The 72,089-nt window shown below is 43.0% G+C and overlaps 1 protein-coding gene across 1 annotated transcript; it reads left to right on the top strand.

The window, feature by feature from the left end:
- The first annotated feature begins 17,087 nt into the window (after nt 1-17,087).
- On the top strand, nt 17,088-61,091 carry ABHD8 (abhydrolase domain containing 8). The gene is made up of 5 exons (XM_077475420.1): nt 17,088-17,361; nt 49,288-50,032; nt 52,523-52,693; nt 54,405-54,621; nt 60,027-61,091. Exons 2-5 carry the CDS (start codon nt 49,296-49,298, stop codon nt 60,192-60,194), a joined length of 1,293 nt encoding a protein of 430 aa, XP_077331546.1. The 5' UTR covers nt 17,088-17,361; nt 49,288-49,295; the 3' UTR covers nt 60,195-61,091.
- The last annotated feature ends 10,998 nt before the right edge of the window (nt 61,092-72,089 follow it).

Below are 72,089 nucleotides of genomic sequence, written 5' to 3'. Positions count from 1 at the left end.
TATTCTTTTACAAGGAAAACAGAGAACATGGCACTCACATGGCACCATTCTGAACATTAAAGAAAAAATAGCCTCTAATGCCCCGTACACACGATCGGACTTTCCGACAACAAAACCGCAGAATTTTGTTTGAAGGTTCTTGGCTCCAATTTGTCTTGCATACACACAGTCACACAAATGTTGGCCAACAATTACGAACATGGGAACGCGGTGATGTACAAGATGTACGTTGAGCCGAGAAAAGGGAAGTTCAATAGCCAGTGCGGCTCCTTCTGCTTAAATTCCGACATCAGACTTGTGTACACACGATCAGAAATTCCGACAACAACGTTTTGTTGGCGGAAAATTTGATAACCTGCAAGCCAATATTTGTTGGCGGAAAGTCTGACAACAAATGTTCGATGGAGCATACACACGGTCTGACTTTCAGCCAACAAACTCTCATTGTCGGAAAATCCGTTCGTGTGTATGGGGCATAAGAATGGACTCCAAAGTTCTGTCTACTCTTGATGGGAATTAATCAGAACTGAAGCACACAGAATCTGGAGCAGCTGTGCAGGGCAGCCAATCCACTTCTATCTTAAGCTTGTTCAGTTAGGCTAAGTTCACAGCTATGTGGTAGGGGTTGATGTGGTTTTTCGGCGCGTTTGGGGTGGGTTTTATGAAAACGCTATTTTGATGTGTTTTTGCATGCAGATTTAATGCGTTTTGTGTTTTTTTTCTCTTTAACAAACTGGGTCCTTAACAACCAATGAGCCATCAGCTGACAGCTGAATTTAAAATAAAGAATGCCCTGGGCAGGGTCATGCTGGGCTGGCAATGTCACATGGGGTGGGGGTCACCCAGTGACGTCAGCAGGTGACCCCACCCCTTAGTTATTTAAGAACTGGAAGTGGACCATTTTTTTTATCGTGATTGACCCAATACTGTACCACAAATTTATTCCCATGGGGGGACGGGGGACGGAATCTTTGGCCTCTTTGTTAAAGGGGGCTTCCAGGTTCCGATAAGCCCCCTGCCTGCAGACCCCCACAACCACCGGCCAGGGTTGTGGGGAAGGGGCTCTTGTCCCCATCAACATGGAGACAGGGTGCTTTGATGGGGGGGCAGAGCCCAAAATGTTGAGCACCCCCCCATGTTGAGGACATGTAGCCTGGTTTGGTTCGAGAGTGAGGGGACGTCACCTCGTCCCCTCCCTTTCCTGACCTGCCAGGCTGCATGCTCAGATAGGGGTATGGTATGGATTTTGGAGGGGACCCCATGCCATTTAGGGTGCAAGGCTCAGGAGGGCGCTATGTACAGGGTGCAGGACTTAAGGTTTTGCTATATACAGGGTGCAGAATTCAAAAGTTTGCTGTGTACAGGGGGCAGAGTTCAAAAACTCACAAAGTACAGGGTGCCAGGCTCAAGAGTTCCTGCTTCACAGGATAAAGAGAGGACAGAGGGGCTGCTGTCAAAAAGCAACTACAACTTACAGAAAGTGTGTAGTCTAGGCTTTAGAAGGAGCTGCCACCGGGACAGTAGAGCTGTCATACACATCGCCCGCCCGTTCCCTCTTTCTGGGCAGTGGACATCTTTCCAGATCTCTTCCAATTGGCCGACGCTGCTGCTGTCAGTCCTGTGATCCCTTTAGTTGGTCAAGAGAGATGGGGCGGACAGTGTCTGCAGCGCTGCTTTGTGTGCTGTGATGGGGGTTAAAATGACACCGAGCCACCTCAGCAGCCCGCAGTCATAGGTGGCTAGGCTCAGCTGTAGGGCTCAGATTTGTCTCAGATAACTCCATGTGTGTAGTGTGGCTCAGCCCCGCACACACTGCACACATGAGTGATGCGCCACTGGTATCTGGCAGGTGTCACCCGGGGGCAGGTTGCCCACATAACACCATTCCTACAGTAAAGCATGGAGATAGATGGTAATATCCCATTATGGAGATGTTTCTCTGCAGCAGGGACTGGCGCAATTGTCAGGATAAAAAAACAAATGGATAGGGGAAACTGTCATCCAATTCTTGAGGAAAATCTGCTGCCCTTTGCCCTTTGCCCTTTGGTTGAAGGAGAAAAGGGTGAATGTTCTTGCATGGTCTAGTCAGAATCCAGACTTAAAACCCATTAAAAATCTGTGGAATGACTTGAAGACTGTAGTCCACAAATGGTCACCATCAAATTTACCTGAACTTGAGCAGTTCTGCAAAGAACAGTGGGCAAATATTGCAAAGTCTAAATGTGAAATGCTAGTAGAGACATATCCAAACAGACTAAAGGCTATAATTAAAGCAAAAGGTGGTTCAACAAAATACAGACATAAAGGGGTGATCCTTTTTCCAACTCAGTGATTCTGTTTTTGAATTTTTTTAAATGTATTCTGATATGTTGGTGTTATCTCTTTCACTTGAATGTTATAGGTTGCACTAGTAAATACAGCTGGACAAAACAGAAATTGTCTCTGTCTTCATTTCAGGCTACAAAGCAACAAAATGTGATTATTTTAAAAGTGGGGTGATTCTTTTCTATACCTGTTGTATTGGTACATTTTTTTTTACTAAAAGACATGTAGTAGAATACATTTTGGCCAAAATGTACAAAGAAATTTGATTTAAAAATTTTTTTATTGGATACGTTTTATAGCACAAAGTAAAGTATATTGTTTTTTTCAAAAAAAAAAAAATTTTTTTGTTTATATGCAAAAAAATTTAAAACCCAGTGGTGATCAAATACCACCAAAAGAAAGCTCTATTTGTGTGAAAAAATTATATAAATTTTGTTTGGGTACACTGTTGCATGACCAATTAGCAGTTAACCATTTTAGCTCTGGAAAGGATTTTCCCCCTTAATGAGCATGCCATTATTTGCAATACGGAGCTGCGTCGCTTTAAAACTGTACCCAAACAAAATTTATGTACTTTTTTTGCCACAAATAGAGCTTTCTTTTGGTGGTATTTGATCACCTCTGCAGTTTTTATTTTTTGCGCTATAAACAAAAAAGTGCGACAGTTTTGAAAAAAAATGATTTTTTGTTTACTTTTTGCTATAATAAATATCCCACACAAAAAATTTAAAAAACATAATTTCTTCATCAGTTTAGGCCAATATGTATTCTTCTACATATTTTTGGTAAAAAAAAATTCCAATAAGTGTATATATGTATATTTGCGCAAAAGTTATAGCGTCTACAAAATTGGGGATAGTTTTATGGCATTTTTGTTATTCATTTATTTTTTACTAGTAATGGCGGTGATCTGCAATTTTTAGCGGGACTACGACATTGTTGCTACTGGTCGGACACTTTTGACACTTTTTTGGGACCACTGACATCTATACAGCGATCAGTGCTACAAATGACCACTGATTACTGTGTAAGTGTAACTAGCAGGGAAGGGGTTAACAGTAGGGGGCGATCAAGGGGTTAAATGTGTTCCCTAGGTGTGTTTCTAACTGTGAGGGAATAGGACTGACTAGAAGAAGAGCCAGAATGTTGTTCCTATTTAGTAGGAACAGACAATCTGTTTCTCCTCCCCTCTCAGAACAGGGATTTATGTGTTTACAATATTTTTTACTTTTTGCTATAATAAATATCTAAAAATTAAAAAAACAAAAACAAATTTCTTCATCGTATGTATTCTTCTACATATTTTTTGTAAAAAAAAAAAAAAAAAAATCGCAAAAAAACTTATATTGATTGGTTTCCACAAAAGGTATAGTGTCTACAAAATAGGAGATAGATTTATGCCATTTTTATTATTTATTTATTTTTTTACTAGTAAGGGCGGCGAACTGTGATTTTTAGCCAGACTACAACATTGCAACGGACAGATCGAACACCTTTGACACCTTTTTGGGACCACTGACATTTATACAGTGATCAGAGCTAAAAATAGCCACCGATTACTGTATAACTGTCACTGGCAGAGAAGGGGTTAACATTAGGGGGCAATCAGGGGGTTAAGTGTTCCCTAGGGAAGTGTTTCTAACTGTGGGGAGAGGGGACTGACTGGAGGAGGAGAGAGATCACTGTTCCTGATCACTAGGAACAGGCAATCTCTCTCTACTCCCCTGTCAGAATGGGGATCTATTTGTTCTGTCTCTCTGAGACCACCAGCCACGCACCAGCCATGCGCATCGGCTTCGGCATGCTCTTCAAGCGGCCAACGTACACCCACTGTGATTCGCGCAGAGATGCCAAACTGCCGCAGTATAATGACGGCGGCTGGTCGGCAAACAGTTAAAGTAGAGCAGTGCGGATTAGCAAAAAATGGCCTGGTCATGAACGGAGTAAAATCTTCCGGAATGGAACTTACAGAGTGGGAATAGAAAAAAAACACACATACTCACCTGTCCCCCACCGGCTCTAAGCTCCACTCAAAGTGGTTCAAGAACTGAGCGATCAGCAGTCATGTGATCTCTCAGTTCTTGGTCCACTTTGACCAGAGAGCGTTGACTTTCTCTGCTCTGCCCCTCCAATGCTCACTGGGGCTCCAGGCTGTGGAGAGGGAAGGAGCATCTGGCTCAGGCTCTCAGCTGCACACTGAGAGGCTGAGCCAGCTGCCAATCAGGTATTTGGGTGGATCTATTATTGTCTGGATCTTTCCAGGGCCTAGAGTCACTATGCAACATCACCTGGCGGGGGGCGGGGGGTGCTTCAGCCCCCTGTCATCTGATTCTCTGCCACAGGAGAGCACAAGTAAGCACACTCCTGTGACCCAGAACAGGAGTATGGCCAGAAAAGCTTTGGTCATACTGTACTTGCCTTTTAACTGTTGAACATTTTGTTATTTTTTCTCATTTAGACAGTAGCATATTACATAATGTATTATTTATAAACCTGTTTATTGATGTAATCAACGAATAAATACATACTTCACAGATGTACTAATAAATGTGTGTCACCATAAACATAATATCACATCATCCAATCAGAAAAGAGAAGTGCATAATTACTAGGTTCATAAAGATCACAGCTACTTCTAAGTAATACAGAAAGAAATCATATACACAACCTGTGTGCTGCCTGGGATACAACACGTAAAACAGTAAGTACTGATTGATACTGTATGTATATATATATATATATATATATATATATATATATATATATATATATATATATATATATACTTTATACTTTTTGTCAACATCCTCACATTACTTATGTATCGCTTTCTAATTTCTTAAAAAAATAAATAAATATACAGATAGATAATACAGATAGATAAGACAGACAGACAGACAGACAGACATTTTTAAAGAAATTAGAAAGTGATACATAAATAATGTAAGGATGGTGACAAAAGTATATCTAAAAACATAGAACCAGCAATATCTTTTGAAGAAAGAGACTAAAAATAATTTGTTGGTTAGTCCATTATTTGTAGTTACCTCTATCATTCCTGTAAATTGTTTGCTTGGTGATATAGTGGGGCTGATAATAGGGTTTTCCTTGACAATGAAGCCCGAGACTGAAATTACACGTCACATGATTCTGAAATGTTTTCTCTGTGGATTCTGAAACGTTTGCTCTGTGGATTCTGAAACGTTTGCTCTGTGGATTCTGAAACGTTTGCTCTGTGGATTCTGAAACGTTTGCTCTGTGGATTCTGAAGCGTTTGCTCTGTGGATTCTGAAATGTTTGCTCTGTGGATTCCGAAATGTTTGCTCTTTTGATTCTGAAATGTTTTCTCTGTGGATTCTGAAACGTTTTCTCTGTGGATTCTGAAATGTTTTCTCTGTGGATTCTGAAATGTTTTCTCTGTGGATTCTGAAATGTTTGCTCTGTGGATTCGGAAATGTTTTCTCTGCGGATTCTGAAACATTTTGTCTGTGGATTCTGAAATGTTTGCTCTGTGGATTCTGAAACGTTTTCTCTGTGGATTCTGAAATGTTTGCTCTGTGGATTCTGAAACGTTTGCTCTGTGGATTCTGAAATGTTTGCTTTGTGGATTCTGAAATGTTTGCTCTGTGGGACAGTACCACGACATATGTTTAAATGTCTTGCTTCACAAGAACCTCTAGGTACCAATAACTTGGAACATGCACTTAATGTCTTCTTTCAACCTCACCTACTATGTAACTATGTAACAGGGGGGATTATTTACTAAAGGCAAATCCACTTTGCACTACAAGTGCAAACTACAAGTGCAAAGTGCACTTGAAATTGCACTGAAAGTGCACTTGGAAGTAAAGTCGCTGTAGATTTGAGGGGGACATGGAAGGAAAATAAAAAACAGCATTTTAGCTTGTACATGATTGGATGATAAAATCAGCAGAGCTTCCCCTCATTTCAGATCTACCCCTCAAATTTACAGTGACTGCACTTCCAAGTGCACTTGCAGTGCAAAGTGGATTTGCCTTTTGTAAATAAACCCCTTTGTGTTAACATTTTCTGCTGTAGTTGTGGTGCCTGATGCTACCTCCTAACTTGTTCATCAGCTAATGGTAATACTACTAATATCCAGGGGTTTGACTTTAGAGCTGAACTCCCGCCAGAAGGATTTCAATATTATGCGGGTCCCTCAGTCCTCCATTTTCTGCTGTCTTCCTGTTTTTGAGACCACAGCCGCGGTTTTCCCCTATGGAGAAATGGCCTCAACTCACCCACATTTATTGACTGGAAGCTGAATAATTGTGGGAATTTACCCGTGATAAAAAGACACCCCAGAGCTCCACCTGCATATTGCAGATGTTATGTGAGGTTCCAGCCTATGTCCTTCCCCAGGCACCTGCAAACAGTGATTTTTCATTCAGAGATGATAATGTCATCAAGTACAAAACTGTAATTTAATCAAAAAATAACTTGATTTTTAAACTTCCTGTGCATCCAGTGGCAGTCACTGCAGGTAGCCCTTGCTATGCAAACAGCCAGGAATATCTGCGGCCGCCAACGACCTGTTATTGAAGTGAAGTGTCAGTAGATTCCTGGCACTACCATTCGCCTAATGGCACTCACGTCAGGGATAAGGGAAATGCAGAAGCAGGTGCAGTGTGGGATAGGGCACCCCATGGTAAACTGCACTGTGATCCCCATCTATGCCCAGGGCACAAATGCTGACCAATGAATTCCCTGCAAGTGAGAGAGAGAAAGGCAGAACTGCCTACACTGCTGGGGGAGTACTAGAGCCAGGCAGAGTAGGTGAGATGGGGGAGTCAGATGAGGGCTGTAGAGGGAGATGTGTGCAAAGATGGGGGGTGAGGGAGAGGTGTGCAGAGGTCGTGCCAAGGAGGGGTGAAAGTGAGATGTGAACACATTATGAAAGTGAGCTGAACCCTGCACATTGTGCATAGCACCCCCTAAACCCTGTACTCTGTATGTAACGCATTCAAAATAAATCAAATTGAAAAACGTAGATCCACTTTGCAGATATCTTTCGCATTATCCACTGTATTCAGATTAGCATAACACAGAGCATGCAAGGTAAAGCGTAATGCCGCGTACACACGACCAAACTTTCTGTTCCAACGGTCCTCCCAACGGACTTTCGGCGGAGTTCCGACGGACTTTCCGAATGAACGGACTTGGCCACACACATTCACACCAAAGTCCGACGGATTCGAACGCGATGACGTACAACCGGACTAGAATAAGGAAGTTCATAGCCAGTAGCCAATAGCTGCCCTAGCATCAGTTTTTGTCCGTCGGACCAGCATACAGACGAATGGATTTCTCCATAGGAACTGGTTCTGGCAGAAAATGTTTAACATGTTCTATTTCTAAAGTTTGTCAGATTTTTAGACAGCAAAGGTCTGATGGAGCTCACACACAATTGAATTGTCCGGTAGATTAGTTCCTTCGGACCTTTGCTGTCGAAAAGTCAGGTAGTGTGTACGTGGCAGAAAGAAATTGTGAGAGAGAGAGAGAGTGAGAGAGAGAGAGAGAGAGAGAGAGAGAGAGAGAGAGAGAGAGAGAGAGAGAGAGAGAGGTTTAGTTAAATGTAATCATCTGAGTGGTCCATTGCTGGCTGGAAGAAAAGGTTCTTGGTAAGTCACAGAAAACAGTCTTAACCTTAATCTCATGCACATTGAAATTTATTAGCTGGAAACTCCCAGTTTACCCATGAAAATGCAAAAGTGGTACATTTGGGGATATACAGTGCCTTGCGAAAGTATTCGGCCCCCTTGAACTTTTCAACCTTTCAGGCTTCAAACATAAAGATATAAAATTTTTATTTTTTTGTAAAGAATCACCAACAAGTGGGACACAATTGTGAAGTGGAACGAAATCTATTGGATTTTTAAAACTTTTTTAACTAATAAAAAAATGAAAAGTGGGGCGTGCAAAATTATTTGGCCCTCTTGCGTTAATACTTTGTAGAGCCACCTTTTGCTGCGATTACAGCTGCAAGTCGCTTGGGGTATGTCTCTATCAGTTTTGCACATCGAGAGACTGAAATTCTTGCCCATTCTTCCTTGCAAAACAGCTCGAGCTCAGTGAGGTTGGATGGAGAGCGTTTGTGAACAGCAGTTTTCAACTCTTTCCACAGATTCTCGATTGGATTCAGGTCTGGACTTTGACTTGGCCATTCTAACACCTGGATACGATTATTTGTGAACCATTCCTTTGTAGATTTTGTTGTATGTTTGGGATCATTGTCTTGTTCGAAGATAAATCTCCGTCCCAGTTTCAGGTCTTTTGCAGACTCCAACAGGTTTTCATCCAGAATGGTCCTGTATTTGGCTGCATCCATTTTCCCTCAATTTTAACCATCTTCCCTGTCCCTGCTGAAGAAAAGCAGGCCCAAACCATGATGCTGCCACCACCATGTTTGACAGTGGGGATGGTGTGTTGAGGTTGATGAGCTGTGTTGCTTTTACGCCAAACATATCGTTTTGCATTGTGGGCAAAAAGTTCGATTTTGGTTTCATCTGACCAGAGCACCTTCTTCCACATGTTTGGTGTGTCTCCCAGGTGGCTTGTGGCAAACTTTAGACAAGACTTTTTATGGATATCTTTGAGAAATGGCTTTCTTCTTGCCACTCTTCCATAAAGGCCAGATTTGTGCAGTGTATGACTGATTGTTGTCCTATGGACAGACTCTCCCACCTCAGCTGTAGTTCTCTGCAGTTCATCCAGAGTGATCATGGGCCTCTTGGCTGCATCTCTGATCAGTCTTCTCCTTGTCTGAGCTGAAAGTTTAGAGGGACAGCCAGGTCTTGGTACATTTGCAGTGGTCTGATACTCCTTCCATTTCACGCTTGCACAGTGCTCCTTGGGATGTTTAAAGCTTGGGAAATCTTTTTGTATCCAAATCCGGCTTTAAACTTCTCCACAACAGTATTACGGACCTGCCTGGTGTGTTCCTTGGTCTTCATGATGCTCTCTGCGCTTTCAACAGAACCCTGAGACTATCACAGAGTAGGTGCATTTATACAGAGACTTGATTACACACAGGTGGATTCTATTTATCTCCATCAGTCATTTAGGACAACATTGGATCATTCAGAGATCCTCGCTGAACTTCTGGAGTGAGTTTGCTGCACTGAAAGTAAAAGGGCCGAATAATTTTGCACGCACCACTTTTCAGTTTTTTATTTGCTAATAAAAGTTTAAAATATCCAATAGATTTCGTTCCACTTCACAATTGTGTCACACTTGTTGGTGATTCTTCACAAAAAATTAAAATTTTATATCTTTATGTTTGAAGCCTGAAATGTGGCAAAAGGTTGAAAAGTTCAAGGGAGCCGAATACTTTCGCAAGGCACTGTACATTGTATGTGCATGCGTGAGTAAACACTGATGCAGAAGTGATCAGTGTTCTTACTAGTACCGCCACATACAGCCATTCCCTTGACGTGGCACTTGCCACTCTCAGGGTTTGGAAAAGCTTTTACGTATGAGGAGTCCATGTACATGAGGTCTTACTTTTTTACTTTTGCTAGAAAAAAAATGACAGCAGGAATGTGATTGGGCCACTTCTCTCTAATGCTGACCATACGTGGTAGATTTTCATGCGAGAAAATTTGTAAACATTTGCACGAAAATTCTTTGTATATTGAGTGAATGGATGAATGTTGTTCGCAAATTTCACTTGCTTTTAACATTCAATTTTAAAATGAAACCTACAATTTCATAACGATCACCACATGCACTGTCCAAAAATTTTCCATCCTGCTCTTTCGAATTTTCTCACGACTGTGATCAAAAATTTATGTTGATTTGATACCACTAATGGTTAGAAAATCGAATGAACCTTCTTAAAGCGGCTGTATAGCCCTTTTTTCCATTTTTACCTACAGGTAAACCTATAGTAAAGCTTACCTGTAGGTAAAATGAATATCTCCTAAACCTGTACAGTTTGGGAGATATTCACCTTGCATGCAGCCGCTGACGTCAGTGTCGCATGTGTTCTGAATGTCTGGCGGATGATCCCGGAAAATTAGAGCTCCTTGCCGGAAATTAGACTCCCGCGCGCATGCGTGGGAGTGATGTCAGCACAGCTCTGGCCACTCACAGTGTTGGAGCCGCAAACCCGAAAGACACGCCGAAGGGAGAATGTCAGCTTCCGCGGCGGTGACCAGGATGCAATGGCAATGCTTCGATCTAAGGCATTTCATAATGAGCTAGTATGTGGTGCATACTAGCTCATTATGCCTTTGCCTTACAGTTTTTTTGTTTTTTTGGTTTGTTTTTTGTGGGTATACAACTGCTTTGAAATTAAATTTTGGTGAACCAAAATCTGCACATTTACAGCCCTCATAAGTTCTCTCTGTAACCCCCATTAACAAACATATCAGTTCTTGTCCATGGTGCTGATCCCTGCTTACAATCATACAGACTAGGTGAGTGATGACAAAGCTAATGTTATCTTATGGTCAGCATGGCTGTACTGCAGTATTCAACACATTTCTACACCATGTCAATATGTGAACATGTCTAAATGGAATTTACAGTTCTTTATTTGCATAAGAATGCAAGTTGACATATATTGTTGGAAATCAGCATTAACTATTATTTAAATATCACCTTTTTTACAAACATTCTTACTTAGCCCTGGTTCACACTGATGCAATGGGCACGTGTCCAGAGTCGCCGCCGCCCGCTCCCCGCCGCGCCGGCCCCGGCCGCCCGCCTCGCCCCACCCGGGGAGGGGGTGAGGCGGGGGAGAGGACGGCGGGGGGGGCGGGGGCGGTGCCTCGTGCTTCGCGCCCCAGCTTGACCGACCCAGCCCTTAGAGTCAATCCTTATTCCGAAGTTACGGATCTGACTTGCCGACTTCCCTTACCTACACTGTTCTAACATGCCACCTGAAAGTGCACTTGGAATTAAAGTCGCTGTAGATCCGAGGGGGACATGCACGGAAAATAAAAAACAGTATGCTTGCACATGATTGGATGATAAAATCAGCAGAGCTTCCCCTCATTTCAGATCTACCCCTTAGATTTAGAGCGACTGCACTTTCAAGTGCACTTTCAGTGCAAAGTGGATTTGCCTTTTGTAAATAACCCCCAATGTGTCATGTGATTTGACAGTTTTTGGGGTTTTCATTGCGACTTGCATAGACTTCTGTTAAATGAAGTCGCGTTCCGCAATGAAATCGGAGGTGCAAATGACTTGGAAATTGCACGCTTTCAAAGTCGCACTGAGGTGAACCAGGCCTAAAAGCGTATCTAAACACAAGAACAAACATTTATAGTATTATACTGTAGCTTAGATGTGGTTGCTGCATTCGTTTTTTTTTTCACACATTTTATCCTTTATTTTAACCTGGTAATCCTGCCATTAAAGTGGTACTAAAGGTCACATCAAAAACGACCTATATGATGCAGTCTGTCACTAGCATTAGTAAAGGAGTCCCCCCGAAACGTATATTTTTACTGTAGATCAAGCCCGTGATTTTTTTTCAACTTCCTTTACAGTGGAACTAAAGTAAACAAAAAAAAAAGTATCTCTGTTCAAATGGTCTGCTATGCGCGAGGTCCCTCACCAGCGCAGCCATCTTATCCCCAGCTTCTTCCAGGTGCCGGTTTGGGCCACCTTAATTGGACAGTGTGGAATGACATCAATTCCACACATATGCAGACGCTCAGTCATTCCGGCACTGTGCCGTAATGTAAACTGAGCTGTGCATGAGCAGCGTACATTGTGCAGAAGACTGCGTAAAGGCAAATACTGTAAGTATATTATAAAAAGCCTGCCTGTTTGCAACTTGTTTTTATACTTTAGTTTTGCTTTAAGAGACCAAGCTGTTCAGCAAAAGTAGCAGTTAGAGGGTTAAGACAAACCATTTAACACTGACAGAGGTCTTTTATCCAAAACGGATTTGCGCTAACTGCTTAAAAATTGGCAGGTGGAGTTCAGCTTTAATTTGTTAGTCAAGTTCATCTACATTTACTGGCCACTTTATTGGGTACACCTGTTGAATTGCTTGGTAAGAACAAATTGCTAATAAGCCAATCACATGGCAGCACCTAAATGCAGTGCATTTAGGCATCTAGACATGGTGAAAACTACTTTCTGAAGTTCAAACTGAGAATCAAAATGGGGAATAAGGGGATTTAAGTGACTTTGAACGTGGCACGGTTATTGGTGCCTGACGGGCTGGTCTGAGTATTTCACAAGCTGCTGATCTACTGGGCTTTTCATGCACAACCATCTCTAGAGTTTACAGCAAATGGTTCAAAAAAATGAAAATATCCAGTGAGTGGCAGTTGAGTGAGGCGAAAATGCCTTGTTAATATCAGAGGTCAGAGGAGAATGGGCAGACTGGTTTGAGATGTTTGAAAGGCAACAGTAACTCAAATGACCACTCGTTACAACCAAGGTATGCAGGATACCATCTCTGAATGCACAAACACATCAAACATTGAAGCAGATGGGCTACAGCAGCAGAACGCCACACCAGGGGTCACTCCTGTCAGCTAAGAACAGGAAACTGAGGCTACAATTTGCACAGGCTTACCAAAATATGACAATAGAAGATTGGAAAAGTATTGTCTGGTCTGATGAGTCTCGATTTCAGCTGCGACATTCAGATGGTAGGGTTAGAATTTGGTGTAAACAAAATGAAAGCATCAATTCATCCTGCCTTGTATCAACGGTTCAGGCTGGTGCTGTAATGGTGTGGGGGATGCTTTTTTGGCACACTTTGGGGCCCTTGGTACCAATTGAGCAGCGTTTAAACACCACGGCCTACCTGAGTATTGTTGGTGACCGTGTCCATCCCTTTATGACCACAGTGTACCCATCTTCTGATGGCTACTTCCAGCAGGATAATGCACAAAGCTCAAATCGGTTTCTTCAACATGACAATGAGATCACTGTACTCCAAATGCCTCCACAGTCACCAGATCTCAATCCAATAGAGCACCTTTGGGATGTGGTTTAATGGGAGATTCACATCATGGATGTGCAGCTGACTAATGATGCTATCTTGTCACTATGGAGCAAAATCTCTGAGGAATGTTTCCAACACTGTGTTGAATCTATTCCACTAAGAATTAAGGCAGTTCTGAAGATAAAAGTGGGTCCAACTCGATACTAGTAAGGTGTACCTAATAAAGTGAGCGGTGAGTGTAAGAGCCGGTTCACACATGGGCGACTCAGATCCGACTTCAGGTCGCCCCTAGTCGCCTCACGTCGGACAACATTTAAAAATCAATATAAGTGAATGAGAGCCGTCTTAATGCACGCTACTGAAGTCGCTCCGACTTCAGAAAAGGTTCCTGTACTACTTCAATCCGACTTGTAGGCGACTGGTACCCATTGATTTCAATGGAGGTCGCCTCCAAGTCGGATCTCCGTCTATACGGAGGCGACTCTGACAGAATTATCAGCTCTCAAAAGGGAACTCCACGCCAAATTTATGAAAAAAAATTGGCGTGGGTTCCCCCTCCGAGAGCATACCAGGCCCTTAGGTCTGGTATGGATTCTAAGGGGAACCCCCTACGCCGAAAAACCGGCGTGGGGTCCCCCCCAGATCCATACCAGACCCTTATCCGAGCACGCTACCCGGCTGGCCAGGAAAGGGGGTGGGGTCGAGCGAGCGCCCCCCCCCTCCTGAGCCGTACCAGGCCGCGTGCCCTCAACATGGGGGTGCCTTGGAGAAGGGGGGGCCACGCGCCCCCACCCCAAAGCACCTTGTCCCCATGTTGATGAGGACAAGGGCCTCTTCCCGACAACCCTGGGCGTTGGTTGTCGGGGTCTGCGGGCGGGGGGGCTTATCGGAATCCGGGAGCCCCCTTTAATAAGGCGGCCCCTGGATACCGGCCCCCCACCCTATGTGTATGAGTATGTACCCCTACCCATTCCCCTGTGGAAAAAAATGTTTAAAAAAAACACAACACAGGGTTAAATTAGTTCATTGCACAGCTCCGGGGGTCTTCTGTCTTCGGGGGTCTTCTCGCTAGCGGAGGAGCCCCGGCTTTCTTCTTCGTTGCCGCCGACCTCTTCTTCCGACTTTGGGGGTCTTGTCCCCCCCTTCGGTTCTTCTTGCCGGGCCACCGCTTCTCCTTCCAGCTCTTTTACTAGCGGTGGCCCGGTCTTCTGTCGCCGCCGCCGCCGCCGCCGCCGCCGCCTTCCGTTCTTCTTCTTCTTCTGGAGATGTTGACTCAACGCTGTCTCCGGCCGCAATGCCAGGGACGCGGTGCGCGGCGACTTATATAGGGAGAAGGGGCGGGGTCACAGGTTGATGTCACATGGTGACCCCAGCCCCCTTACGATGTCACAGTTCCAGTTCCCCCCTTCAGAGCTCCTTATCTGATTGGCCACGGCAAAAGTCGCCTGGCCTGGGGCGACTTAAAGTCGTGTTGTAAGTCGCCCCAGGTCGTGTCTAAGTCGTGTTCAAGTCGTCTCCAAGTTGCCTCACAAAGTCCTCCTGGAAGTCGTGTCGCCCCTGTGTGAACCGGCTCTAAATTTACTAGTGTATTTAACCTAGACAACGCTGCTATCCAAGGATGGCTCCTTTGCTCCTCCACAAACAGAGAAGACACCCTAAGGCCGAGTTCACACTGATGTGAATTGGATGCTGGTTTCCCCACATCTGATTCGCATGACAGGAGAGTGTGACTGGCTCTCAATAGAGCCGGTTCACACAGCTCCGGGGTGGCCGCGGTCCGCATTGAAAAAGGGTCCTGTGTATCTTTGACTCTGTTTCAGGTCCAAATTCAGGCAAAAATTCAGACCTGATTCGCATCTGAAACATAGAACAAGGTTGCACCAGACCCCTGCTTTGCCCTGCAGCCACAGCAAGTGTAAACCCAGCCTTAAGCAAGCCATAGATGATAAAATGAGTGGAAGGACAGAGAAATTGCTTGATTCCCCCATCAACATAGTGTTAAAGAGGAAGTCAACCCTGATGAGTTTACTTCCGCTTTGATTCCCTGCAAAGGTAAAGCATAATGGACTACTATGCATTGCATAGTAGTCCATTATGTGTCACTTACCTGACACAGAAGCCAGCGAAGTCACCGCTGTCCCCTGTAGTCCGCCGCATCCATCTTCTCGGTGGGTCTCCTGCTCCGCTGCTGTCATTCGGCGAAGCTGCGATGACGCCACTCCTGGCATATCTATTTTAAAAAAAAACAGCAATAATATTCTTAAAAAAAAAAAAAAATTGTAAAAAAAATGTTTTTACCTTAACAGAAACCCCTGTTGCTAGGCAGTCTTCCTAATCTGCCTTTTCCTACTCCGCGGCGAACTTCGGTCTTCTCTCCTCTTCACGTTGTCTTCTGGGTAATAGGGCGTACTGTGTGTTTCCTGACACAGAGCGTCTCATTCACAAAGCGCTGTGCGACTCGCGCATGCGCAGTAAGAAACGGGCAGTGAGGATGGCGGCACCGAGAGCCGAGGGACGGGTCGGCCTCGGGCGGCCGACATCGCGGGCGCCCTGGAAAGGTAAGTGTCCTTATTAAAAGTCAGCAGCTACATTTTTTTTAGCTGCTGACTTTAAAAAAAAAAAAAAAAAATTCCCGCTGGAACACCCCTTTAATTAAACAAGCTGAACTTAGGATTTGTTTGGCTATCGTGCACAGCTTCACCAGATTTTGCAGTCTCTATTTTTATTAAATCACCCCATGTTTTTATTGGTTGAACTAGATGGACTTGTGTTTTTTTTTTTTTCAGCCTGGCTAAAGCTGGCCATACAACTATAGCTTATCTGCAGATTTTCTATGGTTAGATGGAAAAAGTGGGAGATTCCTCCATTCACACAGTTTAGCAAACATGGAGAAATCTGTTGCATTCTTTCCATCTAACCATAGAAAATCTTCAGATAATCTATAGGTGTATGGCCAGCTTAAAGAGGGATTCCACCTGCAAAAAAAAAATATTAAAAGCCAGCAGCTATAAATACTACAGCTGCTGACTTTTAATAAATAGACACTCACCTGTCCCAGGGTCCAGCGATGTCGGCAGCCGAGACCGATCGATTGCTCGGCTCTCGTATAGACTCCCGTGGGAGTTTATGCCCGGAAGTGGGTGCAAATACCTGTTTTAGACAGGTACCTGCACCCCCCTCCCCCCTGAAAGGTGCCAAATGTGACACCGGAGGGGGGGTTCCGATGAGCGGAAGTTCCACTTTAGGGTGGAACCCCGCTTTAACTATGTAACTGCAGTATGTAACTACCCCACACTTCCCGCTTCTCCATAACAGGGGGAGGTGTTTTTTTAGTCCACTGAGTTAACAGCGAAAGATGCAAATGAATAACAGTCCAAGCAGAAAGCGCAGGAAGTTATCAGTTCAAAAGATTTCTAGCTGGATCGTTTTTTTTTTTTTTTTTTTTTTTTCGATTTTATGGATCAACGACTATTTTTTTTTATTGTAGATTTTTTTTTGCACTCGTCCAACAGATATAATAAAATAGTATATTTAACCAAAAAGGAGCAGGTGAGAACAATTTATTGTTAGAGATTGCATACACTTTAAGAGCAAGACTATAGACCTACAAACCTATTTTTAAATGTCATTATACAGTAAGCTAGGCCAGCGATCAGCAGAGAAGGTGTTAACTGTCACATCCTATACAAGTGACTGGATACAGTGCTGTTACTAAGTTACTCTGCTTTTTTCCTCTTATTGGCTGGCTCTGGCTGCCTGCAATGGCTGCTGATAGGTGCTTCATCCTCTGTTTTTCTCTCTGCACACACCTCTAGGAGGGTTCCAATTCAGAGTCTGTATGGCAACAGCATGTAGGGGGGGCAGGAGAAGGTTTACATCTTTAGAGGGGGGTATAGATGGGGAAACAACAAGCAAGTGCCCAGGTTGCTGAACATGCTTTAATGTGGTTGTAAAGCAAGGCGGTGGGTGCAGGATAAGAGAATTAGCCTCAGCAGCAGATTGCCACTGCAGGATTTGCTCTCTTTATCCATCTAGCAGCCAGATCCTTGTCTGCAAACAAATCCAATTCAGGAGCACCAAAAATCGTGACAATAAATGAGGTAGGTGCACCCGTCACATATGTATCTTTGTTTTTTTTTTTAGGGGGGGGGCGGTAAGTGACTTTAACCTTCCATGTCCCAGAGACAAGTGCAGGCTGATCCATGAGTTAGCCCAGTGATTGCCTCTGCTTAGATGTCATGCATGTGACAGCTCCAGGAAAGTGCCATGAATGTATTCTGCATGGCTTGATCTTCATCATGATGCACAGAGGCTGGATTACCTACAATATGCAACACGAGTCGTGCCATTTACTGGAGTCTGTTTATTTTGGGTCTTGCTATGAAAACAGAATGTTGTGTATCAATATTTACTAGATTTTATATTCTTTAAATGAAATATTTATAGGTATTTCCCAAAATATGAATCTTACATCCAAATAAGGTAACCGCTATAACAATATGTGCTTTGATTTTGCAAACGAAGACAGTCGATTGGGTGTTTATGTGTAAAGCAAACAGGCCAAGGTGGATTTAACTAGTAGAATTTATAAAATGTTAATAAAAATTGTGTCTACTTCTAAATGTATTCATGAAAGATTTACGCAGTTCTCACCCAGGAATCACACAATTTTTCCAAATGAATCTAATTATAAAAATGGGTGAATCTTGGGTGAAAGTTGGGTGAACATATAAATAGACCCCATTTTTAGGACTATTTTTTATACATTCTACCAGTTAAATCTTATTAAATGCAAACTAACCAGTGTTGGCATCTGTGTAATAGGGCATGCAGACCACCTCAGCTCTATGCCTACAGGCAATCTATCCTGGCAGGGAAAGGTTAACTCTTTCTGCACGTGGATTCCTGTGCACCTTCATTCTTCACGCAATCCATTCTGGCAAGGAAAGGTTAACTCTTTCTGACTGTACTTGGTTGCCTGTGCACCTTCATTCTTCATGCAATCTAGCCTGGCAGGGAAAGGTTCACTTTTTCTGTACTTGGATACCTGTGCACCTTCATTCTTCATGCAATCTATCCTGGCAGGGAAAGGTTAACTCTTTCTGTACTTGGATGCTTGTTCACCTTCATTCTTCATGCAATCCATTCTGGCAGGGAAATGTTAACTCTTTCTGTACTTGGATGCCTGTGCACCTTCATTCTTCATGCAATCTGTCCTGGCAGGGAAAGGTTAACTCTTTCTGTATGGGGATGCCTGTGCACCTTCATTCTTCATGCAATCTGTCCTGGCAGGGAAAGGTTAACTCTTTCTGTATGGGGATGCCTATGTACCCTTATTCTTCATGCAATCTGTCCTGGCAGGGAATGGGATAACTCTTTTTGTACTGGGATGCCTATGTACCTTCATTCTTCATGCAGTCTATCCTGGCAGGCAATGGATAACTCTTTCTGTAGGGGGGATGCTTGCATACCTTCATTCTCCATACAATCACTTCTGGCAGGGAACAATTAACCGTTTCTTTACTTGGATGCCTATGCAAGTGTATTCTTCATGCAGTCTATCCTAGCAGAGAAAGGTTAACTCTTTATGAATGTTTGGATGCCTGTGCAAGTGCATTCTTTATGCATCACTTGCAGCCTGTCTGCAGGATTCTGCACATCCAGTGATTTTGCTAATCCATTTGATGTTTGCAGACTAAAAATAAAGTGCATGTTCATTTTATTCTTGTACTGTACATTGCTGCAGACAGAGTGTGGGCTATGTTAGTGATGATGATTCACATACGCAAATGCGTTCTGTTCTGACCTACTTATCTGACAAGGGGTGACACAGGGAGAATACTATGCAGTTACAAAACTTGGAAATTATTTATATATTTTTATTATTATAGAGAATTTATTTAGCAACTACTGGAAATGCATATCTATGCAGATTTGTAATTATTGCGGTCATGAAAATATATGTATGTATATATGTAATATGTGTATTATGGCCATGTAACCTTAGAAAGGGTAAAAGTACAGTATGGATGCATTAGCTTCCTTTTGGTACTTGTATAAAGGTTATTCGCTGAGTAAATAGACTGCAGTAATCTAGTATGCAAGCCAGCAGAGAAGTGTTCTGCAATACATTAGTAAGAAGGCATCTTGGGTTTGCTCTGCAGACTTCTGCCAAATACCCCAGGGATGGATTTTGCAGGTATCATGTAAACAAGCATGGTCAGTGAGTGCAGCTTCTGTAATAATAAGCAAGTAGCTATAAACCACTAGAATGCAGACTGAAAGCCAGCAGCATCTGAAGCCTTCAGACTGAAGGTCTACAAAAGTCATTACAGGCCTGTTGTGTAACAGAGAGGGAGAAAGGACTTTGAAAAATGCACTGTAATCCTCTTGTGTGCCCCAGGTTAGCACTCTATACTGAACCCCAAATCATTCTAGCCCTTGTGCAGCAGATTACAGGGTCTCTCATCAAAGGGAATCATACTGAAGGTCTTTTATTCAGTAAACATAAATATTCATTAATCTGTAGCCAATCAATGCAAACTTGCTACTTGGTTTGTAGGATTTGCTGACCTTTGGTTAACAACAAAGGGAAAAGAACAGCAGTGATTAGTTACCCATAGTGAGCGATAAAATAATCCCTTTTAACTAATTAGTGTGCAAGCTGGCAAGATTCTGACCGAACGCTGCTACTTTACCTTTGCACACATGGGATGTATTTATGAAGCAGTAAAGATGACTTTCACCAAACATTCACTACAGGTGAACCTTCTGGTACATACATTTTAAAAGACAATGATTGATTCAATACCAGTTAATCACAGTAAAGCACCATCTTCACTGCACAAACATGCCCCTTGTTTGCCTTTATTAAAGCAGGAATAAACTCTCCTACCTACTTGCAGCCGAAGAAGCTGGCATTTTAGCCTCTGTTTCATCTGCAGTGGCCATTTGATGGCTTGACATAGGGTTACGAGCACAAGCAACTGTGACAGTTATCCGTCACAGCATACCTTCAATGTAATTGTTTTGGGAAACAGCTATACTAAAACTATACTATATAAATGATACTATACTAAACTTTTGCTTAAAGCGGTTCTTCATCCTAAAGGGGAAGTTCCGCTAATCTGATCCCTCCCCCCCTCCGGTGCCACAATCGGCACCTTTCAGGGGGGAGGGGGGTGCAGTTACCTGGATAATCCAGGCATCTGCACCCACTTCCGGGCAGACACCCGAAGACGCCCCGCCCCCCGTTGTGTTCTGGGAAACACACAGTTTCCAGGACACAGCGTGGGATCTGAAGAGACGCGCAGCGCGACTCGCGCATGCGCAGTAGGGAACCTGGGCAGTGAAGCCGCCATGCTTCACTTTTCGATTCCCTGACAGAGGATGGTGGCGGTGGCAGCAGCGAGACGAGCGATCGCTCGTCATCTGCCGCCGACATCGCTGGACCCTGGGACAGGTAAGTGTGATTTTATTAAAAGTCAGCAGCTGCAATATTAGTAGCTGCTGGCTTTTCATATTTTTTTTTAGGTGCAGAACCACTTTAAGTTTAATGCTGTACCAGATAGCAAGGATAACTTGCCACAAATTGTGTAGTCTTGTTAACTTGCTGTACATTTTCACTGGCAAGTTTTACACTTTCAGGGCACTTGAAGCACAAGTTCTAGTTGACAATTTTTCAATTTGTAGCAAATTTGTTTGAGAAGTCTCTAGCAAGAGCAAAGTTGCAGTTTTGAGTCTACAGCAGACTTTCTCAACCTTTTCAACAGGGAGAAACCCTTGAAATAACCTTTCGGTCTCAGGGAACCCCTGTTAAAAAATGGCTATATCTAAAACTCATGATACATTGGTGTGATGGTCAGTGGAAGAGTGTTCCTTACATCTGTGGTCTTGGGGAAGAATTTACCCCTACAGATAGCTAAAAAGATCATTGGTGTCACTTATCTTAGAGGCAAAAATTGGTCATTGATCAAGGAACCCCTAGCAACCATTGGAGAAACCCTGGTTGAGAAACAGTGACCCCTGTGGTGGAATGACTATTGCACGATATAACTGAACCAGAACTTGCAGCAGACTTAAAGAATGTTTGCAAAGAAAGTTAATCTGGAGTTATGCAATGCAGACCTGCTGCAATTGTGCAACAATCTTGTGAAGCCTGGCAAGTCTAGCAATAGTTTAGCGAGTCACTTTCAAACTTGCAGCTTAATTGCTTGCTATCTGGGGTCTGTTTTTTTTTTTTTACATGCTATGCTATGGGCTACCACCTATGGATTCATTGGCACCAACTGACATCTAAACTTTATACTCTTTCACTGCAAGGAACAATGGAAGGGGGTGTTTGGTTGCATTGGTTACGATATTGTGGATATTTCATAGTTTAGTTATTTAGGGCACTCAGCTGGGGCGTACTTACAGCGGTCACAATTGCGACCAGGCCCCCTGCTACAGGGGGCTTGTGCAGCCCCCCCCCTGTAATAATTAAAAATTTGGAAAATCGCGGTATACAGTGCAGACTGTGAGTCAGACATCATATTTCCACATGTTGGATTTGTCTGGAAAAAGATCACTGACATATACTGTATAGGATGCCATTCTGCACAAATACCCCTCAAGCCATAATATATGGTGGATGCATGCCCATCAGTGGTGGCTGTGTAGTAAAAAAAACAGAAAACAGCAAAGTCCAACAAAGTATTCTTGTTAACTTAAAAGAGCATGTTGTGCATGTTCATAACTAAGGTTCCTATTCTGAGAGTGCTGTATCTTGAGGAAGAAAACCTTGATGTCTTTGAAACATTGGTTATGCACATGTACAGCATGCTTTTGTGAATTACCTCAAATACTTTGCTGGACCTTGGCTTGATGGCCTTTGCTCCTTTTTGGGATAAGCGTGTGGTACAACAGCACAATTGGGGACAGGCAGATATCCCATACTCATCATTCTCAGTATGGCTGTCTATGGCACACAATCAAGGACATGCTGATATCCCACTAGCCATTAGCAAATATGTCTATGGTTAGTTTAGGTGTTGGGAATGAATCGGAGGCATATGAAGAATGCCATAAAGGTGAGAAAAAGTGTAAGGTCATGAATGAGTTACTTTAGCAGTAGGGATGAGCCGAACACCCCCCGGTTCGGTTCGCACCAGAACTTTCGAACGGACCCCAAATTCGTATGAACGTTAGAACCCCATTGAAGTCTATGGGACTCGAACGTTCGAAATGAAAAGTGTTAATTTTAACGGCTAATCTGCAAGATACTGTCCTAAAAAGGGTTTGGGGACCTGGCTCCTGCCCCAGGGGACATGGGTCAATGCAAAAAAAACTTTTAAAAACGGACGTTTTGGCGGGAGCACTGATTTTAATGACGATTAAAGTGAAAAAAAAAAAAGTGAAATATTCCTTTAAATATGGTGCCTCGGGGGTGTCTGTAGTATGCCTGTGAAGTGCCACGTGTTCCCGTGTTTAGAACAGTCCCTGCACAAAATGACATTTAACGGAAATAACGTAATTTAAAGCTGCTTGCGGTTTTAATGTAATATCTGGTTCCTGCAATATGGTTGAAAATCATTGAGAAAAATGGCATGGGTAGCCCTCCCTGCCCATTACCAGCCCCCTTTGGGTCTTGTACGCATATTAAGGGGAACCCCGTACCCATATTAAAAAAAGGAAATACGTGTGGCCCCCAGGCCCTATATACTCAGAACAGCAGTATACAGGCGGTGCAAACAAGACAGGGACTGTGTAGGTTTGTTGTGTTAAGTTGAATCTGTTTGTAATTTTCAACTGGTACCTTTTTAAAGTGTAGCTCCAGTCAAAAAAACTATTTTTAAGCTTTTTGGAAAACATAGGGAAGGGTTATCACCCCTGTATAATTTGTTTTGCCGTCCGTCTTTTTCAGAGCATGCAGACAGCACGCACAATCTCCTACCGCTGACTGCAAGCTCTATTTAAAACGAGCAAGATATTTAGCTATATAGGTGGATATAGCGGTGTATACTGCGTTCAGAGCACGCAGACAGCACGCACAATCTCCTAACACTGACTGAAAGCTCTATTTAAAACGAGCAAGATATTTAGCTATATAGGTGGATATAGCAGTGTATACTGCGTTCAGAGCACGCAGACAGCATGCACAATCTTCTAACACTGACTGAAAGCTCTATTTAAAATGAGCAAGATATTTAGCTATATAGGTGGATATAGCGGTGTATACTGCGTTCAGAGCACGCAGACAGCACGCACAATCTCCTAACACTGAATGAAAGCTCTATTTAAAACGAGCAAGATATTTAGCTATATAGGTGGATATAGCGGTGTATACTGCGTTCAGAGCAAGCAGACAGCACGCACAATCTCCTAACACTGACTGACAGCTCTACTATAAAAGATAGATATATCGCTAGATATATTGGTGAATATAGCGGTGTATACTGCGGTCAGGGCACGCAGACAACAACCACTACAGAAGAGCAAGAACGAAAAATCGGCCGCTAACGATCGGTGTATACTGTGTTGAAGGTACACAGAACACCCACTAACTGCTACAGATGCCAACACACTACACAAGGCCGCCGCGCTGGCGGCCTTATATAGTGTGGGGCGTGTACTACACAGCCTGAGCTATGATTGGCCACAGGCATCCTGCCTGTGGCCAATCATGGCTCTCCTCGCTGCCGGCGCTGTGATTGGCCAAGCATGTGGGGTCACAGTGCATGCTTGGCCAATCATGAGCCATCAATGCACTGCGCCATCGCAGTGCATTGTGGGCCGTGAGCGCCACACGAATTTGGTGCGAACGGCCCATAACGTTCGGAATTCGCCGAACGGGCGAACAGCCGATGTTCGAGTCGAATGTATGTTCGACTCGAACACGAAGCTCATCCCTATTTAGCAGTATTGTGTGAACAGTGTTATATCAGTTGTAGCTGTGGGGTCCACATGGTGACATTACTGGACATATGGTTTATAGTATAAGGTTCATGGTTGCATATGGTGTTTAGACATTGAAATGTTTCTAAATGTGGTACTTTACAAAGAGATTTGAAGCCAATCCTGTAACTGAACAAACAGAGGAATGAGCAAATAAAAGCAAAAATTGTCATCACATTCCATATTAAAACCTAGACTTCACAAATTCCAAAATATTTCCCATAGTTTGTAGATTTATTTTTATTTTTTTACCAAAAACATGTAGAAGAATATATATTGGCCTAAACTGATGAATATTTTTTTATTTATTTTTTTATTTGAGTCATATTTATTATAGCAAAAAGTTAAAAATATATATATTTTTTAAATTGACGCTCTTTTTTTGTTTATAGCGCAAAAAAATAAAAACGCAGAGGTGATCAAATACCACCAAAATAAAGCTCTATGTGTACGGAAAAAAAGACGTACATTTTTTGTGGGTACCCAGACCTAGGACCAGATTGAGAGAGACAAGAAAGACGTAAATTTCGTGTGGGTACAGCATTGCATGACCAAGCAATTGTCAGTTAAAGCGACGCAGTTCCAAATTGTAAAAAGTGCTCTGGTCAGTAAGGGGGTAAAATCTTGTGCATAAAAAGGAGCTTGGTTATGTAGCATGAGGCTGTATATTCTGCAATATAAATTTTTTTTTTGGTAAACCCATTCAATGAATCCAAGCTGAGATAACATGCACTGGCAATGTTATTGTTTTAATAAAATAATAAAATAAAATAATTTGAGTAGTTCTCCAACTGTGTGTGATTAACCTATTAACCTAAAATCAGTTCTGATATCACTGTTTACTAACCTGACAGCTTATTATTCTAAATAGGAAACCTTAATTTTGTTTGAAAATATTAAAGATTTCAGATCCATCATGGCAGCGCCTGTAAGCAGGCATCAACTCACCTGCTGCCACCATGTTGCTCACCTGTGTCACTGCCGCATCACCAGCCTTCCCATTAAAGTGAATGGGACTGTCATCGAGTCAGCAGGTCAGAGGAGGAGCCGCTGCGGGACAGAGATGACAGTTGCTCTTTACAAATTATGATTTAAATCAAGATGATTTAAATTAAGCCTTTTTACTAGTGATTTAAATCATGATTTAAATTGACTTGATTTAAATCAAATCCACCCTGCCACATTCCTATGAGAAAACAGATTTCTTATAACACACAGTGCATTACGACAAACAGTTTTGCTACTGTTTGCAATATTCAGCAGCCCATAGCACCCGGTCAGACATTAGTTTACTATACTAAGATCAGTTAAAGATGCATTCTGATTGATTTATATAGGTTACTTCACTGTGTGTATTGCTGTTTAAAGTGTTTATTATGATATAAGCATGCTAATTGTGTATGTGGATATCTGTAAATTAAATAATTTGTATAGTGGCAGTTGGCAGTATAATATCCAGTGATATTTCATTTCTCTCAGTTTGCCCTTTATGCATAACTACACAAGTAGGTCTCTGGAAAGTAGGTCAGAGCTGTGTCTGAAAGCACAGACTTGTATGTATGTGAATCATCACATCCAGTACAGCCTACTCCCTGGCAAGAAAAGAAGATAAGCTATGAACTGCATTGGTCATTGAGGAATGTTTTAGCTCAAAATAAAAAAGATGCGTAATACAGGCACATCCGATTTTTTTGAGCTATCCTGCAAGAGCATACAAATATTTTGGCTTCTTATTTAAAGTTTATTTGTTATATATATATATATATATATATATATATATATATATATATATATATATATATATATATATATATATATATATATATTATCACCAAGAGGTAGTGAGTGAAAATGTGATCGTATGGGAAAATGCCATATCTAAGTGTAGAGTAAGGGAAATACACTTAATGTGCCCCAACCCATGGGGGCTACATGTAAAATAGAAGCCACACACCAAAGGAAAGGATGAAAGGCAAAGTCCCAAACCTCTTTCTTCAATGAGTTGTCAAACAGGGATGGAGGCATTGTACCTACGGGTCCTATGTCTCATATAAACTCCCAACTCTCCCATTTCCCCCAGGGTTGCATCTTTTTCCTCTTTAGGTATCACTGTAATGTGTGCCAGAAGAGACTCCCTCCTCATCTCCTCCCCTTCTCCTATTCTATTTATATATGAACACATTTTGGGTATTAGTTGTTGCCCGAATTTTTTTATAATATCGGATTGTAAACCCATCCAGTCCTGAGCTTTTCTCTGTCGCTGTACTTTTAATTGCTGCTCTTATCTCATCTTGTGTTATTGGATCTTCAAGAGCTTGCAGTTTTTCTACTGATATTTTAAGTAGGTTTGCTTCCATTAGGTATTCTTGTATTTTTTGTTTTCTTTTTGACTCTACTCCCGGGGCCACCTTGCCTCGGTGAGTATAGTGCACTATAGTAGCTATGGAAAACCCTAGCAACTTCTGTTTTTGTATGAACCATTTCCCCTTTATTGTTCTTCATTTTTTCTATATAATTTATTATTTTTTCTTTTTCATTTTTTACATTTAAAAAAAAATTTTTTTTACTTTTTGCTAGACGTTTCTCTGGTTTATTTCCCCATTGATATCTGTCTTTCACCACTCTGTTAAATGCCTGCCTTGTCTCTTGTTCCATTTTATCTTTCAATTCATCCCTTTTTGTAATCAGTGCTTGCTGTGTCTCCATATCTACCTTGGTTTCATGTATCTGTTCTAACTTGTAGATTTCTTTTATAAGTCCTTCCATGCTACTTTTCCTCTTTTTCTTTTTTCTAGCTCCTATAAAGAGCTGCACTCCTCTGACATAGGCCTTATGCACTTCCCATATCCTGCCCTCTGAAATCCCTGGGATTTCATTAAGTAGGAAGTAGTTTTTACAGTTCTTTTTTTTATTCCCCCCCCCCCCCCACTTCTATATCTTGTATCAGTTCCTCATTTGAAATCCAGGTACTTGTCTTGTTCTGAACACCTGTGAGCTTTAATTTCACCATTACTGGTGCATGGTCCGATCATTATTTTTATAGATGATTTTACAACCAATTCTTACAATCTGTATTCCACCATTATATAATCCAACGTAGAGTACATCCCGTGCATGGTAGAGTGGAAAGAATAGTCTCTTCCCAGGGGTAATGAGCCCTCCATACATCCACCAATTGGTGTTGGTGTATTTTCTTCTTTACCTTCCATAGTTGGTTTTCTCCAGTCCCCATTGCACGTGATGTACTGTCTATCTGTGGATCCATGCAGAAGCTTAAGTCACCTGCCAAAATCAAATGGCCTTTCTTAAATTCCATTAATTCTCCCAAGATTTATTTTAGGTAATCTTTCGGTTTTCTGTTAGGGCAGTATATATTCACCAATGTACACTCCATTTTCTGTAACTTTCATTTCAAAAACATAAACCGACCGCCTGGGTCCACCTTCCTCTCTTCTAATAAAAACCTTACTGCTCTTGCCATACCTATTGCAACACCCATTGCTCTTTTAGTGAAGGAATCCCCAAAATACCACATTGGATAGAATTTAGAATATAACTTTATATTTGAGTCTAATGCTAAATGTGTTTCCTGTAGAAATATTATACTTTCTGAGTACCGTTTCAATTCTTTTAAAACCTTATGTCTTTTTCCGGGGTGTTTAGCCCTCTAACATATGTTAAAAAATGTAATGTTATCATTTTATCTCTTCTCTTCCTCTTCTCCCCATCTCCTTTCCTCTCCAACCCTCCACCCACGTCCGAAGGCAAGTGCGAAGTTCAGGGGAGCTCCTTGAGGCTAGGAGACAGGGACCCAGACCTAGGACCAGAGAGAGAGAGACAAGAAAAATAGAAAAACAAAAAAACATTCCACATCTTTGGCACTATATATTCTTCTTCCATATCCCCCACCTAGTGATCCTATTCTTTAGGACCATATCCCCCCCCCCATTTGTTTTTTTTTACCCTCTCCTGGTCTTTGAGCAGGATCTTGTTGTACCTCTCTGGGCCCTCTATGACTGTCTGCTCTTTTGCCCTGAGGTGATGCTCTATCTGACACCCACACCTGACCCTCTCCCCTGCGTTGGGATGTGGGTCTGGCGCCCAATAGTTATTCAAGTCTTCCTCAATTCCTTTTTTATCTTGTCCCCCCCAACCTCAGATTGTATCTTTCCTATTAAGTCCTCTCCCTGTGTTGACTCTGGTAGGCCCCGGATTCTCGGGTTTTTCCTTTGGTCTCTATTTTCCTGGTCTTTCAGTTTATATGCTAACTCCCTTTGACCATTCTTTAAGACTTCCATTTCTCCTTTTAGATTTTTTATGGTTTGTGTAGACGTGTCCAGTCTTTTTCTGCCTCTTCCACTCGTTACAATATATACCCCATGTCCTTATGTATTTGCACCATTTCATTTTTTAAAGAACTTTCTAGGGTGGCGAACATGAATGCCATTTCTATTTTTGTGGTCTCCCTTCTCCATATAATTTTCAATTTCTTGATCTATTCATGACTGACCGAGTATACTATAATATAATAGTGTCAGATGATAGTCTACTTTGTCCTTTTGTTCTTTAGCTTCTCCTTGTCTTCCGCGAGTTCCTTGTTGAGGGCCCTTCTTGGGACATATATTTTTCTATAGGGCCTGGGCTTAAGCTTATTTTAGGTAGTTTTGCCACTGCCCCTCCTCTTGCTGTTCTTCCCCGCATGTTAGAATTTCTTCTTTATTTTCCACTCTCCTTTCTTGTCCCCCCTTTTATGTGTTCCTCTTCTGTTAACTTCCACATCTGTTTGTTGTTTGTTGTTTAATATTAGTGTACTGACAGTCTTTCAGCATTATATGCTCTTTTTATTTCGGTCTATAAGTCTATGAGTGAAAACAATAAGGGGTCACTCACCACTTCTGTTCCCCGCTCTGAGGTATATGCGGATCTGAGGACGTATTGTCAAGTTGATGTCGGTTTCTGGTTTCTTGGTCTTGCTCCTGGCTGACATTTCCTCTCTTCTCTTTTAGGGGTGGGGTGGGGGGGGGTTGCTGGGTGGCTGGCTCCCGGTTCAATACTCTGCTTCTATCTCCCGCCAAGACCAGGTCCCTGTGCTCACACCAAGTCCCTGTCAATTTGGCTGGTCCAGCTGCAGGCTATCTTACTGGGAGCTTGAGAAGTCGCCTCTGGTTTCCCCCAAGAGCCGTTTAGTGCAGCTGAGCTTTACCGACCTTACTCTCCAGGTCCAGGCCTCGGCTCCAGCCAAGCCTCTCCATCCTCACTCGGATCAACCCACACACCAAGCCTACACTGCTCTGCTCTGCTTCACTCTGGCTCACCATCCTCTCTCCTCTCCACACAGGATCCCCTGGGCAGCAGGGTCACAATCGAGAGGTATGTGGCTTAAGGGGGTTTAATTACAGTTGCCCCATTCGCTGCATTGTGGAGTGGTTAGGCCTGGAAGCCTGGAGCTCCTAGCGTGAGCTCTCTAGCATGAGCTCTCTGCTGGCACCATGTTTAGGCTCCTCCCTCTGTAGTCTCAACTTATATTACCTGTTGATCATGTCAGAATGCACAGCAAGAATGCCACTTCCTTTTTTAACAGTGGCAAAGCTTACTGCACTGGCTTAAAGACAGGAGAGCATTGACACCCTTCTCTGTGCTCCTGCAAATGCAGTACAAATGTACATGACGACCCACATACAGCTGGTGTCACTGCTGTATGTCCCCTTCCTGTTCTTGACAGTGTCTTTGGCTAATTAAAATTAACTTGATTCATCAGAGGATGTCATAAATCGCTGATGTTCAGGTGAGTTTTAAATTGGGTATTTAATGTTTTTACATTTTTTACTTTTTCCCGCACTGTTGTTGGACTGTTTGCAGGGGCTTGACTTTACATTGCTTTTATTAACATAGAAAAGAGCACTGATAATGTACAAACTACCATAAACCATATTAGCACATTTTATTTCATCAGTATGGAGTAGTCAAGACAATGACATAAGGCAATGATTGCTAATATGTTGTTATAGGTTAATGCATTTCTACTTAGCTCTTTGTTTGCATTGCTGTAAAGCGGGATAGAGACATACCAGGGTGGTCAGTTGTGCACAGAGCCGGATTTTCCACTAAACACTGTAGGCATGTGCCCACAGGTGCCATTCCTAGAGCGGTGCCTGTCAGTATAAGTTCTTTCTTTTTAATTTTTTTAACCCATTCGTTGCCAGGACAGTACAGACGGGGGGCTGTAGCCACCGGGATTGTGTGCAAGAATGGAAGGCAGACTCCTGCCTGTCAGATGAAAGTATTTGGGTGGCTGCGCTGCCACTTGATTGCTTCCACACACCCCTGGTACCGGCACACATGCCCCCCATGTGTGCGCTATATATTCTGGGCTCCGATTGTCCATCTGCAGGCCAGGATTGACATGGCAGGTTCAACACCATTTCTGTAACAGCATCCACGTTCTCCTCCCCTCCTTACCTTCAAATTATTGGAGTTTTACAAGTAATAAAGCAAGCACCAGTACAAAAGTACCGCAATCAGTGGAACTAATGAGCAGAACACATGTTATGCATACACAAAAAATAGTATCAACTGTACCAATCTCAGGGTAATAAAGTCAATAACAATTTGTGTGAAGATCAGTGTTCTATTGCCTGTTACATCATGAGGAAGGGTACATACCTAATGGAGACTACCCCAATCACAGTAGCCTAAACGGGTATAGAACTAGGCCATCAAACTCATGGGTCTCTCCTCCCCTTCTTGTTGGTGACCCAGTTGTGTCACTTCTGGGTTACCCTGTCACTTACCCAGGCTAGCATACTTGGGAAGGGATGTATTGTAATGCGATCTGCATTGCAATGCATCCAGTGGAGCCCAGAGGAGACATTACTCATTAAAAGAAAACCTGTCACGTAACAATCATCACATAGCAGACTTTTTGTCCCCTGTGTAATGAAAAAAAGGGACACGCACGTACGAACACAAATGCACATGTCGGGAGCATACAGTACTGGCGCAACTAGAAATTCAAACAGAGACATGATCAGTATGGTACGGATGCAACCAGAAATGTACACAAATACATAATCAGTATGGTACAGATGCAACCGAAATCATGCACAGATACATAATCAGTGCGATAACAAACGCAACTAGAAACTTGCATAGAGTTGTAATCAGTGTGGTACTGAAGCAACCAGAAGCCAGAGTTACAATCGGTATTGCAACGGTGAGGCTGTTCTGTCTTGTTTTCTTGTTTACTTCCCCTCACCTCTCTCCATGTGCATTTCACCTCCAGTCTCCTTTTCTCTCGCCCCATTCACTTTCAGTGCCTTTAAAAACTACCACTGATGCCAGCCCCAACCACTGCCTAAGGTTAGCCCCTCCAACCCAACATAACTCCTGACCCCATAAAAAAAAACTAAGCAAAATGCTAGAAATACTCAATTAAAAAGGGTTAAGGGTTTGTTTATTTTTCTTAGAAATTGTTGCGGGGTGGGAGAATTTGGTATTTTTTTTCGTCTGGAGATTAAATCAGTGTCACTATTACGAACATTAGCAGTGGCTAGTCGTGGTTCTTGGCATTCCACAGCAAGATTTAAATGTGTAGCACTGTGGTCCTAAACAGGGCTGCTAATAATTCTAGTTATGCTAGGTGGTAACTAGGCTGGCTAATTGGAAGTTTTGATCCACTGATTTCTGTTCTAAATCTGAGTTTAATTTGTAGTCTCTTTCCTCTGTAAATACAGTCAGATACTGTGATTAAAGACAGAAGATCTACAGTGGGATACTGTGAGTTAAGTTGGAAGATCTACAGTAGGATACTGTGAGAGAAGTTGTTGCTATAGGAGACAGCAATTGCTACAAGATACAGATTGCTGCATTCAGCTTGAAGGCTCATTATCTGTATTGCTGTCTGCCTAATTGCTATTGCATTTGCCTAAGGGTGTCCTGAGCCCTAACCCTCTCTCCCACTATTCCTGTTAAGAGAAATAAAACTCTTTGTTCATTTTTACAAAAAGTGACTAGCACCCAATCTTTTCACCTTGCGCCACACCCACTATGCCTAGTACCTGCACCCTGAGGAGGAATGTCAGTTCTCCCTGGCTCTAGGGGTCACCATCAGGCCCTTGGAAGTCGGGGAGACTGATACATATGCAATGAAAGTATGTCTGAATATAAGCCCTGGATAACAGTATATTTTAATATATTATATGCACTGTTACAATTTTCTAGGTCATTAATATCAATGTATGGGCTTTGAACATTGCACCAGTCTTGGTTATTAATGCTAGTGCAATGGCCTTTTATTAAACAAATACATAAACTGGCCCATAGGGATTGATTTACTAAAACTGGAGAGTGCAAAATCTCCTGTGCATAAAAACCAATCAGCTTCTAGATTTTTTTTCAAAGCTGAAATTTGAAGCTGATTGGCTACAGCTGCACAAGATTGTGCACTCTCCAATTTTAGTAAATCAACCCTATTTGACCAATTTCACCTACTGATAAGAATAGGGAATTAGGGGCAGTTTACAACCATTTGTTTATAATACTTACCAAATTATAAAATGCAATTGTTTCATTTGCACCATAGGACAAAAACCATGTAAGTCTAGTGGTTATTATATAATATATGTAATGGGAAAGAAATAAATGGCACTGTTAAAGATGCGCTTTTCAATCAATGGTTAAATGTTTCTGATGCTAGTAATAAGTAGGTCACGAAAAAGAACTGTTCAGGCCAAGTGGTCCTCATCCTGGAAACTGGAGCTATACATGCTGTATTCCATCACCATGGCAACACCATTTCTGTAACAGCACCCATCCACAAGTGTTATTGAAGTAGCTTGGCAGGGCTATAATAAAGAGCTTTGATCTGCTGATGTGTCTTAAATGGTGAATGCGAAAAAATTGAGCTAGTTAAGAATAAATGTTACTAGATTTTTCCTGATCTTTCTAGCAATGTTCTTGGTCCACAATGACAGTGGCAATTATTGTTAAAAACTCCACTCTGGGAAAAAGCAATTTTTTCCATCTATACGTACCTCCCAGCCACCCCTTACACATACTACTAGGCTTTTTTCCCCTTACCTTGTGAAACCAGATATAACCACCTAATTCCCCCCGTCCAGGTCCCACATTGCCACAGATTCAGAATCCAGGAGAGCTATGGAGCCCAAGACCTCTGCTTCCCTCACTCCCCTTTGCTGATGTCGGTGTTCTTCAGGATCCTGAGGGATCCCCAGCTGATGGACATTTAGTAGGAGATGTCCACATCATACAGAGGTGTACATCTGAAGAAGGACCCAAGCAGGATGTAGACAGAAGAGGAGAAGACTTAGCCCACGTACACATGGTCGGAGATTTTGCCAACCAAATCCGTCGGTTTTTGCCCGTTGGATTTAGTCCGACGGATTGTGTCCGAAACTGTTGCATACACACGGTCGGGCCAAGTTGGTGAAAAATCCGATCTTTCAGAACGTGATGACATAATTTCGTTACGATGGGACTACATTCAGGCTAGTAGCCAATAGCTTTGATGTAGGAATTTGATCTGAGCATGCGTGGCACTTGGTCCGATGAAAATGCTCTACACATGATCGGATTAGGTCCGTCCGGCCCAGTTGGTCGAGAAATATTTCCAACATGTTGGAAAATTGGGTCGGACGGAGATTCGGACAGAATTAGTCCGATGCATACCACACACAGTCGGATTATCTGACGACACGGTCCGATAAGACTCATTCCGACAGATTCTCCGACCGTGTGTACAAGGGCTTAGAGCTGCTGTTTCTAGTGACTGCAGCTTACAATGGTGCTAAAGTTGAAATAAAATTGCAAACAGGCAGACTCTTTGTTACAGACGAGACATGATGTCTCTTCTGCATTAAAATACCCCTACCTGCCTGTTCACAATCCCTTGTAGAATGTACGCTGAGATTGGCATGTGCAGCTTGGTTTACATTGCAGCACAGTATCTGTGTGCCTGGGAGACTGCATTCCTGTGCATGGCCAGGGCTGAGGCCTTCCTGTGCTTGCCAATCAAGATGCCAAAGGAAGAAGATGCCCTCACAGGCATCGGACCATTGGAACTAAGGTAGGTTTTATTGCCTTTAGTTTAACTTTGAGGCTATTTGGATACAGATTTTTTTTAAGAAAGGGTAACAAAGGGTATTTAGATACAGTTGTGTTTTTTTTTTTTTTGATCCAGCAATCAGATAGAGGTGGGTGAGAGGAAGGGGTGGTTAGTGGCCTGAAATGTATTTGTTAAATTTACATATACTATTAGGTCAAATAGGGGTTTAAACTTAAAGAGGAGTTTCGCTTGGGGAAATAAAAATTTAAATTCAGCAGCTACAAATACTGTAGCTGCTGACTTTTAATTTATGGACACTTACCTATCCAGGGAGCCTGCGATGTCAGCATCCCAGCCGATTTTCGGATCGACTCCCGGGTGCTGCCACCGCCATTCCTGGTAAAGGAAACTGATTCCCTACTGCTGCGCTGAGCTTTCTATCTAGGCCGCCGGCGGAGGAAAGAGGAGGGGGGGGCGAACTTCCGAAGGACTGTGCAAAATCCGGTCAGTTGCGTGTCCAATCAGCTTCTAACATCAGGTTGTTCAATTAAATTGATTGTAAAGACAGAAGGTGTTTTTATCATATTGCATTCTATGGAATGCATTAAGATAAAAACCTTCTGTGTGCAGCAGCCCCTCTAATACTTATCTGAGCCCCATCTAGATCCAGCGAGACCGCAGCATGATGCCATGGGCTCCCGCTGCTGCCAACCAAAGTCAGTCAGCAAAAGAGCAGAGAAAGGGGGTGCGGCCAGGCTGCGGCTCCATGTCTGAATGGACACAGGGAGCTGTGACTTGGCTCAATTGTCCCCATAGCAAGCCACAGGGCATGTAAGTGTGACATGTTTGTTATTTTTACTGAAAAAAATTAGACTTAAGTATCACTTAAAGCAGGGGTAGGGAACCTATGGCTCTCGAGCCAGATGTGGCTCTTTTGATGGCTGCATCTGGCTCTCACCTCTCAATCCGCGGATTGCGTGGTGTGCCCATCCTAGGATTGAGCCCATAGGAAAGGCCGCAGATTCGGCCTAGCTCCGGAGCTGTGGCCATCTTGGTACACCGGCGGCCTAGGTGAGTGACGCACTGACGTCATCATCACCCGTTTCAACTGCTCGTGGATCTGCCTGCCTGTGTAGTGGTAAGCAAGCAAACAATCGTAGGGGAGATGTGGATATTACAGTGGGGGAGGTGACGTGGATATTACAGTTATAATTGAAATTAGTTGATTAAAAAAAAAAATCTGCAAGCTGATTGGTTTGTATGCAGATCTGCTCCAGATTTTACATTCTTTGGTTTTATTAAATCAACCCCTAAAACCACTATCACACTGAGGTGCTTTACATGCGTTTTTGCGCAAAAAATAGCACCTTTAAAGTGCTTGTAAACTGCCTCTTTTGCAGCACCAGTGTGAAAGCTCCAGTGCTCCTCCACCGCCCCTGCCCATTAAAATGAATAGGCGCCGCTTTCAATGTGCCTTAAAAGCGATTTGAAAGCAGTGCTAAGCGGGCGCTTTTAACCCTTTCTGATATTAAAGCCCCCCGCTAGCGCCATTTTACCGCTAATAAACCTGACACTTCAGTGTGAAAGTGGCCTTACTAACCTAGAGTGACAAGAATGGATTGCTTCACAATTCTTGCAGCTGCAGTGGTCAGTGACAGCTTGTTTTAGTCCTTATCTACTCCTTGTTAATAACATCTGTGAATGCCCATAGTCCAGCCACAAATTCACTATAGCTGGAGCTGGATATACTGTCTATGGTACTTGAAAGCACACCTCCTAAATGTTTCTCAGACCTACTCACACAGTTTAATTCATATTAACATGTGTGCACAGGTTTACCATTGTTTTTAATTTGTGCTAGTTCACATCTGTTCACCGCAAGGAAATGTGTTTGGCCAAAAAAGTGTCAGGTTTTTCTTTTTAGTCATGTTCGTGAGTTATAGCGGCTTTGATGGGAATGCCAGGACATGTCTGACAACATATGACAATGCACCTTTACAAATCAATAGAAAAACACAGGAGAGTGCATATAAATCAGCTTCATACCTGTGTGGTCTATCCCCACTGGCTGGAGTTGGGCTTGGATATAATCAGATGGTATACATTTTTTTAATGTATCTTTTGTTCATACAATAAGTTGCTTGCTGAGAATACTAAAGAATTGTATACCCCCATTTCCATTGGCTTCTTTATAATAATTTAAAGTGATAGAAAGATAGATAGATAGATAGATAGATAGATAGATAGATAGATAGATAGATAGATAGATAGATAGATAGATAGATAGATATTATTATATATAAGTGCATGTAATTATATCCTAATTTATTTAGAACTAAAACTTTTCTAAAGCTGGCCACACATTATACAATTTTCCTATTCAATATCCTTTAGATTTAGATGTAGTGCAAGGGCCTACTTGATTGCATACAAATTGAAAGTGTTTAGGATTGACCTAATTTTGGGAACTATAATGCCCCATACACAGATTTTCTGCTGTTTTTTTCCTTCAGGTTTACCAAAACCATGTAGTACAAGGGCCTGCCTTTTTGCATACAAATGGAAACTCCTAAGGTTTGACCTCATATTATATGGTTTTGGTAAATCTGAAGGAAAAACTCAGAAGAAAACTGATAGTGTGTATGGGGCTTAAAGGAAAATTGTATAATGTATGGCCAGCCTTAATCTGTCCACCAGCTAATTCCAAATCAAGCTCACAATCCTAGTTCTTGCACTGTCATCTGGAATTGTAAAAAAGGGCAGAACAAATGTGGTCAACAGAGGATCGCAGGATCGATCGAATAACGTTGTGTTTAATGGAGTATGATACAACGGATATGTCACACATGACAGGAGATGTTGGGACCCACTGAAGATATGATATATATAATGCTATATATCTAAAGCCCTCAGAGTGAGAGAGTTTCACTTGTAGGCACCCTGCTATCTGTGCTGCTGTGGGTTCCTCCCTGCTGTGTGTCCCTGAATGCATAGGGCCCTAAATGTGAGTACAGTATTCCGCCCCCTCCATCTGCACCCTGCAATAGACTTTGAAAGGCTACAGGTAGCAGGGCTGGCGTACCTCCTGGGCACACTAATATGCAGAGTAGGGTGCACAGCAGCTGGATAGCCCCATGTGCAAGGTGCCTTAATATCAGAGTCAAGAAATAGCTACATAGAAAATAAAGTATTTTAAGCATCCAAGTTTCTTGAATGTCAAAAAGGGACTCCTTATAGCACTAAGTATTTAGGCAAAGGATACACCATTGCAACACTCCCAATTACACAAACCATTAAGTATTTATATACGGAATATATTTGGCTAGCCCCATATTTTTTTTTTTTTTTTACTACTTTTTCTTCACACTGGCTTTTAAAACTTATGGTTAGGTAAAATGAAAAACAACATATCAACACAAGGGACATAACTTACAGTTAGTATGAAATGTCCCTTGTACTGATTCTTCTCCTTTAGGAGAAACCTTCCTCTGTCCTGCCCCCTGACTTTGCCCATCCTTTCCTGCCAGATCCACCATTCATAGAAGTTGTACTATGGCTCCTATGAATGACACAGGATCTATGAATGGAGAGGATGGAGCTCAATTATCTGCATGTCCCCAGAAGTCATGTGTCATTAATACAAGCTGTAGAATGGCATCTAGGAATAGCAGATCTGGCAGGAATGAGTGGGCATAGTTGAGCTTTCTTATAGTGCTCCTGACAGCCCCTTAGCTATATTAACCCTTGCTGCACTGGAAGATTGCGGTGGCGGGATTGGGCTTTAGGACAGAGGAAGATTTTTATTGAAAGAGGAATAATCAACACAGGAGCACACATTACACTAACTGTAATTTATGTCCCTTATGCTGATTTTTCTGTTTGTAATTTTAGTTAAACTATTTTTTAAAATGCCATACAACAGTTGAGAGACTGGATTAAGACCTCGTTCATATCAGCGTGATTTGATATGCGATTCGACAGGTCAAATCATAGCCTGTTGCCGGCAATGGCACCGTCTTTGCGGCGCCACACCGATTTCCAAAAGTAGTTCCTGCACTACTTTTGGCGACTTCGGAGGCAACTTCAATAGACATCTGTGCATGAACCCGCACAGTTGTCTTTTAAGTCACCCACCGAAGTCAGACTGAAATGCGGCTTTGAAATCGTGCTAGTTCAGATGAAGTGGCACGATTTCAAAGCCATGTTCAGTGTGAACGAAGTGTAAAATGTTTAGTAAAAAAAAAGACTTCTGGTAATTAAAGAGTGCATTTTTTTCATGGAGGATTTTTTTTAACTTCTACTACAGTAACCATCACTGTCTTCTGAATCCCATGGCGAGTGGCAACCCTGCTGCATAGTACACATGGGAGGTCACTGCATGTTTCTCAATGAATGCAAAGCATTCTCTGTTTGAGCCAGAGAATGATGGCACTGCCCCCCCTTTTTACTTTGTCCAATCAATGTCCAATGTGTAATTTATGCTCCTAGAACACGTGATGGTGCTCCCTGCATGTTGGGCCTCTCTATGTGGCCAGGCTGTGAAAAAGTAATACTCAGGAGGAGTAGCAGAAAGTATAGGCCAGGAACCATAGTGAAACGTAGGTGGAGGGCCTGCATGATGGGGTTTGGACAGAAAAGGCCAGCAAGATAAGGGTTAATTAAGTTAGTAAGAGCAGGGGGAGGTCAGAAAGGTGGTGTGGTCTTAAGTAAAAGGTCATTGGTGGAGGAGAGGGTGTGGTAGGGTGGTCCCTAGGGGGTTGCTATGTGGGGTGTGGGGAGCCTGAGAGCAGTTGCAGTCAGGACAGCCATCTAGGGACATTCTCTTTTCTCAGCTAGCAGTTAGTTTTTGGTATGGAGGATTTGGAGGCTATGCTGTCAACTTTTAGAGAGGCTGCGGTCACCAACGGGCCGGAATGGCTGCGTGCCCAACTACAGGGTATGTTGCCGGGGTCAGGACAGGTGGCTAACACGTCTGCCCCTGTCCGACAACGTGCTAGGAGGTCACGGCCTCCTGAGCGTCTGAGCCCACAATTGACCCCAAGGGGTTGTCGCCGCTCTGGGAGCCCTGTTCAGGACCCTTCAGCCTCCGCGCCTAAGAGGACGCCCTCGCGGGCCGGGGGGGCTGGGAGGAATCCCCATCTGAGGCGTGCCCCTGGGGGGCGCTGTGGGTCTTTGGCCCGCTTGTGCCCCCCCTCTTCTGTAATCCCGGACCAGCCGGCATCTGCTGAGGCCTTGCCCGTCAGCAGCGGTGCCCAGCGGAGGAGGAGACGGTCACCCAGCGCCGGCTTGTTACCTGGGGCGGCCGGGGCTGGCCAGCGGAGAAGCGGAGGTGCGGAGGGAGCCAAGGCCGCCGATCGTGCAGTGGCCCGGGACGTGCCTGCTGAGTCTCACAGAGCCGAGCGGATGCAGAGAGCGCAGCGGGAGAAGAGAGGAAGCGCCGTGGAAGGAGCGACGGCGGGGAGTGACGTCATCCGCAGGGGACGTTCGCCGCAGATGCGCTGTGCCCGGGGCTCTCCAGCTGACCCGGAGATCCGTTCGGAGGGGGAGCTTTCGTCGGACGAGGACACCCAGCCCAGAGGTGCAAAACGTCGGCCTGGCTCAGGATCTGCGGCTGCGGAGGAGGGGCAGCCTGGTGAGTGTGCACTGTCATATCTGTCTGTGTCTAATGTGTCTAATGTGTCTAATGTGTTGCCTGTTATGTCTGTGTCTAAAGGGATGCCTGTAATGTCTGTATTGGGGAGGGAGGAGCAGGCTGTACAGGGAGGCTCTCCTGGCTGTGTGTCAGCCGAGGGGGCACCTGGACATGAGGGGTCTGAGGTTGCTTTCCGGGGGGTTCCACAGCAGGCGCTGCCGGGGACGGCTGCTGCTGAGGGGGGTGTGACGGGGTTTTTGCGCGCTTTTTTGGCTGGTTTCAGCGAGGCGTTGGCCCGCTGTGAAGCGCCTGGGGGTGCTGCGAGCGGGGTTTGCCCTGCGGGGGCATGGGGGGTGGTGCCCACGGTTGCTCCAAGCGGTCATGGGGCTGCAGTCATCAGCGCCCAGTCTGCTGCGGGCCTCGGGGAGGGGGAGAGATTGTGCTCGCTTTCCCCGGGTGGGTTAGTACTGCAAGGGGTTGTTGGTGGGGCGCATGGGGGCTCGGGTCAGGCCGCGGAACAGGGTCAGGTGCCAGTGGCGCACGGGTCCTGCGAGGCTGAGGGTTTACGTTTGGCGGATGCGGCCAGGTGCGAAGTATATGTGTGCTTCGAGGGCCCGCTGGGTGCTCACCTGAAGCAGGACGTGAAGGAACGGATTTGGCGGGGTGAGTATGTTGAGATTTTTTCCCTTTTGCCTCTGGAAAAGTTTAACCTGGATAAGGTTAGACCGGATGAGAGCAAAAGGGAGGAAGAGGAAAAGCGGCGGTTCCGGCTGATTCCCCGAACGTTTGGGAATTGGTTACAGGCGTTTAATATTTTGGCAAGTGTGATTGGCGAAAAGGCGCCGGAGCAATGCTCGGCCCTTTTCTGCTACGCCGATGCGATCGGGGAGGCGCAGCGTGTGTATGGGGGGTTGTCGTGGTTGCGCTATGACGAGCAATTCCGACAGCGGAAGGCAGTGAGGCCTTCTATTCGGTGGGACCACAAGGACATTAGCTTGTGGATGCGTTTGATGACACAGGCGAGACCGTCCGGTCCCCCCTTTTCAGGGGGGGCTGGTGGCGCTGCAGGAACCTTGTCGTCATCGGCCGGAAAGCGGAAAGGTTACTGCTGGCAGTTTAATGACGGGACTTGCAAATTTGGAGGTACCTGCCGATTCCGGCATGAATGCTCCGGCTGCGGGGGTTCGCACTCATTCTCCAAGTGTTTTAGCAAAGCGAAAGGAAAATCCGGTGAAACTGGAAAGAGGGAGGACGCCAGTGAAAGTGGCAAGATTGGCCCCTTTCCTAAGTAGATATCCGGATAGGGCGGCGGCGGATTTGTTGTGGCGCGGTTTTTCTTTTGGTTTTGTCATCCCGAGCGAGTTAGCGACGGTCCCGCCTGTTCCTAGGAATTTGATGTCTGCGTGGCAACACCCAGAGGTGGTGTCGGCGAAGTTGGCTAAAGAAGTGGCCTTGGGAAGGATGGCTGGTCCGTTCGGGGAGCCCCCCCTGGCGGACCTGGTCATTTCGCCGCTGGGGGTGGTTCCGAAGAAGGAACCTAATTCCTTCCGGTTGATTCACCATCTTTCCCATCCAAAAGGCTCGTCGGTCAATGATGGCATTGACCGGGAGTCTTGTGCGGTTTCATACGCCTCTTTTGACAAAGCGGTAGCATGGGTCCACAGGTTTGGAAAAGGGGCGCTCTTGGCGAAAACCGATGTTGAGTCGGCTTTCCGCCTTCTTCCGGTGCATCCCAGCAGCTGGAGGCTGCTGGGATGCAAGTGGAAGGGCCAGTATTTTGTGGATTTGTGTTTGCCAATGGGCTGTTCCGTTTCGTGCTCTTTCTTTGAGTCTTTTAGCTCATTTCTGGAATGGGTGGTGAAGGACGTGTCCGGGTTGCATTCCATAATCCATTATCTTGACGATTTTTTGGTGATCGGCCCTGCAGGGAGCAGGGTTTGTCAGACCCTATTGGCTTCTTTGCAGTACATCTTTCGTTCGTTTGGTGTGCCGCTCGCGCTCGAAAAAACGGAAGGCCCGGTTACGACGATCAAATTCTTGGGAATTGTTATCGATACGCTCCGGATGGAGTGCAGGTTGCCCCTGGATAAAGTGGAGGAGTTGCGGGCCTCTGTGGCGCAGGCTCTGAAGGGCCCCAAGATTCAATTGCGTGCCCTTCAGTCTCTGTTGGGAAAATTGAACTTTGCATGCCGAATCATGCCCATGGGCAGGGTTTTTTGTAGGCGTTTGGCAGCGGCCACGTCCGGGATTCAGGCGCCACACCACTTCGTGCGGCTGTCCAAGGAGCTCAAGGCCGACCTTCGGGTGTGGCTGTTGTTCCTGGAACAGTTTAATGGGCGGTCGGTATGGATGGACAAATGGGTCTCGGCTTGGGACTTGGAGCTGTACACAGACGCTGCGGGGGCAGTGGGTTACGGGGCCATTTTGGGTAAGCAGTGGAGTGCTGCTAGTTGGCCTGATTCATGGAGGGTGGCAGGTTTGTTGGGTAATCTCGTGCTTTTGGAACTGTTCCCGATTGTTTTGGCAGTGGAGATTTGGCAAAATGAATTCAGGAACAAGCGGGTGCGTTTTCATTGCGACAATATGGGCGTGGTGCAGGCGGTCAACAAAGTGTCGGCCTCATCACCCCCGGTAGTCAGGCTGCTTAGGCAATTGGTTTTCCAGTGTTTGTGCATTAATTGTTTTGTCAGTGCTGTGCATGTGCCAGGTGTCCGTAATACTGTGGCTGATGCGTTGTCTCGTCAACAGTGGGACAGATTTCGCGTGTTGGCACCGGCAGCGGAGCGGCATGGAATTCCTTGCCCGGCATTCTTGTGGGACGTCGTTTTCGAACGGTAGCAGGTTTGCTGAAGAGGTCGGTGTGCGCATCCACTTTATCTGCTTATGAGAAGGTTTGGGCTGAATGGAACAGCTTGAACTTTGACAAAGGGGGGTGTGTTTCGGATGCAGAGCGAGTGTGTTTGTTGTTGGACTTCATTGGGAAGAATGCGGAAGCCGGTATTTCTTTATCCGCATTAGGGAAGAAAATAGCGGGTTTGGCCTTTCTCTTTCAGGTGTCGGGGGTGGAGGACGTGACCAAGCGTGCCTTGGTGAAGAAGGTTCTGCGGGGATACCGCAGGGGCAGGGTAGCGCGGGACCGGCGCCGCCCTGTGTCCTTTCAGTTGCTGGGCACAGTTGTTAAGGCCTTGGAAAGGGTTTGCTCTTCTGCTTACGAGGCTACGCTTTTTAGGACGGCGTTTGTTTTGGCGTTTTTTGGTGCGTTTCGCTTGGGGGAATTGGTTAGTGCATCCAAGAAAGGGGGTGGGGGTATGGCTTTGGATGATGTGCGTATCAGGGGGGAGGTGTTATCCATGCGTATCCCCTTTTCCAAGACTGATAGGGACGGAAAAGGTAAGTGGGTGGTCTTGGCGTCGGTCCCGGGGTCGCATTTATGCCCGGTGCAGGTTTTGAGCCATTGGTTGGGCGTTAGAGGGTCGGGGCCCGGGCCGTTGTTGGTCCACCAGGATGGGTCGGCCTTGTCTCGTTTCCAATTCGGGGCGGTGTTTCACAAGTGCTTGCGGGCGGCCGGTATAGATGTGCAGAACTACTCTTCACATTCCTTCCGGATCGGCGCGGCCACGGAGGCGTTCCGCTGGGGGGCGGAGGAGGAGCTGGTTAAACGCATTGGGCGTTGGGAGTCAAATCGTTTTAGGTCGTACGTACGGCCGCAGTTGTTGTGAGCTTGGTGTTTAGCGTTGGCTCTGGTTTTTATACAGGGGCGCTGGTGGTTGTCCTTGTTTCTCTGTGTGTCTTAGCGTCTTGTGTTAGTGATGTTGTGGTCTGTTCGTGTCAGGGCCTTTCGGGGTTCTGGAATGTCCATTTTCTTTTGCAGGTTCGGAATGTTTGGTATGGATCCTGGGCCACTCATTTGTGTTCTGGGGAGCCAAGAGGGCGGATGTTAGGCCGGAGGGGCGCCAGTTGGGTTTCCCGAGGGACCAGGTGAAGGTTCGCTGGATCGGAGTTCCTGGGATGTTATGGTCACGGGTGCTCCCTGAGGTTCACCGTTATGCAAGGTTGGATAGGCCCCCTGATGTCCTGGTTCTGCATGTGGGGGGTAATGACCTTGGGCTGCGGGCATCCCGGGAATTGTGTAGGGATATTAAATATGATTTCCTGCGGTTACGGACCATGTTCCCTGACACAGTGGTAGTGTGGTCCGACATGGTGGCTAGAGCGACTTGGCGGCAGGCGGTGTCAGTGGAAGGTGTGAATAGGGCCCGTATAAAGGTCAATAAAGCAGTGGCCAAGTTCTTTTTACGTAATGGGGGGCTGGCCGTTCGACACCGGGAATTGGAGAAGGAGCCTTGGCTGTTCCTTCGGGGTGACGGGGTACATCTGAATGCAGTAGGGATTGATATGTGGTTTTTGAGTTTGGAGGAAGGCATTCAAAGGGCCATAGCAGTGTGGCGGGCCGGCCGGGCGTAAGGTGTCACGCCTGCCGGCTTTGGCGGTGGTCGGAGGGTTTTTGAAGGCGGGGATGGTAAAAGGTATTCGGAGGAAGATGGGCTGGGCCCATCACTGAAACAAGTGGATCTGCCCTAAGGAGGGCAGAAGTGAGAGGTGGCTGTACCGGCTGGGTGAATTTTGCCAATTATTGTCTCTGTGCTGGCGTAATTTACGGCTAGGGGCCGGGTAAGAGGCAAAAGGGTGTGCCGGATACAGAAAATTAATGACATTGGTGCCTTCAAAAACCCTCGGCAATATATATATATATGGTTTCTGGTAATTTTGAGTTTTAATGTTTTAAAGTGTTTATGTTATGTTTGGTTAATAAAAGGCTGCTATGGCCATTTAAACCCAAATACAGGTGTCTGGTATTGTTTATTTCAGGGGGTTATGGGTAATGGGGGTTGGTTAGGCCTAAAATTGGACAATACCCCATACAAGTATAGGCCAGGAACCATAGTGAAACGTAGGTGGAGGGCCTGCATGATGGGGTTTGGACAGAAAAGGCCAGCAAGATAAGGGTTAATTAAGTTAGTAAGAGCAGGGGGAGGTCAGAAAGGTGGTGTGGTCTTAAGTAAAAGGTCATTGGTGGAGGAGAGGGTGTGGTAGGGTGGTCCCTAGGGGGTTGCTATGTGGGGTGTGGGGAGCCTGAGAGCAGTTGCAGTCAGGACAGCCATCTAGGGACATTCTCCCGCCCGCCCGCCCCAATTTTAGTGCAGTTAGGGTCTGACAGGTATTTGTCTGGTTTTGTGTTGTCTTTCCTAAAGTCGTAGCAGCTGGCGGTGGTCGGAGGGTTTTTGAAGGCGGGGATGGTAAAAGGTATTCGGAGGAAGATGGGCTGGGCCCATCACTGAAACAAGTGGATCTGCCCTAAGGAGGGCAGAAGTGAGAGGTGGCTGTACCGGCTGGGTGAATTTTGCCAATTATTGTCTCTGTGCTGGCGTAATTTACGGCTAGGGGCCGGGTAAGAGGCAAAAGGGTGTGCCGGATACAGAAAATTAATGACATTGGTGCCTTCAAAAACCCTCGGCAATATATATATATATGGTTTCTGGTAATTTTGAGTTTTAATGTTTTAAAGTGTTTATGTTATGTTTGGTTAATAAAAGGCTGCTATGGCCATTTAAACCCAAATACAGGTGTCTGGTATTGTTTATTTCAGGGGGTTATGGGTAATGGGGGTTGGTTAGGCCTAAAATTGGACAATACCCCATACATGTGTTTTGGGGTGTCATTTGTGGTATACACATGCCATGTGAGAGAAATAACCTATTACAATGTCAATTTTGTGGAAAAAAAGAATCTTAATTTTGCAAAGAATTGTGGGAAAAAATGACAACATCAAAACCTCACCATGCCTCTTACTAAATGCCATGGAATGTCTACTTTTAAAAAAGGGGTAATTTGGGGGGGGGGGGTATTTGAACTTTCCTGGCTTGTTCGGGTCGCAAGAAATGAGATCGGCCACCAGTACATCAGGTGTGATCAATTTTTTATGATTTGCACCACAGCTTGTAGACTCTCTAACTTTCACAAAGACCAAATAATATGCAAAATTGTATCACAGCAACTGTGAAAAATAAAAATTTTTTCATAATTTTTGGTCTTTTTTTATTTATAGCGCAAAAAATAAAAAACCCAGAGGTGATCAAATATCACCCAAAGAACTCTCTATTTGTATGAAAAAAAGGACAAAAAATCATTTGGGTACAGTGTTGCATGACTAAGTAAATTTCCTCCAAATGTGAGAGCACTGAAAGCTGAAAATTGGTCTGGTCACAAGGGGGGTTTAAGTGCCCAGTTGTCAAGTGGATAAAACAGTAAACACTGTGTCCCACCATTGCCACTCTTGCCTTGCTGTTGCGGGTACATGACTGCAATCATCTTTTGGTAAATAGAACCTGTGCCATGTTGCAAACAGCATGGCTTATGGGAAACGTTCTAGAAGAGACACTTCTAAATCATAACTATTTTATCTGCCAAGATATCAGAACCCCGCTTGTCATGGAGTCTGTTGTTGAATAGATTTGCATTGCAAATGAGCAAGAACTGAACACTGTGTATTGAAGAGGTGGTGGAAGCTTTTTGTACAAATAATGCAAAGCATGTATTAATAATGTATTAAAAAAGGAGTTATCAGTGGAAAATATGAATTAGTGTAATTTAAATGACAATGACAACAATTTTGACAACCATTTCTTAAATCTAGTTTAAACTTTTTTTTTTCTCATTCTTTCTCCTCTCGCTTTTCTTCTTCCCATTCTCTTTCCCCACTCTCTCATTTTCTTCCTTTTTTTTTCTCTTCTCCTTCCCTGCACCCCCATCAGTTCCACCAAAAATGACATGTGGGGGGGGGGGGCAAATATGTAAAGTGTGAAAAAAATATTGAAAGCTTCAAAATGCCATAAGTAGACCACCTTGGGATGAGTACAGCAGAGAAAAGTAGTGGTGGGATAAGATGTATGTTGCTTGGCTGGTCACATTCTTAATAACTTTTGTGATGTACACATTCCAAAAATTCCCTTTAAGTGAGGTGTTTTTGGAGAGGAAGACAGGGGAGAGCAGCTTCTGGGAGCCTGTAGCTAGCCATGCTAATGGGATAAAGAACTGTGCAGAAGTGGAGGAAGGACTGGGAGGGTTATACAGCCAACATCTTGAAACCAGGTGCTGCTTGGCTTGCTCTCTTTTCTCCACCAGTGTTTGGTTCCTGAACATTGAAACAGGGGGGCCATGGGAGCATAACCTGAGTTGGATGGGAGAACTAGAGGGAAGGGGGAGAGAGGGGTGAGCCAGAGGCTGAGAGGAGGACTGTTTGACTGTGACCCGACGCACACAGGTGGCACTATCACACTATTATAGGACCTGCCTTTTCCCAGGGCACACACAAATTACAGCATAAAAAAATTTAATAGCTACGGTCCGGCAGTTCACTGGGTGCAATCACATGTAGCCAATCAGAAAGATCTGAAAGTGACATGTGACAATGCTAGAGCTTTTTGGCTGCATCTTCAAAGTGTCTTTGTTTACACATTACACTCTGTGAACTGTGGGGGCATGGCTGTTTCATTCATTTAAGCTGTAATTTCTCACAGTAGATGCTGAATGCTCTGCCCTTGCGGCCTGGTGGTGGAGAACCCCCGATGTAGAATGCTGTCCTTTATTCTACTATAGAAACAAGTTAGCACTGGTTTTGGTTGCAGCTCTCTGCACACTCTTCTTTTCGTCTTTACAATTACATTTTTGGCACCCCCAGACTTTTGCAGTTTGTGTATTCCTCTCAAAGCCTTTTCAGCTCCTATAAGTCTGCAGATGTCTTTGACCTGGGGTGGCTACCTTTTCTTCAAGCCAAACCCAAATACTTTAGCAGCCTGGGATACCTTTGCATGCCCCAAGGAGAGTAGTAATGTAGTGCCACTGCGAGCAGTATTTGTGGCCAATATGCTATTGCTGACATCACCATGCATCCTAGTGATGCCGAACCTGCCCCCAGACAGCAGCCCACAGCTCCCAGAAGGCAACAGATTTGTAACTATCTTGGTTACTTGAGGAGCCACAGCCTAGTCTGAATAATGTGCCCGGGTTTCAGTTCGCCTGAAACCTGGACACATGATTCAAAACCTGAACTGTCTGGGTTAATCCTGGACAGGTGGCAACCAATACTTTTTGTCTTGCACAGGGTGATTTCTAAGTTCTGTTAACAACTCAGCTCATCGTGCCTTGTTATATAAATTGTTTACTGCCTGCTCCAAATTACCGCCTGTTTCAACTAATATCTGCTAGCATCAAATTAGTAAGCTAACTAGCAAATGTAAAAAGACTGACGATGGACAGATTCTTTTAGGCATGAACCAAACTTGAACCCACAATATGCCATTGCATTGACAAATATTGTATGATGGTCATGTACATCATTATAGTGCAGGTCTTGATTCGTCATTAAGTCCTTTTGCCTTCTTTTCTTCTTCTTTCATTCCTTTTACCTATCTTCTCTTCTTTCTAATTTTTTAATAAATCTTGATCTTGTTTGACTGCTGATTTATCTGCACCCTTATAAGTTTCATATAACTTCATGGCATTGCTTTGCTTTTTAAACAGGGCAGTTGTTAACTAGGAAATGTTTGTGCCTCTCATGCACTTTATTACTGTCTAATTTACTTTCTGTATGCTTTATTTTGTAAATAAATTTTTATACAGTTTATAAGTAATCAGTCATAGGAAAAACATGAAGGTTGCAGATGCATGAGTTCTTCTTTTGAAAATGCTAGCTACCTGGCCATTATGCAGATCCAGTAAACTCAATACATGAGTCAGTAACCCAGAACAAGTATTCAGATAAAAACTGTTGAAAGATTTTTCCTCCATGCTATTTAGCTAGGATGTGGGGGATCAACAGATTTCTCGTTTTCAGCCTGCGGGGCCAATTAAGAGAGATCTAAGAGTGTATGAGTGTATGGCCATCCTTCAAGATTTACCCTCACTTCCTGTCCTCATGCAATGCTTAACCAGATAGGAAGTGGGTAAATCCCCAATAGCAACACAGGCAGAAATACAAATAATTTTCTCTAGTGGTAGAGTAGGGGGTTGGCTAGAACACTTCTCAGACTTCCAATGCTGCCTGTGAACTGTGGATTTTCTTTCACTTCCTGTGTGGTAAAATTGTTATCAGTATGACAGGAAGTGAGGATAAATGTCCCCAACAAAGCCCTAGAGCACAATAAAAACCCAACAGGAGTTCCACATATAGGGTTGGGAAGGAAACTGATCACTGATGGCAGCACCGTTATTTCACTCATGACAGTATTAATTTAACTAGGAAATAATTTGGAATTCATGTGAGTTGTTTAATACTGTTGTATATGGTATCCAAAGAAATTCATATTTTTACTAATTTTGCAGTTTGACATTTTATAGGAGACATCATGTTGACCAGCATAGCAGAACGTATAATGTACTGCCTCACAGGCAAAATACCAAATTCTGTAGGTCCAGCAGATATATCAGAAACAGGCGATGGTTACGATTTTCTGGAGGTGAAGCCAGGTCGTGTTTTACGAGTACGACACATCTTGCCTTCTCGCCCTGGAGGTGGACAGATAGAGGAAGTAGAAGAAGTGAAGAACTCAGGAAAAGGCCTAATTCACTGCAAGAGGAGGATAACTGTCTATCGTAATGGGCAGCTAGTGATAGAAAATCTTGGTGCCACCCTTCGTTCTGAAATCTTACATTGCCGCAATGGGAACACAGAGCAAGCTGGAACATTGGAGGTGGAGCTTTCAGATTACACTAGTACAGGCAATGATGGTGGAGGAGGAAAAGAGAGTGATGTACCTTCTGGCAGACGCAGAAAACGCAAGCCAAAGAAAGTTGTGCTGGTTGATTGCCAAAGACGAGTCAGCAGCTGTAAGGGCACACATTCTGATGTAGTCCTATTCTTCATTCATGGCGTTGGTGGATCTCTTGATATATGGAAAGAACAACTTGATTTCTTCTCTAAACTTGGCTATGAGGTAGTAGCCCCAGATTTGGTGGGACACGGATCTAGTGCAGCTCCACAAATTGGGGCAGCTTACACCTTTTATGCTCTAGCAGAGGATATGAGATGTGTGTTCAAGCGTTATGGCAAGAAAAAGAACATTTTAGTTGGACATTCATATGGGTGAGTTGGAAAACCAAAGTTGTAGAATTATGGCTAACTTACACACCACATGGCATACTAAACTGGTTTTTATTCAAAGAGAAATTATAATTGATAAAGAAGAAGACATACTCACTATTTATGTGTTTTTGAATGGGCTTGCAATGCACTCTAATACACAAAAAATGGACATACTCCTTTAAAGTATAACTTTTACTGAAACTTGTGGGGTGCACAACGTAAATTAAGTGCGGGGAGAATCAGGATCACACTGAATATACACATGCTACAATCAGAAGTTAATATCAATGATATTGGACTGTGGGTCCACCACTGGAAATTGTTATCGGGTAGGTCAATAGTCTAGTAAAAAAACAAAACAAAGGACAATAGATGATCCTAATAAAGCATATAGACAAGAACAGAGAGGAAGGGAAAAGTCTATAAACAATATGGAAGCAACAAAAGGTTGAAGGGGGGGGGGGGGGGTGGTTGACCAATGTCCCTTCTTTGTAAAAATGTGTCAGGTAGTATTTCTTGGGTATGTGGGGAACCTGACTGATGATCTGTAATGGAGGGATGCCATGAGTTCTCCCTTGCTTTCTATGTATGTAAGTTTCTGAAGCCACTCTGAGACAGTTGGGTTTTGTGTGGTTTTCCAGTGGCAGGGGATTACAGGCTGTGCCATCTAGGGATGTTTTTTTTTTTGCTTTGGGTATATACCTTGGGTTTTGAGAAAGGAAGGCAATTTTACGGGGCATTTAGATATCAGAGCTGTTGACTTGTTTGTAAAGATTTAATATTTTAGTCAAAAAACTACGGAACACTGGCACAATGCAAGGATCATGGTCCTCACCGCTATGTTACACCTCCACCAGAGATCATCACTAATTTATAACTGCATTTTTATGCCACATTAGCAATGCTAGCTTTATAGGTAAGAATTACTGTCTTATGTAGATTGTCCGTCTGAAATTCACAGTCCAGGTCTTTTTCCTAAGCTACTATATATTATGATATAACAGAGTAAGGGTTTTGCAATATAATATGATAATATCGTAGGATTGCCTCTTGCAAAGAAAGGGATTCAAATGAAGTCAAGTCCCTGGAGATCTGACCTTTATTCTGTACACGAGCTACAAAACCAAGTAATTGAAAATATTGGAGCCAGTGGCCACAGGCAGGTTGTAAGTAAGAGTGCAGAAAGGATAAAATGTACCATAGTGAAGGACTCCATGAATAGGGGAAAGGTTTGGGCGTGTCTATTAAAGTAAAAAGGATCAGGGCAGTCTCATAGGAAATGTAAACATAGCCCGGACAGGGATATCCACCATTTAGCTTTTCCTTATAATCAAACTTTGAATTAAATCGTTTTTATTAAAGTTTTTGCATTGAAAACAGTTCAAACATTTCCCCCAAATCTCCCTCTCTCTCCCAGCCTCAAGTCTAAAACACAAATGCACATAAAGCAATAACAGAAACGTAAATAAATAAATAAATAAATAACAGAAAAGTATACTTACATAGATGCTGACTGCTGAGTGTAAGAAGGTGCAATCACCTGGTCAGTAACGTTTTAGAGTACTGTGGGAACTTGCATGTAATATACCTTCATTACTCAATAATGGGAGCTTTAAAGCATACACTTTAAAATTAAAGCTCTCCAGCATTATGTATCAGTTAGAAATAAGACAAACCAATTTCCACCGCAGGGGTGGGTTATTGCAATTATTCACTTTTATTTATTTATATAAAACTGTTGTCCCAAAAGGAAACAAACAGCTGTAACTGCTTATAAAATATTAGCTGAAGTTTGGCTTCCAAAATCTGCTAGTACATCTAACACTACCCTACCCCCAGACTGACAATGCTATTGTCGAAAGGTGCCCACTGTACAATTTTGGTTTCGAGTTTAATACTGCTTTATTTCCTCAGGCAATCAAACATTTGAAGATAGATAGGATGTTTCTTTAACCTCTCATATTTTAGTTTAAATGTTTTTTTTTTTTACTGAAAGAACAAGCTTTCTGTTACAGCATTGGTAGCAGTAAAAACAAAAAGCAGGTAGCGGTTTCTTGGTGTAGGAGTAGATTTTTCCCTATTCACTTGTCTATCTCTACAGGGAATAAACCTGGACCATTATGAGATATAATTTTAAATTTAGAGACAAAACAGCCACTTGATTGTGTCTTTTTTGATGTCATTGGTATTTTTACAGCATCTGCAATTGTACCCTTTGGCTCTGTGATTTCACAGAATTATAAAAAAAGAAAATTGAGCATCAACAAAAATGTTTCATAGACATTGAAATTATGATGTGGATGCCAAAAAAATGTAATTAGTAAGCATTATTACCGAGACCTGTGCTAAGAGGAAAAAGGGAGTTTAGAGAGAAATGCAGGCTATAGGGTCTGTTATAGCATAAATGTCAAGCATGTAAAGATTTTAAACACTGAACTGTGATGGTTGAAGTTCCTTTCTTGATATTTATTTTATTTTTAAAACCCATAGGGTCTCCTTCTGTACCTTTCTGGCCCATGAGTATCCTGACTTAGTCCACAAGGTGGTTATGATTAATGGTGGTGGACCCACAGCCCTTGAACCCAGCCTCTGCTCCATCTTTAATATGCCTACCTGTGTGTTGCACTGTTTGTCTCCTTGCCTGGCGTGGAGCTTCCTCAAGTGAGTTTTCAACAGATTTTTCTATTTGTTCTATTTTAAAAACATGTATTTGTTGACTTTAAGGTGGCAGAGTATGGAGATACTTACAAGCTTATTTAGTTAAACAGTGCAAATGAGCGATGAATGTGTAGAGGACCACAACCCACAGCCACCAGTCAATACCAGTTTCAGCAGCAGGTGCTTTTCTTTGCTCCTTCTACAGCCCTGGGATGTAGGTGTCCCCTTGACATTTGCATGTATGCTGGTCCTGCATTGTACACCATGATGTCAGTGAAGGGGCAGCTGCAAGAATGGTGAAGAGGACCAGCTTTAGGAAAACGGCTGTTTGTTGGAGAAGAAGTAATTCTATCTATTACATACCCCCTAGACTAAGCGAGCATTAGACCAATAAAGAGTTTATAAATAAAGGATCACATCCATCCAATGGATATAAACTTTACAACAACCTTGACCACGTGGCAACACAGAGTCTTACGAGTTTGTAGCTTCCAACTGACCCTCCTTTGGAGGTTCTATCCTTCTTAGGCCAGCCATAGTGCGATTTTCTTTCCTGTAACCAGGACCCTGCTGTACTGGCCAATATTAGAACCATCGATGGCTGGCTTTATGGAACCAAATTGCTTAAGCCGGCCATAGATGGTTGGAATCTCAGCTGGTTCAGCAGGGACCAGCCAAGATTCAAACCGTGTATGGGCAGGTTTATTGTACCCAAGTTTATTGATCAATCAACTTGGGTACAACCAACCTCTTTGATTTTTTTATGCGATTATTGCCAGAGGCTTTAGCCACTACCAATAATCACTGTGTGTTCTCCCAGCAGGGACAGCTCCCCCTGCCCCCCACCAGGAGAACAGAATAGCTTTGTGGGAGGGATTCCCCCATCAACACTGACTGTGGTTGAAGAAAAGAAAATCACACCTTCTATGGATGGCTTTAGTCTCCCTTTCCTCTGTAGTTGTCCCTCTTTTGTCTTAATGTAAAAACCTTTATAAAACTGTACTATTTAACTACCAGAAGTGTTTTACTGCACCATACTTTTGATCAAACCTCTACATCAGTGGTTCTCAACTTCAGTCCTCAGCTACTTTAAATCAATATTAATGACATGGTATTAATAAGAGCTACTTTATTTAAGGAAAGTTCCCAAAACATGGCCCGTTGGGAGTACTTGAGGACTGAGGTTGAGAACCACTGCTCTACATTATTCTAATTGTTATTTTGAAGTAAAAAGCAAAAATACAAAGTAGTGAAAAAAACTGAATGTATTCTTTCATGTTTACATATTTATTTTTCATGGTTGGCGAAGCTGGGGTGTGTTCTCTACCTATATTTTTGTAATATAAGGTTACTTTTTCTTATCTAAATTTATGATGTATTAATCAGTCATGATCATCAGTAGTGCCACTTCAGGCAAAAGAATTTACGATTCTTTGATCTGCAGTACCGTGTACAAAAATGAGGTGTGCAATGCCTTAGAAATACCAGTTTTACAGGCCACCTATACCAGTGCATTTTTTAAATTTGTAAAAAAAATTGCAATGAAGTATATTATAGGCCCTGATACATGAACTGGTTTCAACATTTTTATTATCCAGTGATGATAGGAATTTATTACATAAGTGTGAATATGACCTGTTATGTCTGTGTATTGCATTGTATAAAGATTATGTGTCAGTGTGAAAAATTTCCTGATTTATTTCTGTGTTGTCAGGGCTGGATTTGCTAGACAAGGTGCCAAAGAGAAACAGCTCTTACGAGAGGGCAATGCCTTCAACGTGTCATCCTTTGTGCTACGAGCCATGATGAGTGGCCAGTACTGGCCAGAAGGTGACGAGGTGTATCACGCAGAGTTAACAGTTCCTGTGCTGCTTGTGCATGGAATGCATGACAAATTTGTTCCCCTAGAAGAAGACCAACGAATGGCAGAGGTACTACATTTTAAATAAAGTCGTATTTGTGAACTGGCTTTACATGTTTGTTCTGTGCTTAAAAGTTAAGAAAAATTAGCCAATGGGTTCTAGCCGCAAAGCCAACATATCAAGATATGTATCCTTATTTTCAAAAAAAGTGATAGTTTCAAACTGAGACCCATTAAGTTTTAAAATTCCAGTTGCATGGCTAAAATAAAGATCCTTACCCTCATGTTAAAGTTTAGTGAATTAAGGCTTGTGTGTTAATTTTTTTAGTTGAAACGGCGAGGCCTTATGTACGAAGATGTGAAGAGCTTTTCATATTGCCCAAACCTATCCTTATAATGGTTTTGTTGGAGACCGTTACTTCTCTCAGACATTTTATTAAATATGTATTACCTTGTGTACTGTGTTGAGCTTCTAAACTGAAATGAGTTTGCTGGAAAACCACTATTAGCTCTATTACACTGCCCTCTAAAGCAGTGGTCATCAACCCTGTCCTCAGGGCACACTAACAGGTCAGGTTTGCAAGATAACTGAAATACATCACAGGTGATATCATTTGCTGTTCAGTGATTGCAGTATTCTAGTCTGCATCTCCCCAAGGTAATACATTAAACCTGACCTGTTAGTGGGCCCAGAGGAAGGGGTTGATGACCACTGCTCTAAAGGCATGTGTGTATGAAGTGTGTACATTTTGCCATTCTGCTACAGACTGCAAGTTTGCTAAACCTTTTTGTATAATTTTCACAGAGAAGCGATAAGAAGACAGAGACATAGAATACAGGCGCACTTTACATTTTATAAAAGCCCAACTATAACCATTATATTTTTATGAAATTTTTGTATTCCTTCCCAATACTACCAAATTGTTTTTTTTTTTTCCCGTTATCTGTGTTCCTATTGCAAAAATGTACTTTTGAGTGAGTGCTCATTCTCCATACAGACTGCTGTAAAATCCTGACAGAGGTTGTAAACCATTCTATCAAGACATAGTTACGTTGAAGACCTGAATGTTTACAAAAGCCGTCTGCAATCCACCGTTAGGGCCCATTTATGCAATATCACTGTGGTAATGCACACGTAATGTGCATTGGCATGACCCACCTATGGACATACTAATGTTACCAAAGGAATGGGCTTCTTACATTAGCAGCAGCGCTGGCATGTAGGCAAACTCTGGGTCCCTATAGCAGCCAGGAGTTTGTTTAGACTTTTTCTCCTGACTGCCAGCTATGTTGTAGAAGTGATTTGGGTGGCTGTAAGTGCATAAATAGCAATAATGTTAAATAATAAAGAAAAAGGTTTAACAATTTAAGTTTAATTAAATTAAAAAAAAATAAAATAAAAACTCCCCACCCTTGTGTACATACAAATGCAAATGTGCATGTTGGATGTGCATGTTAATGAAAATAATGATAGCACCACATATGCTAGGTATTGTCCTGCAGGCTGGCATGAGAGCACCAATTCTAGGTCCATCATTCACAGTTAAAGCGGGCGTAAACCCAGTTTCAAAAAACACTTACATTCCCGGCATGCCGGAAATGCTAACTTTCACATTGGTTGTGCTCTCAACCAAACTTTCAAACCATCCAATGGCTGGTGCAGCATTATGGCAGTTGAAGAATTATTAGAGGCCAAGATGGCAGCTTCCTTGACTGAAAATGATAGGAGGGTTTACTTCCACTTTAAGTCTAAATTAATGAACTGCAAAGACTTTTTTTATATTTAAATTGTTTTTATAAAATTTTCAACATTTAAAATAAAACATTTTCTTACATACTTTGCAGAACAATCTTCAAGTCATTCATAATAATACATTTTCGAAATACACGTAAAAAAATATTTACACTGGGTACTTGAATGGATCGATCCTTTAGTATATATTTAAATGCAAAAATAAATCTACACCACGGCATATCCTCTTAATTCTAGGCCATACAAAAAAGGGAGGGAAAGGAGGATCTAAAAGCAGGCCCATTCCCCTATCTCCATAAGGGAAAAAAAGAGAGAAAAAGAAAAAAAAAATATATTTTTATATTTAAAATTAAAAACAGCAAAGACTTTTTAAAGTGTTACCTAGAGACAATTTTAGGCACCATTCTTTTTTACCACGGTTACGTTTTTGAAACTTGACATATTTGGAGCCTATTTACTCAACACAACAACACCTCATTTTTTATATTTTACCAAACAATTGGTTATTATATCATGTTTTTTTGTACACTGAAATTTATTTAAGCATATTTTTTCAGTGCAAAATGCATTATAAATTAGCAACATTTTCTACAGGTTCTCTGCTTTTAGAAAATATGAAAGGTTTTGGGGATTTTAGATATTCTTCAGGCCTAAAAATGTGCATATACCATGCGTCAAAGATTGGCATGTGTAATTGGCAATTTTAAAATGTAAAGGTTTTTCAAACTGTGTTGAATTTTTTCTGATTTATAAAGACTTTTGCCACTGACGTGTACTGGACAAGTATGCTTCTATTAAAGCTACATAACATGGGACTCTCCTGGCAGTTTCTAAAATGTTTATCTATTATATATGTTTTCGAAACAAAAATTGCAAATTTAATTTGCCAAGTCTCAAACTCTTAAAAATTATATAGTATATAGCCCTCGTGAATCTATTGTCCAATATATACCATATTGACAGCGCTAAAACAACAAAACAATCATTCTTAAGAGGGTAGAAGTCCCATGGTTTACAACAAAAACCACAGTAATGTCCTTAAAAAGTCCCACACATCTGAGGATGGGATTTTAGTTGAAACACCAAAATGATGGAAAACAGAAGGAAAAGTCCATCTCCAAGAAAAGACCACCAGTGCAGAAAGAGCTTGTTAGCCGGTGACACCCCTTATGGTAAAGCACTCACCAGAACCCAATGGGTTAACAGGCACCTCTTTATAAATAGTCTTTCACTGGTATTCCTCTGTACCCAATTCCTGTGTCCTCATAGATTTTTCGGATTTAATACTTCACTCCCAGCAGCAAGTTCACATATAGAAAACAGCAAAAAGAGGTTCCATAGTGCAAACTGCTTTATTCTTTAAAAAATTTGTGCGCATATACACCATACGTACATAATCAATAAAAATTCATTCACAGAGATGTAACCACTAGAACAACCGGATTTGTCTCACCGCGGCTCCGGGCGTCTTAGATCGAATGCAGGCTCGGCTTCCACGGCGGGTCCCGGGCAATCGTACAAATCGACCGCTCTGTAGTTACGAATAGCTGCTTGGTCTTTCGTAATTACAGAGCGGTCGATTTGTACGATTGCCCGGGACCCGCCGTGGAAGCCGAGCCTGCATTCGATCTAAGACGCCCGGAGCCGCGGTGAGACAAATCCGGTTGTTCTAGTGGTTACATCTCTGTGAATGAATTTTTATTGATTATGTACGTATGGTGTATATGCGCACAAATTTTTTAAAGAATAAAGCAGTTTGCACTATGGAACCTCTTTTTGCTGTTTTCTATATGTGAACTTGCTGCTGGGAGTGAAGTATTAAATCCGAAAAATCTATGAGGACACAGGAATTGGGTACAGAGGAATACCAGTGAAAGACTATTTATAAAGAGGTGCCTGTTAACCCATTGGGTTCTGGTGAGTGCTTTACCATAAGGGGTGTCACCGGCTAACAAGCTCTTTCTGCACTGGTGGTCTTTTCTTGGAGATGGACTTTTCCTTCTGTTTTCCATCATTTTGGTGTTTCAACTAAAATCCCATCCTCAGATGTGTGGGACTTTTTAAGGACATTACTGTGGTTTTTGTTGTAAACCATGGGACTTCTACCCTCTTAAGAATGATTGTTTTGTTGTTTTAGCGCTGTCAATATGGTATATATTGGACAATAGATTCACGAGGGCTATATACTATATAATTTTTATGATTTATCTTTTGTATGATAGCAGCTTGCAAATTATATCATCTTTTGTTTCTGTGTGCGCTGGGATCGGTGGGGAATATTCTTAGCAATTTTTGTTTAGATTGTTTGCCAGTGATATCAAGTCTCAAACTCTCTTTAACGTTTCTCAGCTTTGCCACCTAATACCATCTACTATAATATATATTTTGGTTTGAGTATGTTTTAATTATATATAGCTCTAGAAAACAGCAACGTGATAATTTTCAAAGTCCTGTTGAATTTGTTGGCTTCCTAATAAAATGACTAAAACACAGCACTCAGTTTGCCATATTAGTTACAGTCAACCATTTTGTAGCAAAGCTTTAGCCTTATTTTAACATCAAGTACTGTACCTATGCATAGTAGACTTCATGTTCCAAAAAGCCCTCACTTATAAAAGCAACTATTGCCAGTTGTTAGTTTGATTGCATTTTGACATGACTACAGGCTTATGTCACCCTACTTCTTGCTTTAGTGAATCAAATGCAGAGAAAAAAAAATCATAAACTTTAAAATAGTACAGCTGAACTACAGGCAGTTAAAAAGACATAAAGTAATGCAGTATAATGAAATGTCTTGTATTTTTTTTAAATGCAGGCAGTGTAGTACCTACATTTTATCTGATATTCAGTTGACAGTGGAGCTTAAACTGGGAGAGGGAGAAGCAGCACAGAATCAGTTGTGCTGCAGCGCTTATGCTTTAATTAGTAGCATGCTGAAAAAAAGAAAGTTCAAAGTGACAGAGCTCATCAGCCAGGCTGGAGTGGGGGAAACAAACTTTGTAAGTGTTTGTGAATTGCATTTGAGAAAAATCAGGTTTCCTGCCATGCAAGACAAGCCTATGCTGTGTAACAGAGTTGTGTAAGGCCGGCCATAAATGGGTTGCAGGAAAATAAATTTGCTCTTCCCCCATCAACACAGACAGTGTTGATTCACAAATCTTTCCTACAGGGCTATTGTCTTCTCTTGGTGGGGGCGGGGGAGCGCAGGGGAGGGTGAGGGAAGCCATCCAAGCCAGGAGAAGACAGTGATTATTGCTAGTGGCTAACGATAATCACAAGAGAATCCGGCAGGCTGGTTGTACCCAAGTTGATTGATCGATCAACTTGGTAATGTACATTCAGGCTGCCCATTAACGGTTTGAATCTTGCCCGGTTCCTGTTGTACTGGCCGAGTTTTGAAAAGTGTTTGGCCGGCTTAAATCTCTGTTTACAGATTTACCACTGGACATGAGCCAATTTTTATCAGGATGGGACAGATTTTCACTCAAAACTGATACGCAATTAAAAAGGTGTCAGGGGCTGGTTTTATTATTTTGTATTGGTATTTTAGAGGAGCGATGGGTGATTTATGAGTTTGGCTACCTACTGTGCATATTATAAATCTGTCCCCGAGATTTATATAGGCCTTTTTTAAGTATTTGAGATTTAGTGACTTATGTGCTTGGTAAAGCAGATGGCACGGGTCTGATTATTAATTCTTGTTTTTTCCCCCAAACATGCAGATCCTACTAATCACATTTCTAAAGGTGATAGAAGAAGGCAGTCACATGGTCATGCTGGAGTGCCCAGAAACTGTTAACACTCTACTTCATGAGTTCTTCTTATGGGAGCCAGAGCTGCAGAACTCAAGTGTAGAGGAAGTTGTGACACAGGACGTTGTGAATGAATGAGGAGGAAAAAGAAGTACCTGACCTTGCTGAGAGACAGAAGAGAGACTTTTCTGCTTTTAGGCCAAACAGTGACGCGAGTCTACGTTTGAAGAAGATGCCCGCTGGTCTGAAAACTACTAGCCAAGATTTATAGATTTTGGCTCCCAGAGAATGGCGTCCAGGGAGAATTTTGTTTCAACAATTCAGGAACTTAATATAACGCAGCTTTTAGAAGAGGTCTTCCACCAATTGGCCTCCAAATCAGCCATAACAAGTTGCAGAAAACAGTAAGATGTTGACTGAGGTCCCTTGCTGGTAACAGATCAAGTTGACAGTTCATGTAGAATTATGATATGTTACCTTATAATGAACCTTTTTGACTAAAAGTCCAAATAAGAGGAAGGTAGTTCAACGGAAGAGGGTGGTTCCTTTGTTGGTAACACATCAAGTTGACAGTTCATGTAGAATTATGGTATGTTACCTTGCCATGAACCTTGTTGACCGTAAGTCCAAATAAGAGGAAGGTATTTCAACAGAAGAGGGCAGTTACAAGAAAAGAACAAATAGGAATGCTGAATTACTATTATCAAATTTAAGACATTGCCAATCTACCTGCTAAATATCGGACTGTGGATTCAGAGAGATACATTTCCCCTTTATTGCTAAAATGAAACCATTGGCAGCAAAAGGGTTGCAAATATTGATGTATAATCCATGCTGAAGCCAGACCTGTTGGCTAACGAATGGTGAATATAGAAAGTGAAGAATCACATAGAGAATATTTAAGAAGTATAAATATTGTTGATAATGTATTTTATGTGTTTCGCATCTAAGATTGCTATCCATCTCCTTCTGTTGTTAACATGGAAGTTGTTTGATGGCACTATTGAATCCAAGTAAAGATGTAATTTATTAATATTTCTGGCCTGTGTGTTTTACTAGCCTTTTCATTAAACCTGCTTTAGCCAAGCAATCTGTGAAGAAAATGAAAGCAAAGGAAATGGTCTTAAACTCCTATCACAACATCCACTTAGAAACCTGAGTCCCTATTTTAACCCCATTTATGGCCAGGAGATGTTTGTGGCTCATCACCCAATGCATTAACTGACAATAATTATTGTCAGGAAGTCAGTGCTGATTTTAGCCTAATATTTCTGACCATTTCTGTTGATAACATCCTGGATACAACACTTTTATAGTCACATGCACATTCAAATGAACTATTATACACATGATTTTATTGATGAATGTGCATGATGCCATCAAGCTTAGGCAATTGCTATTGTTGCAGGGAAGATCGGCTCATCAGAATGTAGATCTACTACTTGCAGACTGTAAAGCAAACCTGTAATAATTCAGTACAGGTCCTATCACTAATCTTCTGAAAATGCTAGTCCGGCTGTTTTTTGGACTTACTGTCATCATTTAAAACAAGTATGCATGTTAGGAAGGTGAAACTAAAATCAGAAAACAGTATCTGCATACTTGTTCCAGGCCAGTGGCTCGAATTACTGAGGTAAGAGGTCATTATTACAGCCAGGTAACTAACATTTTCAGTAGCAAAGATCAGTAGCAACAGCGTCTTTCTTTCCCCACATTCAGTTTGCTTTAACATTTTACATATTGCAAAAATTGCGAAGTGGCACCAAGACTGAAAAGTAGGACCTGCTTAGGTGTTTGTATGTATCATTCACTGAGGGTGCCGTTTTACAAACTTTGTAATATAGAAGTGGTTATGGATTCCTTAGTTGGTCACATTAATGGTTTTCCACACATACCGAGTAAGGCAGAATAGGGCCCTAGGCAAGTTAACAGCTTTGGCCCCCTCATCCATACGATTGACATTGAGAAGGACTGCCATAAGCACAGGGAAGCTGCCCAATTTGCATTTTTTATGGCTCTATCAAACACCAACTGCTGAACCTCCTATCTTATTAAATGTTCTGCTTTGACCAATTCTACTTCCTTGTTTACTAGAGTTTGCAGCTGAGCCCCCTGGACGTCACAGGGCCCTAGGCTGCTGCTAAGATGCCTTGTGGATAATCTGTCTCTGGTTCCATCTTTTATCCTAATACAAGGAATAAATGCCAATAAATTAAATTTTGGGTTCCTTTTGAAGCAGTAATAACTCCTCTTTAAATAAGCAAGACTGTACATCTCAAAGTAGAACTGGGGCCATGCTATGGACATTTAAATATTTACATATTCTTCATAATCTTTATATGCAGCAAACGAGCTTTGAAATAAGCCCCAACTGACTTCTGTAGTTACAATCACTATGGAACAATACATTGTCAAAATTAGAAGTTGTGAAGTTGCGGCAGTGCAAACTTAGCAATTTTCTCTCTATTTTCTTCCTGTACTGTATCTGCTCTCTGTTTGCATTAGAGGGTAAAAGGTTGGTAGGCTTCCAGTTCACAACTGGCATGGTGAGGGTGGAGCCAAGCTATAGAGAGACAGTGAAAGGTACAAACTACAGCACAATGACTCCAACTACAAAAAAACAATGAGTATATATATATATATATATATATATATATATATATATATATATTTATATATTTATATATATATAATTTTTTTTTTTTTTACTGTGTAGAATGTGTTCTGTTTGAGGTGCCTTGAATTTAATGAAGGACAGCTGGATCTTAATATAAGGGTTTACAAATAGGGATATACATAAATACTAATTACAAGGGAAAAAAATAATTCAAGGGAAACAGGGGAGAGTCTAAATTCTAGGTTGACACACACATTCTCACTATAACTTGAAGTGAGCTAAATCCATGCCTGAAAAATGAATGATGACTTGTCCAACAAGACATGCAAAAGCTCATAATTTCCCTTTGTTAGAGGCTTGGAGTTGAATTTTTACAATTGATTACACAGAATGAAAGTATCGCCATTTGTAAAATTGCCTCCAGCAAATGCAGCGATATCGAACAGGTGTGTGAAGTAAATACCACCAGGGGGTCATGCTGACGAATGCGTTAATGGTCCTCAGACAAATCATCCATTAAGTAAGTAAAACTTTGGCTGTTGGCTATTTCATGATCTTCATCCACCTTAACACAAATCCTCTTTTAGTCTGTATTTTCAGGAGGCATATGTAAAATTTCTATCAAGTTTGCATATACGTCATCAATAAGCATCAACGAGTGATCAATAACCCAGAACATTTTACCACCCACAATCGAGGCATGGACTCCACAAGTCCTGTAGTAGCTGGCACCAATCCATCAGAAGCAGACCCTTTAAGTCCTGTAAGTTGCAAGCTGGGGTCTCCATGGATCTGCCTTGTGTTTACAGCACATCCCACAGATGCTTGATTGGATTGAGATCTGGAGAATTCGGAGTCCAGGTCAATACCTCAATCTTGTTGTTGTGTTGCTCAAACTATTATTGGATTAATTGGAGCAGGCCAGCTTCTTCCACTGCTCTATGGTCCAGTTCTGATGCTCTTATGCCCATTGTAGATTCTTTTTGCTGTGGAGCTGCAGCTATACAGCCCCATACTCAAAACAAACTGCAATGCACTATGTATGTTCTGACACTTTTCTGTCAGAATCAGTATTAACTTTTTCAGCAATTTAAGCTACAGTAGATCTGCTATTGAATCCGACTACATGGGCCAACCTTAGCTCCCAGTGTGCATCAATGAGCCTTGGCAGCCCATGACCCTTTCGCTGGTTCACCAGTTTTCTTTCCTTGGACCACTTTGGTAGGTCCTGACTACTGCAGACTGGGAACATCCTGGAGTAATTTACTTATTATTGGTACTTATATAGCGCTGTCAATTTACACAGAGATCAACCTCAGGGACAACATGTTCACCTGTAACCTAATATTTCCAACCCACCTTCAGGTGCCATTGTAACAAAATAACCAATGTTATTCACTTTACCTGTCAGTATTCATAAAGTTATGGCTAATCAATGTTTATCAATTTTCAAACATTTCCTGGTCTTGTGCATGAATTGCTCACACACCTTTGTTACAAAAGCAACATTTGTGCTTTGTGGTTTTCTGGCGCACATTTTGCATTCCTAAAAGGCTGAGTATAGCCAGGCCAAACTATTGAAGTCCAGTGCTTAAAAATTAATTATACTGCATCTGAGCATCACAGAGCAAAAACACAATTTTTGATATTCAAAACAAACTCTCCTATCCACCCATGTCTCCATGCTTTATTTTGCTGAGAAATCCCCTAGCATTTTTGGCTAAAGCTATCTTCAGTAAGGCATTGCGAAAAACAAAAAAGTGGGCTTTTGTATATGCCTCCAATAGCAAAACAGACTCAATTAAAAAATATAGCGTCAAACTTTATTGATACATACATTAACCACTTTAAGACCGGACCATTTTGCTGGTAAATGACCAGAGGTCTTTTTACACTTTGGCACTGCGCTGCTTTAACTGGTAATTGCGCGGTCATGCAATGTTGTACCCAAACAAAATTTGCGTCCTTTTCTTCCCACAAATAGAGCTTTCTTTTGATGGTATTTGATTGCCTCTGCGATTTTTATTTTTTGCGATATAAACGTAAAAAGACCGCAAATTTTGAAAAAAAATGATATTTTCTACTTTTTGTTATTAGAAAAATCCAATAAACTCAATTTTAGTCATACATTTAGGCCAAAATGTATTCAGCCACATGTCTTTGGTAAAAAAAAAGTCAATAATTGTATATTTATTGGTTTGCGCAAAAGTTGTCACATCTACAAACTAAGGTACGTTTTCTGGAATTTACGCAGCTTTTAGTTTACGACTGCCTATCTCATTTCTTGAGGTGCTAAAATGGCAGGGCAGTACAAAACCCCCCCAAATGACCCCATTTTGGAAAGTAGACCCCCTAAGGAAATTGATAAGAGGCATGTTGAGCCCATTGAATATTTTATTTTTTTGCCTCAAGCGATTGAATAATGACAAAAAAAAATTTTTTTTTTTTTTTTTACACAAAGTTGTCACTAAATGATATATTGCTCACACATGCTATGGGCGTATGTGAAATGACACCCCAAAATAAATTCTGCTGCTTCTCCTGAGTACGGGGATACCACATATGTGGGACTTTTTGGGAGCCTAGCCGCGTACGGGGCCCCGAAAACCAAGCACCGCCTTCAGGCTTTCTAAGGGCGTAAATTTTTGAGTTCACTTCTCACTACCTATTACAGTTTTGAAGGCCATAAAATGCCAAGATGGCACAAAACCCCCACAAATGACCCCATTTTAGAAAGTAGACACCCCAAGCTATTTGCTGAGAGGCATGTTGAGTTCATGGAATATTTTATATTTTGCCACAAGTTGCGGGAAAATTACAAACTTTTTTTTTTTTTTTTTTTTTTCACAAAGTTGTCACTAAATGATATATTGCTCACACATGCCATGGGCATATGTGAAATGACACCCCAAAATAAATTCTGCTGCTTCTCCTGAGTACGGGGATACCACATATGTGGGACTTTTTGGGAGCCTAGCCGCGTACGGGGCCCCGAAAACCAAGCACCGCCTTCAGGCTTTCTAAGGGCGTAAATATTTGACTTCACTCCTCACTACCTATTACAGTTTTGAAGGCCATAAAATGCCAAGATGGCACAAAACCCCCACAAATGACCCCATTTTAGAAAGTAGACACCCCAAGCTATTTGCTGAGAGGCATGTTGAGTCCATGGAATATTTTATATTTTGCCACAAGTTGCGGGAAAATTACAAACTTTTTTTTTTTTTTTTTTTTTTTCACAAAGTTGTCACTAAATGATATATTGCTCACGCATGCCATGGGCATATGTGAAATGACACCCCAAAATAAATTCTGCTGCTTCTCCTGAGTACGGGGATACCACATATGTGGGACTTTTTGGGAGCCTAGCCGCGTACGGGGCCCCGAAAACCAAGCACCGCCTTCAGGCTTTCTAAGGGCGTTACAGTTTTGAAGGCCATAAAATGCCAAGATGGCACAAACCCCCCCCAAATGACCCCATTTTGGAAAGTAGACACCCCTAAATTTAGGGGTACACTAGTGAGACTAGGTAATAAATGGCGGGTGCCCTGAAACTATAAAAAAATAACTAACCAACCAGCGTCACCTGTAACAGTTATATGGTGATCACTGGTGAAAGGGTTAACTAGGGGGCAATCAGGGGGCTTTATGCGGTAGTATATGGGGGTCCCTGGCGCTATAAAAAGCTGCGGCGAACCTAAATACCTACTTGCCTAACTAGCGTCACCTGTGACACTAATACAGCGATCAGAAAAACGATCGCTTATTAGGCTGGGTTCACACTGGAGCGATGCGGGAACGCCACGAATGCGCGGCGGGTTCCCGCATCGCATGCCTCCCGGCGGCAGTTCACACTGCCCTATGCGAACTGCTGGGAGTGTCAGTGAAATGTTACTGACACCCCCAGATCAGTTCGCATATCGCAGTGCGATCTGAAAACTCGGATCGCATGGTGTGAACACCCATGCGATCCGATTCTGCTGCGGGCCAAAAAAAGGGTCCCGTGCGAATTTGCGGCGGGTGCGGCGGGTGTGGCGGGTGCGGCGAATGGCTGAACTCGAATCGCACAGAGATCGGATGTGATTTGCACTGCAGTGCGGTGCGAATCACATCCGTTCTCAAACCGCTGCAATCTGAACCCAGCCTTAGTGACACTGGCGACGGGGGGTGATCACGGGGTTAAACCTTTATTGGGGGGGTTAGGGGGGTACCTTAGAACTAAAGGGGGCTAACCCTAACTGCCCTAACAGTTATTAGTCACAAATGACACCCGCCGGGTGATCAGGGGGTTAAACCTTTATTAGGTAATAAATGGCGGGTGCCCTGAAACTATAAAAAAATAACTAACCAACCAGCGTCACCTGTAACAGTTATATGGTGATCACTGGTGAAAGGGTTAACTAGGGGGCAATCAGGGGGCTTTATGCGGTAGTATATGGGGGTCCCTGGCGCTATAAAAAGCTGCGGCGAACCTAAATACCTACCTGCCTAACTAGCGTCACCTGTGACACTAATACGGCGATCAGAAAAATGATCGCTTATTAGGCTGGGTTCACACTGGAGCGATGCGGAAACGCCGCGAATCCGCGGCGGGTTCCCGCATCGCATGCCTCCCGGCGGCAGTTCACACTGCCCTATGCGAACTGCTGGGAGTGTCAGTGAAATGTTACTGACACCCCCAGATCAGTTCGCATATCGCAGTGCGATCTGCAAACTCGGATCGCATGGTGTGAAAACCCATGCGATCCGATTCTGCTGCGGGCCAAAAAAAGGGTCCCGTGCGAATTTGCGGCGGGTGCGGCGGGTGTGGCGGGTGCGGCGGGTGCGGCGAATGGCTGAACTCGAATCGCACAGAGATCGGATGTGATTTGCACTGCAGTGCGGTGCGAATCACATTCGTTCTCATAAACCGCTGCAATGTGAACCCAGCCTTAGTGACACTGGCGACGGGGGGTGATCACGGGGTTAAACCTTTATTGGGGGGGTTAGGGGGGTACATTAGAACTAAAGGGGGCTAACTCTAACTGCCCTAACAGTTATTACAGTCACAAATGACACCAATGCAAAAAAAAAAAAAAAAAAAAAAAAAATGACATTGGTGTCACTGTGACTGGGGGGCAGGGGTAATTGGGGGGGTGATCGGGGGGTAAAGGGGGGGTGTGAGTGTGCCTGGCATGTTCTACTGTGTGTGTAGAGTGTTGGTGCAACTCACCGATCCGCTCTCCTCCGTGTCGGAACGGAAAATACCGACACGGAGGAGAGAATACATCACTTCCTCTCCTGTGTTTACATTACAGGAGAGGAAGTGATGTCACGGGGGATTTCCATTCGTCGAGAGAGATCGCGAGGGGGTGGCCATGAATGAATGGCCGTCCCCTCATCCCTGATCTCTCCCGAACGAATGCCGACCGCCGCAGGCACCGGGGGGGGGCCCGATCGGGCCCCCCACCCGCGGGCAGGCATGGACTTATATATACGCCAATATGCCTGCCCGTGCCATTCTGCCGACGTATATCGTCGTGCGGCGGTCGGCAAGTGGTTAAAGAGGAAGTAAACCCTGATGGGTTTACTTCCTCTTTTTTTCCCTGCAAAGGTAAAGCATAATGGACTACTATGCATCGCATAGTAGCTCATTATGTGTCACTTACCTGACACAGGAGCCAGCGAAGTCGCCGCTGTCACCTGTAGTCCGCCGCATCCATCTTGGTTGTGGCGTCTCTCGCAGCTCCGACGAATGACAGCGGAGAAGCCGCGATGACGTCACTCCCGCGCATGCGCACGGGAGTCGCGTCTCGGAGCTCCGACGCTGCCATTCGCCGGAGCCGCGATGACGTCACTCCCGCGCATGCGCACGGGAGTAGACAAATTTGGCAAATCCATTCTTGGACTTGCCGCATTTAGTGCGCCTGCGCGCCGCTGTCTACGGCGCATGCGCCGTAGACAGCGGTGCCCATTTTCGGGCAAATATCTCCTAAACCATATAGGTTTAGGAGATATTACTTGGACCTACAGGTAAGCCTTAATCTAGGCTTACCTGTAGGTCAAAGTTGTTTGGAAGGGTTTACTTCCATTTTAAAAACAATAAATTACATTACTGAATATTTGAGGTCTTATGCCCTGTGCACAGGGTCAGAAATTCCAACGGAAAAGGTCCGATAGGATTATATTGTCGGAAAATCCAATCGTGTGTGGGCTCTATTGGACTTTTTCCGTCAGAAATTCAGACGGAAAAAATTTGAGCGCAGGATCTAAAATTTTCCAACAAAAAAATCCGATCTGACTTTTTCCGAACGTTTGTAGAAAATTCAGACAAAATGCCACGTATGCTCAGTTTAAATTACGGAACAAAATCTATTGGCTACTAGCCTCTACGTAGTCTTGTCGTATGCAAAGAACGTCCCCTCGTTCTGAATGATCGGATTTTCTGACAACTTTGTCCGACAGTGTGTATGCAACAACAGTTTCGAACAAAATCCGTCTGAAAAAATCCGATGGATTTTGTGGTTGGACTGTCCGACCGTGTGTACAAGGCATTACTCATATCAACAACCAATTCCTGGGTATCCAACTTAGAGTGTCAAGATGGTCGCTGTGATAGGATCCACATGTTTTGTGGGAAACCTCACTTCTTCAGGACTTTAGAGACCTCATAAGTAATCCCATAAAGTTACAGTGCCATATAAAGAACTAAAAATGAACAAAACACCAAGTTAATATAACGACAGTGTAATAAATTCAAATAAATATAATAGCCTGGCTGTATGACCCCAAACATTCAGTAATAAAATATTTTAACTTATGTAATTGTTGATTTTAATGTATGTATCAATAAAACTTGACACTATATTTTTTGAATCTATATTACTATGGGAGGCATATGCAAAGTCCCACTACATTGTTTTTTGCTATTTTCTGATAGAAACTGTATATGGGGATGATGTTGCCTCTGGTAAGCTTCTGTTTAACATGAGGATCACTATGTGTTTGGCATCGTAAGTAAGGCAGATGATTCATGTAGCATTGGACTCCACCTACCCTTATTTCAGGCATACAGGCAGGAGGATATGCTTAGATAAGAAAGACTCCTTGGACGTATGACATTATTTGCCTAGGCCTGGAAACCAGGAAGTAACTTAAGAAAAAAAATAGTCTGTAACAAGTAAATATACATTCTTGTTTATTTACTAATGCTAGCAGCATAAGGATTAAAAACAGTCAATGTTTATTGAAAGAGTTCCACTGTAACTCTTCATTATGCCTATATATGCATAGGTAATTTTGCTGTTTCCTCCTACTTCCACCTATACATTTACTGAAAGGTAGGTAAGCTGAAGGAAAGTATGGCTTGTTGTGTGCCAGTGGTGGCTGGTGTTTTTTTCTTTTGGGGAGGCGGCAAGCAAACAATGCCCCCCCCCCCGTGACAGCACTGGCAATTACCCACGGGGCTGTGGTGTCCTCTCTTGGAGTGCGGGCAGCGACGGCTCTGGTGTCCGCTCCTCAAGCTTCCTCCGCCATGTGTATCCTCTTCCGCCAAAGCATCTAATAGGATTGCCTGACGCTTTGGTCAATCAGGAAACAGGTTTCACGACTTGCCTCCTAATTGGCGGGGAGGAACGTTAGTGTGAAAATAGCAAAAATGTATTCACTGTGGTCACACAACTGGGTGGGCTCAGAGTGCAATGCTCTGCGCTCTGTGGGCATTCTTTTTTGAAGCTTATTAGAGCCTCTGGATCTAATCAGGTGCTTCAACATAACGCCCACACTACATTGGAACCTATGGTCCGGCACTCTGTAATGTAGATCAGGGGGCGGACACATAGATAGGGGAGGCAGCGCCTGTGCGCCCTCTATGGGTGGGGCTGCTATTTCTCCAGGGACAAAAAAAATTCTGATATTATTATGGTGCCCCCCTGCAGCTGACAAGGGTCTAAGTTGGTCTTCACCAGAGCTCCTGAACGTGTGGAGGGGCTGGAGACCCTAGTGGCTCCAGTTTACTTCCAAACCAGTTTACGACCTTCCGGGGCACTCCACCCCAAATGCTACCGTGTAGAGACTATACATTAGGAAGCAGGCAAGAGAATTGTCAGGCAGGTGTCAAGGCAAGTAGCAAACAAGAATTAGCCAGGTCCAGGCAGGGTTGAAAGACAGGTGGCAAGGGAAGGCAGAGATTCTGCACGTACCATTGAAAGTCCTGGCAGGGACTCTATATCATTGGAAGCCCGGTATGGATCCTGTGAGTATTGTTGGAAGTCCTTGCAGGAATTCTTTGAGTACCATTGGAAATCCTAGTAGGGATTCTGAAAATCTTAGCAGGGATTTGCCTAATTATGGATCCTGCAAATAATGAACAAGATCAGCATCAGATTCTTAGCAGGTATTATCCTTCTCTATCCACATACAATTTTACTAGCTATCCAAATGTCTGGACCAGACTGTAGTCTTAATCTGCCCCAGCTGGAACATATTTGAAAGTATTGTCATGAGTAGGGATGAGCCGAACATCTCCCGGTTCGGTTCGCGGCAGAACATGCGAACAGACCAAAAATTTGTGCGAACACGCGAACCCCGTTAAAGTCTATGGGACTCGAACGCGAAAAATCAAAAGTGCGAATTTTAAAGGCTAATATGCTAGTTATTGTCCTAAAAAGCGTCTGAATGTATGCTTAAAGTGAAAAAATAAAAGTGAAATATTCCTTTAAATATCCTACCCGGGGAGTGTCTATAGTATGCCTGTAAAGTGGCACGTGTTTCCCATGTTTAGAACAGTCGCTGCACAAAATGACATTTCTAAAGGAATACCCCTTTGGGCCTGGTATGGATATAAGGGGAACCCCACACCCAAAAAAAAAAAGGCTTGGGGCCCCCAGGCTCTATATACTCTGAACAGCAGTATACAGGCAGTCCCCGGGTTACAAACAAGATAGCAACTGTAGGTTTGTTCTTAAGTTTAATCTGTTTATAATTTGGAACAGGTACATTTTTTAACTGTAGCTCCAGCCCCAAAATCTATGTTTAAGCTTTTTGGATAATTTAGGGCAGGGTTATCAACCCTGTAATATTTTTTTTGCTGCCTGTGCCCTTGTTCAGAAGATTTCACCTCACTTTCTGTCCCAATGCCAATTGGATTTTGAAAATTTGGGGTTATTAGGGAAAGAAGGATTGGTGATAAAGCATCAGTGGAGACACCTTTTTCCCATATTAACTCTTATGCCGCGTACACACGACCGGTTTTCCCGTCAAAATAAATTCCAAAGGTTTTTCTGACAGAGTTCCTCTGACACTGTTGTGCGTACACACGATCACACCAAAGACCGATCATTAAGAACACGGTGACATACAACACGTACGACAGGACTAGAAAAAGGAAGTTCAATAGCCAGTAGCCAATAGCCTCCGTCTTGTACTTGGCTTCAAAG

The sequence above is a fragment of the Lithobates pipiens genome, unplaced genomic scaffold (genome assembly GCF_037356315.1).
Source record: "Lithobates pipiens isolate NorthernLeopardFrog02 unplaced genomic scaffold, aLitPip1_a1.2 Scaffold_13, whole genome shotgun sequence".
In the NCBI taxonomy this organism is placed as follows: domain Eukaryota; kingdom Metazoa; phylum Chordata; class Amphibia; order Anura; family Ranidae; genus Lithobates; species Lithobates pipiens.
The sequence above is the reverse complement of the archived record's forward strand: the minus strand, read 5'-3'. Positions and strand labels throughout refer to the sequence as shown.

Coding starts and splice junctions, on each gene's coding strand:
- ABHD8 (XM_077475420.1), top strand. CDS start 49,296: ATGTTGACCAGCATAGCAGAACGTATAATGTACTGCCTCACAGGCAAA. Junction 50,033..52,522: donor TTAGTTGGACATTCATATGG/GTGAGTTGGAAA, acceptor TAAAACCCATAG/GGTCTCCTTCTGTACCTTTC. Junction 52,694..54,404: donor CTGGCGTGGAGCTTCCTCAA/GTGAGTTTTCAA, acceptor CTGTGTTGTCAG/GGCTGGATTTGCTAGACAAG.